Raw genomic sequence first — 72,089 nt, 5'->3', positions numbered from 1 at the left:
GAGTGGGGAGAGGCTCAGAGCTTTCCTCAAAGGATAAGGACATGTCTTTAAAAATAGACAGAGAGCCTTTTTGTGTATATGGATTTTATTAAATCCAAGAGTATAAAAATATATTTGGTCCGTGTATTCATAAAAGGCTGCCTTAAGTTTGTTTTCATGTAAGAGAAAAGTGACTCAATCCCTGTTATGTTTGTCTAAGTTTCTGTATAATCTAACACATTGATGATAGAAAGATGGATTGTTCTCTATAGCTACTATTTTGGTTACTCATAAATGTTTTTGAAACATTGTGCCAATTTATCAGAAAAGTCTATATTCCTAAACCCACTCATTTCAGGAAACAACCACAGCTATTTTTTTACTGTTTTTATTTTATACTGATTGAAATATAGGCCACCTGGAATTAGCTTCCTTCTGTCTCCCGTATTATTAAATTCAAGTGTATAATTTTACCCCTGATGTGTTCAGTGAAGCATGATTAAAATGTTACTTTAAAAGTTAAAATAAGCTAGTTTGTGAAACAATAGTACTAAATGGGTTAGTCACAAATCTATTGTCATATAATATTAGAAACAAGTATTTCTTGCTGACATCCCTGCCTTAATCAGTTCACTAGTCCATAGCGGCTTAGCGAGATTGTGTTTAGCCTATTTCCCGAATGGCAATTAAGAAATGGTTTTATTTCCTAGCAAAGGTTTGCCAGTGATATTTTTCTGGCCTGTCCACCCCTATAAATTCTCCATCTCCATCTCTCCCTTTACAATACCCACACCTCTCTTGAAACCCTCTTACTTTCCCTGATCACTAAGACCAAGGCATTCAAAATATTCCCTGTGTGTTTGGGCACTGCCCAGTGAGGAAGAAATGATTAAGCAGCCAAATGTTTGAGACCCAGCTACATGCACTGATTATCATCTGCTTAACTGTTTCTTGAACTGTGAGGAGCTTAATGGCTGGGACCCATTGTTCTTCTCTTGACACTAATGAAGAAATCAGAGCATGCAGCTGATTTCCTAAGATGGCTGAGAGTGACATGCTGAATTGATTGATTTGTCCTCTTCTCTCCAGGACCATTCTAGTTAGACTAGAGCAATGGAGAGCGTGGGGTTGCTGGAATAAACACGTGCACATATAAGCACACATGAATACAAGCACACCACCTCCGTCTATCTGCAGGCCAGGGTGTATTTACCTTCTAGTAAAAGGATTGAAGAGACTCTCAGATAGTCTGCTTAAGAGATATACTGTCCTCCTAGTTTCTGTTCTACTTTCTCAGTGATTAAGAATCCTGGTAGCAGCAGCCATCTGCAGCTTTTCTCTGTAAAGCAGACTTCACAGTTCAAACCTGTATCCTGTGGGCTTAGGTGTTGTCCGGATACATACGTACTTGACTAAGTTGATCAGAAGGTCATCTATTTCTTGTTTGTCATAATTAAAAGAATTATTATTAATTTGCAGTTATGAATTAAGAGTAAAAGCTCCCTTTTCAATGTTAACAACATAATGTGTATCCTTTGTTGCCTTCCTAAATGTGCATATAATTATAGAGGAACAATTAAGATATAAATATATAGTGTTATCTGTCGTTTTTTTTTTTAATTTTTTTTTCTTTTTTATTATACTTTAAGTTCTAGGGTACATGTGCACAACGTGCAGGTTTGTTACATATGTATACATGTGCCATGTTGGTGTGCTGCACCCATTAACTCATCATTTACATTAGGTATATCTCCTAATGCTATCCCTCCCCCACTCTCTGTCATTGTTTTTGAAAAACAGATCATATTATTATCTTGCATTTGTCAATAAAAGGATGATGAAAGTCCTTCTACGGCCACTGTTATAGCTCTTAATTTGGCCTGGCATTCAGTGGTATGTTTGACTATAGTGTGTTCAACCATTCCTGCTAATGGGCCTTAGTTTACTTTCCTATTTTTTCCCCACTATAAACAACATGATATTCTAGGAGAGGTAATAGTAACACTGCTTCTGAAGTTGGACTGCTTGGATTGGAATCCTGTGGCACCACAGAGCAATGTTTGGAGCTCCAGCAGGATTGCTTATTGTGTTCAATTCTGTTTGTTCTCCCTCCTAGGTCTTTTGAGCTGGCATTGCTATTACTATTACTGTAAGTCTCTCTGTTACTTTTCATGGTCATTGTTCTTTTGGGAGAATTTTCTTGATAACATAAAACATCTCCCAGGCCCTACCCACAAACACTGTATTTTTCACATTGTTCAAAGGTTAGTATTTTTGCTCAGGAGCAGAATGAGCCAGTTGAGGAAGATTCTAAATTGAAAAATATCTGAGACATCTCTCTCAAATAACTATTAAGAAAAAAAGCCATTGCTTTAGGTTATTGCTGTTATGTTCTTTTACTTTCATTACCTTAAAATACATTTGTTTGTTTGTTTGTTTGTTTGTTTGTTTTTCCTGAAAATTCAAGCAATACCTACTAATTGTAGAGAGTTTGGAAGCTACAGAAAAGGCTAAAAATTAAATAAAACTATCAGGTGTGACTATGAAGCAATAGCATGAGATAGTTTCTTGGCATGATGGAACCATTGTGTGTCCTGATAGTGGTGGTGGTTATGTGAATCTACATGTGTTAAAATTCATAGAACTGAACATCCCCCCAGAAAAGTTTCACCATATAATAACTTTTAAAAAGTTACATTAAAAAATAGAACCATCCATAATTCCTCCACTTAGCATTAATCATTATCAACATCAACATGGTAACATGGTGGCATCGTTCTTCCTAGTATTTCTTTCTTGTTTCTTTTTTTTTGAGACCGAGTCTCACTGTCACCCAGGCTGGAGTGTAATGGCACTATATTGGCTGACTGCATCCTCCACCTCCTGGGCTCAAGCAATCCTCCCACCTCAGCCTCCCAGATAGCTTGGACCACAGGTGCATGCCACCATGTGTGGCTAATTTTTCATATTTTTGTAGAGATGGGGTTTTGCCATGTTGCCCAGGCTGGTCACAAGCTCCTGAGCTCAAGTGATCTGTCCACCTCAGCTGCCCAGTACTGGGATTACAGGCATGAACCACCATGCCCAGCCCCTTCATTATATATTTTGTAAAACATTTTTATATGTTTTGCTAATATTTCATTACCAGATATTTCTAATTCATATAACTATTCTCCTATTAGAGTACATTTCCTCGGTGTTACCTTAAAAACTAAGTGTGGGGCCAGGCATGGTGGCTCATGCCTGTAATCCCAGCACTTTGGGAGGCTGAGGCGGGCAGATCACCTGAGTTTGGGAGTTCGAGACCAGCCTGACCAACATGGAGAAACCCCGTCTCTACCAAAAATACAAAAAAAAAATTAGCTGGGCGTGGTGGCGTATGCCTGTAATCCCAGCTACTCGGGAGACTGAGGCAGGAGAATCGCTTGAACCTGGGAGGCAGAGGTTGCAGTGAGCTGGGATCGCACCATTGCACTCCAGCCCGGGCAACAAGAGTTAAACTCTGTCTCAAAAAAAAAAAGAAAAAAAACTGTGAACAAAAATTGTTAATTTAAGAATGAACATTTAACTTCTGGTTTTTCTAGAGTTGTCCTCAGAATAAAACCTGGTCTTCAGAAGACAAATTATTCTCTTATCACGGGCTGTGAAGTATTGTACCTCAACTTACATACTCACCCTGCTGCAGCTGTGTTCCTGTAGATCCTAGAACTCACGGAGTTCTTCCTGATTTTGGAGTGCTAGAATGCTTCTCTTCATCCAGCGTTACTTAACTACCATACTCCCCCACTCTCCCCATTCTACAAGGCTAACACTTTTTTGGGGGAGGATGGAGTTTCACTCTTGTCACCCGGGCCGGAATGCAATGGCGCATTCTCAGCTCACCGCAACCTCCACCTCCCATGTTCAAGCGATTCTCCTGCCTCAGCCTCCCGAGTAGCTGGGATTATAGGCATGTGCCACCATGCCTGGCTAATTTTTGTATTTTTAGTAGAGACGGGGTTCCACCATGTTGGCCAGGCTGGCCTCGAACTTGTGACCTCAGCTGATCTGCCCACCTCGGCCTCCCAAAGTGCTGGGATTACAGGCATGAGTCACTGCGTCTGGCCCAAGGCTGACACTTTTACGCCTCAGCTTAAAAGTCCCCTCACAGAGTGGTCTTCTCCGAACACCTGGTTTCTCTTCACTGTTATTTTCATCTCACACAACAGAAACAATTGCCATAATTGGTATTTATTTTTACATTACCTTGTTTATTGTTGGTCTCTCTCACCTATTATAAGCTCCATGGAGGGCAAAGACTATGTCAGTTTTGCTGAATATCATATACCCACTGCTTAGCACAGTGCCTGGCATGTAGCAGGAGCTCAGTAAATAATCATTGGCTAACTGAATGAATGTTTGGAGAGTTTATATTCAGATTTTAATTTTTTTTTTTTTTTTTGAGACAGAGTTTCCCTCTTGTTGCCCAGGCTGGAGTGCAATGGCTCCATCTTGGCTCCCCAAGTGATGCTTCTGCCTCAGCCTCCTGAGTCGCTGGGATTACAGCATGGGCCACCACACCCAGCTAATTTTGTATTTTTAGTAGAGACAGCATTTCTCCATGTTGGTCAGGCTGGTCTTGAACTCACAATCTCAGGTGATCCGCCCGCCTCATTCTCCCAAAGTGCTGGGATTATAGGCATGAGCCAGCACACCTGGGCCAGATTTTAATATTTTTAATCGAATTAACTGTCAGTGGTATCAAGATTGCTCAGTGACCATCAGTGTATCTTAATTTTATGAAATGGGTTGTGATCTTCTTATTCTACACAGGAGTGAATATTTTAAAAGCTAGGCAGTCTTTTTCCATTTAGTTTTTTCTTACTTTAATTTCTTTTGTGTGTTAGTTTTATGCCCTACCTCCTCAACCCCACTATATGTGTGAATATGTACTTGTATATATCAGTCTATATTGTTAAAGTTACTACTGGCTTTACAATTCTCAATTTCTTTGGAAAGCAAAAGCTTTAAACTCTTTTTTTCTCCCACTAACCACTTTTTGTTCTTCCTTTTTCTTTCTTTCTTTCTTTTTTTTTTCTGTTCCTGCTCATGACTAAATTCTGTTGCTAACATTCTATGAGTCTGGCTGACAAGACTCTTAATTCCATTTCTCTTTCTTGAACTGTTTAGAAAGTTATAATTAAGTAAAGTTATAATTAAGTAGCTAAATGGAATACTAGGTAAATTTTGGCATTAGGTTACTGTGAGTGAGTTGGCTTATTTTGTTGTTAATAAATCACTTAGTACTTTTTGCCAAGGGAAGCCAGAAGTAAATCATCATTGCAGAGGGTAAAATAGTATCGAACTCAGGGCGAGCATTTGGATATGAGAGGAGCAGCAGTACTGTTCAGTATCTGGCCTCAAATCATATCACCTCTTTCCACCCTTCAGTTTCTCCAGTCTTTTGCCAATGCTTCCTGGAAATTCTTAATTTTCTGATCCAAAGTGGATCAAAGACCTACCACTACAAGTTTAGGCTTTCATTACTTCCCATGCAGGTGAATGGATCATCGCTATCCTTGTGATTGTTAAGCTCAGGTATAAGCATGGTAGTGATCAAAGACAGAATTAAGTCAGGTTCCTTCTAAAGACATCCAATCCACCTAGATAAGACCAGGGAACGGAAGAAAGAAAGGTTCATTCTGATTTCCAGTGAGACTTAGGTGATAAGAAAAAGGCAGTGAATGTCATTTTCATTGAGTTTCTTTTCCTTCAGAATGAAGAAAAGGTGAATACATAGACACTTTAGGAAAGTTCACTTTCCCTTTAAAGTGACTAGAGAAAACAAAGGGCTAGAAATATTAAATGGAAGATAACCCTTAAAAGCAAGATGACTGCCACTTGAGCTCAGGAGTTCAAGGCAGCCTGGGTGACAGAGTGAGACCCAGTCTCTTAAAAAAAAGAGACATGCATATGATATTAGAATATATTTTTAAGTGATTTTTTTGAACTTTTATATTTCTGGTAAGCTACTGTGGCTAGAAAATGCGATTTCTCATCTATCTTTCCAAGGTTCTAGCTAATTCAGGAACATACCATCATTGTTATGACATTGTTCAGGTGAGTGGGAATAACAGTGTTAATCCCCAGAGAAATAGCTATTGCACAAGTCACAGAGGGCAGACTGGGTATCTGTAGAATGCAAAACTTGAATTAAGAGTTGCAAGTCCACACTTTTACTGCTTTCCTTGAGATATGTGGTTAAAAAAAAAAAATTAGTTTCATATTAGACTGTTTAAAAAAGCAAACAGACTTATTTAGTTTGGTAGATTTTCTTCCTGGTGTCTGGAACTATGCCCTCATTTATTGTGGCTTATTTAAAACACCGTATTTTAAAGCAGTAATTATAGTACAGATGATCAACAAAGCCAAACATGTGTGCCATGCTAATCTTTGTACAGTATTCTGAGAAATCAATGTTGTTCTCTTTTATTAGTGGCTGAAAGTAGTTAAATGTTTTCAGTAAAAACCTTGTTGACACTCAAGGTGTTTTTATTTTGAGAAACAAATGGAGAGACAAAGGCTAAATCTGTTTGCTTTTCTGTGACTGTCATTGATTCTCTCTAAAATGGGATTGACAAAATGATACAGAGAGGTAAGACTATCTTTGTGCTTCAGTCTGATTGTGAGTGTGGGGGAAGATTTGGAAGAGTCTGGATCTTTAAAACTCAATGTAGAGTTTTCCCTAGGCAAAAGCTAAACAAAACCAATGCCTGTGTTCTAGAGAAATGTCCTAAATAATCTCCTCTCCCCCACCAAGCTTCATGAGATAGATGCAGAGCCTACTCCATATCCTCGTGGGTGATATTATTATAAAACACACTCTCACACTTGGCGCCTCCAAATGTCTGATTATTTACCTCGAGCAAGACAAAAATGTCACCATTGTTTGAAGAAATGAAAGTATTAGTCCTGATGCTAGCAGAGCTGCTTTAGAGAAGAAGGAAAAAAAAAAAAAAAACCACCAAAGAACCCTTGGTAGGATGCTAATCAGTTCTATTCAGAAAAGCCCTAATTAATGTAATTAAAATCTGTCAGATCAAACTGATTAGCCTGATACTCAAGCCGAGTGGAGGGAGTGGGGCTCCTAGGGGGAGGGGAGGCAGCTGCTGCTAAGGTGGGGTTAGCTTTCAGAAGAAGGAGGTGGTTGGTCTCCAAGGTGATCAAAGCAACTTGTCTTTCATTTCCATGGAGGGAGGACAGTGGGCTCCTGGCTGGAGACCTAGTTTCCTGTGTCTCTAGTTGCTCTCCCGCACCGAACCATTCAGGTAGGAGGAGCAGGGCCTTCCTGGGCTGTGGTGGAAGGCAGCTGGGGAGGTGTCTTGTCTTCCTCTTTGACAGCTAGAATACAGATGAAGAGTTTTTCCTCCCCTGGCAGTCCCCTGTTGCAGTCATTGGTCATGACCACCGACACACCGGCAGGAAGGAGACAAAGGCTGTGTCATGTGATCTTCCTGATAGGGCTGTTGACACAGGCCTCTTGTGAAGATCCACATTCTGGGGTGGGAGAGCAGCCAGTGGCCTCTGCCCGGCGGGGCTCTGCAGCTGGGGAGAGGGAGAGTTCTGCTCAGGGGCAGCCCTTTCAGAGGTCCCGAGAAGTTTCCAGGCGGCTTGAGTGGAAAAGTGAGTATTTCATCAGCAGTGCGAGAGAGTCTCAGTCTAGCCAAATGGAAGAAGGAAGGACAAGTAAATTTGGGGTTAAGAAATTCTCTAAGCTTCTAATCATGTCCTGAGATATATTCTTTCCTGGAGGGACAAAATGACATTTCTCCTAATAACAGTTATTCTGAAGTTCAGAGAAGGTCATTGCAGGTCTTTATCACTTCTTTACTGATACAGAATTTTAAAAAGCAAGACTCACTTAACCACCTGAAGTGATTTTATATGATCTTTCCTTGTTTCTTAACAAACAGGACTAAGTATCCTGGGTCTTCATGGTACCGTAGTCATATTGTACCCATTTTGATTTTTCTGCTAACACCAATATCAGAAATAACTAGGAAAGAAAAAGGAAGAATGAAGATACAGCAAGAATTTGGAGTTTCAGCTTTCTTCCTTAGTTGTAAATGCTACATGGAGTTGTACACAGCAGTTTTAGTCATAGCCTAGCATTAAGTTTATGCAATTTCTTGAGTTTTTGACAATAGTCAGAGAAGTGATTAATTTGGGTTTCGCTAGCATGGTACACCTTAAAAATTGTCTTTGACAGTGGGGTGGGTCTTTGATGGAAATGCCTGTAGAAAGATGAACAGACACATGAATTGTGGGCCAAAATGTAAGTTGAGAATTGCATTGCTTCTTTTCATTGTGCATGGTTTAGCTAATAACACAGGAACAGGATGTAAAAAGATAAATCTTTGTTGTAAGAAGTTAGTAAGACCTAGCAAGGGGAAAATGTGTATTAGGATCACCACTGCAATGCCCTCTTCTGTCATCCTTATCTTCCTTATCACATTTTGCGACCATCTCTTGTAATGGTTGCACCAAAGGAATAAGAATTATAAGGGCTTTCACTAAAACGTTAGTAAGAAAGTGAGAAAACCATTTCTGGTGACAAAGAGAGTAGGAACTAGGAGTTGAGAACCTTTGATAGCTGTCAGTTTTTGCTGTGGTTAGCCAAGTGAGAGCAAATCCTATACTCCAACCCTCAGTCTCTTCAAAGGTAATACAGGGGCTGGGCTGGAGAAGTGAACAGATCTAAACACCTGGGACATTTAAATGAATAAATTCAAAGTAGAAGCATACTTCATTTTCTAGCTGTGAAACTGCAGATTTGGCACCTCTTAACCAGCTTGTGCCAGATTCTAAAATGTAGTGGTAATTAGTTAATGAGTATATGCCTTTGTTGCTACTTTATTTGGTATGAATGACTAGAAATGGGAAAAGTTCCTTTTCCTTTTCAAGACCTCTAATAGCATGGGCTCTGTGTCTGTCAAAAGCAACATCTTGCACTTTGGGAGGCCAAGGCAGGAGGATCTCTTGAAGCTAGGAATTCAAGTCTAGCCTGGGCAACATAGGGAGACTCCATCCAAAAAAAAAAAATTAGCAAGACATGGTGGTGCATACGCATAGTCCTAGCTACTCGGGAGTCTGAGGTGAGAGAATTGCTTGAGCCCAGGAGTCTGAGGCTGCAGTAAGCTGTGATCATGCTACTGTACTCCAGCCTGGGCAACAGAGACTATGTCGCACAAAAAAAAAAAAAAAAAAAAAAAAAAAAGGCAACATCTCCAGAAAAAGCAATATGAGTGTGTAGTTATGGGCAGGACTCAGGCACTCAGAACTGACCACGCTGCATTATTGTGATGTCAGCAGCTTAGTTCTGTCCACACCTGTTCTGTTCAGACCACTGAGCTTATGTTTGGCTTAGCCCCCCTTTCCTACAATTTCACAATTTTATAACTCTCCTGGTTGCACTGATATCCTTGAAAAAGACAGCTGAGTTCAGTTAGTGAACCTGCAGTAAAGTGGGGTTGCCTGGTCAGCACAGGGTCTTATCAGGAGAGAAATGTGTTTTATGGAATACTGAAGGCCAGAAAGGTAGGGGAAGGCGTTTCTCTTTTTCCTCGTTACTTTTGTCCTGCTTCAGATTTAACCTTTTCCACTCCTTAGTATTTTGGAGATCTTTTCTCTAAATGTGAAGGAAATGCCTTCCAATTTTTTTTTTTTTCTTTTTGAGACAGAGTCTCGCTCTGTCGCCCAGGCTGGAGTGCAGTGGCGCGATCTCGGCCCACTGCAATCTCTGCCTCCTAGGTTCCAGCGATTCTCCTGAGTAGCTGGGATTACAGGCATGTGCCTCCACACTTAGCCAATTTTTGTACCTTTAGTAGAGATGGGGTTTTGTCATGTTGTTCAGGCTGGTCTCAAACCCCTGGCCTCAAGTGATCCACCCACGTTGGGCTCCCCAAGTGCTGGGATTACAGGCGTGAGCTGCTGTGCCTGGCCCCATTTCCAATTTTATATTAGCACTTTTGGAGGCAGCAGAGAATGTGGGCACGAGAGTATGGTCAGTATGAGAAAGAGAACAGAGAGAACAGATGCTGATACTGGAAAGCAAACTACTTGCAGCTCCCAAAGCCAATTATGTTACCTCTTCTATTTCTATAATAGGGGAGCTTGATAGCAAATGTTGAAATCTATAACTTCCTTTCACCAACAACCCTCAGGTGGCTGACCAAGTCGTGCACATTTTATGTCTATATGAATATGCTTTCCATGCATCCCTTTAGTAAACAGACACTTCCAAAGTCACTTCTGCAGCCATACTTCCCACAGTTCTGCGAGTCCTTCATTTTGGCCAGTGTGGGTGGGAGGATGGCCTGAGCTCTTCCCTTCCCTCACAGCTTTGCTTGTCCACCTGTGGCTGCTGGGATGCCATCCAAGGCTCAGCTCAGATGACACCTTCTCCACCACCTGCCCTGGTTGCCCTGTCCTCCTTTCTTGTCTTCCTTTCCTGGGCTGCTTCTGTGGCATCTATCATATCCTTCCCTGAACTGCATGCACATGCACATGGCCACACACACACGCACACACACACACACACAGGCACGCTTGTACTATGCCAGACTGGAAACTTGTGCCTTCTCCGTGCCTGGCACCATGTCTGTAATTAACTACCCACTGAGCAAATGAATATAGGAAAGAATTATAAATGGCTGCCTTTACCTTTAAATTCGATCGGTTCCTGGTTCTCCTGATTGTCTCTCTTTACTTTTTGTCTTTTTGGCCTTGAGAACCTGAATTTAGGCCATCGAGAATTTCATACACACACTTTCACCCTCATTCTAACCTGCTGACCACTTCTTTAGTTTTCCTGCAAATGCAAAATAATAAATTATCTGAACTTTCAGGCTATTCATATTTGGTGCAGAGTAGCATAGAAGATGGCGCTGAGTAAGCAGCTTGAATACTAGTCTGAACTCCCATGCTGGTGTGATGCGAACTTGGAAAAGTCACCTCATCTTACTGGGGCTCTGCTTCTATTTCCATGAAATGAGGGAGTTGGACTGACAGTGCTTCTCAAACATGGGCCTTGGATCCATAGGCTGCCTCCTCAACCAGATTTCTGGTTTTATCTATTCTGTTTGTTAGAGTTGCTCTAAGATTTCAGTAGGCTTAATAGAAGTAAAAAAGATAATCAGTAATAGTTCCATTACTAAGATAAAATGTTTGGATACAGTTATACGCTCTAGCTCTAAGATTCTTTATGGAATTCTAAACTAGTGTGATTTGAAGACATCATGAGAAGAGCTTTACTGAAACTAAAATGAAAACCTAAAAGAGAATTATTACACATAGGAATTGTTTTTTGTTTAGTTTTGCAGTTGTTTATGGTACTTTGGGATACAAAGTATTGAGGGCTTTTTAACATTTGCTTTTTATTCTTCACAAAAACAGATGAGCTTGTTTCCAAAGAATGTATATTCCTAAGCTGTCAACTTTCTGGGCATGCTAGGTTCTCTCCCTTCATCCATCTTACCCACCAAGAGAAAACTTCCCTCACCACAGAGGGCTGTTTGGGGACTTGGTAGTTTTGTATGCTGGATGTCTCACACAGTTACACCTTCAAAAGCGTATTTTATAACAGTCAGTACTTAGGTGGATTTTGGCCATTCATAATTCTTTCTCTTTTCTTCTCTGAGTTAAAAATAAAGCAAACCAATATACCCACATCTAAGAAATTGAGAGAAACACTATTCAAAAGTTACAAGTAAAGCAAAACTTCTTAAAAAGTCATAACCTTCATGAAAAAAGTGTTTACTTTTTGTATTTAAAATCTAGTGATACATTGTGCTTAGAAAGAAATATCTAAAAAGATATTGGGAAAAGGTACATCCAGAAAATCTTTATGCCTGATGGGTTGGTTTTGTCACTATACCTGTAGTGTTCTATCCATTAAAAGAAAAAAGTTTTCCTAGAAAAGTCAGGTTTCACCTGTTATAAATCTACAATGTTATCCATCCAGTTTGTGTATTTTTTTCATTCAGAGAGTTGAGCCTGACTGAAGAGAAACTTAAGAAGGATCACAAAGCCAAAAAGTTTCCTTAATTGTACCTAGGAATGAAAATCATGGTAACAAGAATTATCTGACATGTAATAAGCTTCTTTGTTAATTGTTAACTCTTTGAGTTGGACCTGGCTCCTTAAGCAAACATAACCACAGTAGGCTGGGGCTTCTGTCCCCGCAGACCCAGTCTTAGGGACTAAGCTTGTGGACTAAGGAGGCCTCTTCCCCAAACTAGGAGAGTGGACTCACAGCAGGAGGGCTTTCACTGTCTCTTCACACAGGAAGGGAAGGAATCATGTTACTTAAACTGCTATTTTCACATAAAGAAGGCAGAGAAGGGGGACTGGTTCTGTAAATGTCTTTAAGATCACAGGGTAGCTGACCTGACTTTCTCAGCTGTTATTTTGCTTGTTTAACTGACCCGGTGTCTGAGCAGGTGTGTGGTGCCGCAAAGGATTGCTTAGGATAGCTGGCATAACTTTCCTTTCCGTCTGGAAAAAAGAGGGGCAAAGAGTAGGCCACAACGAGGCTTGGTTAGGAAGATTCTGGAGTCTGAGCCCTTGAAGGGGGAAATGATGCTGAAACCTGAATTTTCTTTATAGAAGGCAAAATTATTTTTGAAAAGGTGAGTGGGTGGTCTATGATGGTTATACTGTATTTGGGGAATGGTGTTGCCTGTATATTTTCCAGGTAACCAGTTTGTTTTCTTTATTTTTCCATGTGTAAATTGGAGAATTAGAATTTACATTAGAAAATTGTTATGCTAAGTGAAATAAACCACATTAAAAAAGACAAATATTATATGATTCCAGTTATATGTGGTATCTGTGTCAAGTTCATAGACACAAAGTAGAATAGAGCTACCAGGGACTGGGGATAGGGAGGAATGAATAGGGAGTTATTGTTTAATAGGTTTGGGGAGGATGAAAGTTCTGGAGATGGACACTGATGATGGTTGAACCACAGTGTGAATCTACTTAATGCCACTGAACTGTACACTTAAAAGTGGTTGAAACGGTAAGTTTTATGCCATGTATATTTTACCACAGTAAAGAAACATCAGTTATTATAAATATTGTTCAAAGACATATTGATCATAAGGTATACCAAAGGAAACCTGTAACAACTTGGTCCAGGGCCTAGAAGGCTAACATGATTAAGACGTAGCAAGATTTTTTGTTTGTTTTTTCTTAAATAGACTGAATACTTTGGCAAGATTTTTTTACTCTTTGGAAGATTTTCACATCCTTTGTTTTAAAGGTATGGTCGTCTTGAATTTCTGGTTATTGATGCCTTTAATAATAACAACCGAAAAAACATGTTTTTAATGCTTCATGTTTACATTTAACTAACAATTTAAAAAATAACCATCAACTTGCTGTTAATGTGTATTTTACCTCATCCAATTGTGGCACAGGAAAATATCTAGCATATTAATTTCAATAATTGTTTTGGATCCTTTGTTGGAAGACAGACTGTCTCCTTGATGATTAATTTGGTAGGATGGCAGATTTACACCCAAATACTTCTCAACTAGTTGAGTAAAAATACATAACTTTAAAAATTCATTGTCATGCCAGGCGTGGTGGCTCATGCCTGTAATCCCAGCACTTTGGGAGGCCGAGACAGGTGGATCATGAGGTCAGGAGATGGAGACCATCCTGGCCAATATGGTGAAACCCCATCTCTACTAAAAATACAAAAATTAGCCAGGCACGGTGCGCTCCTGTAGTCCCAGTTACTCAGGAGGCTGAGGCAGGAGAATCACTTGAGCCAGGAAGGCAGAGATTGCAGTGAGTTGAGATCATGCCACTGCACTCCAGCCTGCACAACAGAGAGAGACTCAAAAAAAAAAAAAAAAGTTATGGTCACTATTTAGAGGTAATTAAAACCTTAAAAAAACCTCAAATATTAAATATTATTTTTCACAAATTTACTTCCTAATTTTTTGAGTAGAATTTTATTTTAATTGCATTTTTATTTTAGAATGAATGGATTTTTAAATTTTATTCAGTTTAGGGAAAGTGGACCCAATTTCATTTCTGGCTTTATTCAATAATTTTTATTTACACTGGCTTTAGGAGCATGGTCAGGGAGCTTTGCATATGGTGACCCTCTTCTTCTCTACTCTCTCCCTCTCCCCAAAGAAGAAAAAGCCTTGTTGCAAATAATTTAATTTGAATTTCTAATCAAATCATTTTTGAATCAGACAGAAGACCTCTTAGTGAAAATTGTAACCCAGTTGAAAATTAAAATTAAAACAACCAGAAATGTTATCATAAGTAATCTCTTGTAAGTAGCCTTCTCCCCTTTATATGTTTTTTTCCTGTTGTATTTATAGTTTTAAAAAGAAAACACAGTTGAGACCCCAATTTAGAAATACATAAATATTCTATTGTATCCCAATTGTTTTAATTATTGAAATACACTTATTGGCACCCAAGGACTCTTAGGAAACTTTAAAATGCCAACACTCTAAGGAGGCTCACTTGTTCTCCTTGGGACCTAGTTATTGAGTAACAGGGTTGAAGCCACAACTGAGTTCCCTGGATCGGGAGGCTCCCTGAATACAAGTGTCTTGGCTAATGTCCTTTTTCCTGGTTTGTTTTACCAGTAGCACAGTGCCCACCACCCCCCAGCCCTCCGCCCCCGACAATGTATACAATACTCTGTTTGGGTAGAAAGTTCATGCCTTAGAGCATCCTTATCCCCTAGTTTACAGAGTGGTGAGATCTTTTGAATGATGTCTAGAATACAAAGGTTATGAACCACTTGTAAAAAGTTACAGAATAAAAGCCCCTCTGGGGTTTCCTTGCAGAGCAGGATCATTGTGTTGATCTCTTTTTTTTTTCATGGAGACTAGGTTGCTGGATCATAGGTCATCTGTTTGCAGGATCAGTCTGCCTATTGCTTGGTTAAGGGATTGACCAAAGACTGATGGTGTCATGAGGTAGCTGTCATTATTTCATTGTAGCAGGGAAATAGAAAACAAGATCATCTCAACATTTTTACAGAAACACTTATGTATAAAGAAAACTGAAGATACAAACTCAGATATTTCACAAAATGAATTTTAAATGTCTTTTGACTCTGAAGTAAATGATTTGCCTCTTAATCCTTCTTTAAAGCATTTAAAAATCTTTTGTGTGTATACCTGGTATACTTGTATAAAACTGAAAATCAGATTGCTACTTGTTCCTTTCTATCTCTCTCTCACTTAAAACTAATTCTGAACTGGGGCAGGGGCAGATGGTGTCTTCGGTATTTGGCCTTTTTTCCAGATTTTCTTTTAAGAATATATCAGGTATTCTAAAGACCATTTGATGAATTAAAAAGCATGCCTCTTCTGCTAAAACAATAACTTCCATGTGTTTTCTTTTGTGCTTTACAAATGAATTTATGAAAGACTTGGATATTTCAGCCTAAGAAGATCAGTGTCAGATTAATGTATAAGCTTTAAGAAGATAAGGACCATGTGCATTTTACTTCTTCAGGTAGAACTAAGAATAGCTACAGGCAGTTTAATCAATTATTTAATGGTGATTGTAATGAACAATGAGAAAGAAGATGCTTAATGTAATGCTTTTCAAATTTTTCTATGCCAAAAAGTTATCTGTTTCTTTGATTTTTATGAGAATAGTGTATGTATTCTTTCATAAGCAGAAACATACTACTGATACTTTGACAGAATGGATACACCTTCTGAATTCATAGTGAGAATAGGATTTTGACATTTCATACACATCATTTTACTGAAGACATCACTACCATGAATACTGGCAATTTGTTTATAATTTGGAAGAAAATATATTGAAATGACCCATACTGCTATTGGACTTGTGATCTACTTCTCAGTGTGGTCTGTCCTGGATTATCTGAGCCAAGGAAGGAAATAATTCTCACAAAGCATGGCTAGTTAAAAATCACTGCTAATTGAACCTTCCTAGCATTTTGGCTGGTAGGATACTGGGCAGGGTCCTTAAATGTGTATCTGATAGTACTTTGCAGTTTGATGAAGCAAAAAAGAAGAGTTGGCTTTTACAGGAATTTTTTTTCTTTGATTTAGTTATATTTGTGTGAACAAAATCTGATCGTTACTTTGGGAGGATAATACACGTCTTGCATTATTATATACATGAGACATGCTATTAATCGGATCAGGGCCTAGTGTGTGATTAGCAGCCTGGTTCAGTATTATAACTAGTTGTCTTTACATCTCTTATGGTTTATTTACTTGTTAGAACACTTTAAATGGAAAATGCTTGTCATTTGAGTATCTGAATCCTTAGAGGAAAAAAGAATGGAGTATGTGTCCCCTTGAAAAGCCTGCAGATTAGATTATCAGCACAGTTAATACGTAAGGGACCTTGTGTCTCTCTAACTTGCCAATATCTATTTGTTGAGTGTTGCAAGAGTTTGCTAATTAAACAATTCACAAGATGTTTTGAGCAGAACTTGTGGACATTTCACCAATTGAACATTTTATTGCTGCCGTTGAAAAAAGCTAGTTGGTGTTTATTAACTAACTTTCTTGCCATGGTTCTGGAGAATCATGGGTATAGCTCTGGTCCCCAACTCTAGATTTTTAGAGCTCAGAGTCACTATGGACACTTTGCTTGCAAACGTGCCTGTTGTTACTTCAAGGCACCACCATTACTTTACTGAACTTGCAAATATGAATTAAGTAACAAGATGCTTTTGACTGAGAGTCCAAATCAAATTAAAGCTGTGTGTGGGAGGGGATTGGGAGAAAGGCTCATTCTTAAGAATAATTTTTTTAACTCAAAGAAAAACACATTGTTTCAGATATAAAGGTAGGAACTGAGATATTCAAAATTAAAAGTAAATCCTTTCGGGTTAAGAATTTCCATCTCATAACTCCTTGCAGATGAAGCTACAAAGCAGTTGTATGTCATAGTGTAAGTACAAACTTCCCTTACCCAGTCTTTGTGGTACAGCCCAGCAGGACTTGGACTACTGGCCTTCCCACTCTGTTGTCCTGCAAGTGAGCCCTCAGCGGCGAAATGGGAGAAGCACAGAGAGTCTGCACTCACCCACAGATCCCTAAGAGGATAAGGACAGTTTCTGGCCTTCTTGTCCTTCACCACCTTTGCAAGTGATTTTAGTTGAGTGAATTGGCCATTCCTAGAATGTAATTAGTAGGAATATTAATTTAGCCTTTATAAAGGTGGAAAACTGCCCCACTCTTCAGACAGCATATCTAATCTGCTCCAGCATGTATCAACTTGCTTGGACTTCAGTGCCTTCAGACCCAAAAGCCTGTTTATCAGCCACACACGACCCACTCAGAGACAGCAAGAGAAGCTCCTGCGAAGGAAGTAGGTTTGAGTCTCTTTGCCCTTTGTTGTGGTCAGTAAAGGAACTACTTGTGCTTTTTAATTAGAAGGGTGGGACCAGATTTTTCTTAATTGCAGTTTGAGCTATAACACAAAACATTGAAAGAAGAAAGACTTTTAAAAATAAATTCAGTCACATTCTCTCCTGCATGCAACCCCTAACCTTTTCTTTGAACGACTTCTCATTTTCCACTTTTTCCTTAACCCTTCCTTCAGAGCATATTCAGCCTCCTCAGTTCTGAATAAGGTTTCGAAGCTGTGGCACTGCTTGTGTTTGTTATTTGGCTTGGGAAGGTGCCCAAGATGTGCAAGGCCCCGGCAGGTGAGAATGCAGGGACAATGGGTGTGGCTTTTGTTTTCAGAATGTGGATTCACAAGTGCTCAAGGAATATGACTTCACTACACATTTTGAATAGCCAGAAAGGGTTCGTCAGAAATTGCAGACAGTTGCTTGTACCACATAGGATTTATCCCTAGAACTAGACAAGGAAATTTGTATTTCCTGTTTTAATTAGAAGGGACTTTCACAACATAAGAATAAAAGCCATGGTTTGCCCCCAAAGACATGCATCTGCTTTATATGAAATAAATGCATTAAAGTGTGAGACATTGCTTGAAGATGGCCATGATATTGAGAATATGCTGTGTATTTACTTTATAGTCATCTGAGGTTTTTTTTTTCCAGTAAGGTTAAGAACCTCAAGAATTTTTATGAGTGGTTTAGAGAAAAGCATGTTCAAGCACTGGAGTTAAAGTTGTATTTATATAGAAATGTGAAAAGAAGCCTTTTGCTTCATCCACCTGCCAGGTATATTCACATATCTGTAGCCTTCTCTTATGGACCCTGAGAAGAGGCAGTGGTCCTTAATTTTTCACTACAGTTTTTGGTTTGGAATGCATACTGAATGGCGTATAAGTAGATAGGAATATATTTGTTGGGATTTTTTTTTCTTCTGAATTTGTAGGATAATCTACTGGTTTATTACACAATATTGATTTTTTTATTCTCAGTAAATCAGCCTTACATATGTCTATGCAGAGAATGCTAAATTGACTGTTTCAAAGGAAAGCGTGTCAAAGAGCCATTTTTAAATCATTTGTAGTGACAGAGGATTCCTCACAGAAGCATAACTCATCTTTTAAAATGATATTGGATGTAATCATCACTTAGTCCTTGCTCTACAAGAAACTCAGTTTTTATTCCTATACACCTCTTACTCCCAGAAAATGTGCCTTAAACCTTACATAATTCATTTTCCTTTTGAATTATACAGATATAGGTAAGACAGAAATAAGAGGTATATTCTGAAGATCGTAACTCAACTTTTGCTGTAAAAAGTAGATAGAACTTGATGCAAGTGAATTTGTGCCAGTTTCTCCTAACTTTCCCATTTGGGCAGGGGCACTGCTGGATTGTATAGGTTTAGAATTTTGAAATGCTTTGTGACTCTTCATCTCCTTGGACTACTCTTACATTACATACCACCCTGAACCAATATTTGGCAAAAGTTATTTTCAACTCTCAAGTGACTCTTGGGACAGCCTCTAAGTCAGTTTGAGCTGCTATACAAAGTACCACAGAGTGGGCAGCTTATAAACAAAATAAGTTTATTTCTCAGGGTTCTGGAGTCTGAGAAGTCCAAGATCAGGATCCAGCCAAGTTGGGTTCTGGTGAAGGCCCTCATCCAGGTTGCAGACAACTTCTCACTTGTTGTCTCCTCACCTGGATACAATCAGAGTGAGAGAGCTCTCTGGGATTTCTTTTATCAGGCACTAATCCCATACACAAGAGCTCCACCCTCATTGCCACATTACCTTCCAAAGATCCTGCCCCCTAATCTATCATATTGAGGGCTTAGGAGTTCAGCATGTGAATTTTGGGGGGACACAAACATTCAGTCCATTGCAGCTTCAAGACAATTGATTCTGGCCTCCATTTGCTTCCACTTTGGCATTCCCACTAGCCAGCATCTATCTGTCTATCTTTCTTCTCTTTCTCTTTCTTTCTTTCTTAGTGAGTGAGGGAGTTTGAGGGATGTTCGGGCGTGATTGTAGTGAGGGATCGGGGGGAGGGTTCGGAGGGTTTTGCTTTGTAAGGAATTTTTACTGTTCTTTCGTTATTGTCTTTATTTATTTTTCTTTTTATTTCTGGTTTTTAGGCGTTCCTTCTTCCGCAGTCCTTCCTTACTTACTTAGTTTCTTTCTTTTCTTTTCCTGTTTCGTTCTTTCTTATTGCTTTTTTATTTCTTTCTCCCTTCCTTCCTTCCTTGCCTCCTTCCTTCCTCCATTCCCCCTTCTTTCATTCTTCATTCTTCTTTACTTCCCCCCTCCCTCCTCCTCCCTCCCTTCCTTCCTTCCTTCCTTCCTTCCTTCCTTTTTTCTTTCTTTCCTTTCTTAGATGGAGTTTCACTGTTGTTGCCCAGGCTGGAGTGCAATGGTACAATCTCGGCTCACCACAACCTCTGCCTCCTGGGTTCAGGCGATTCTCCTGCCTCAGCCTCCCGAGTAGCTGGGATTACAGGCATGCGCCACCATGCCAGGCTAATTTTGTATTTTTAGTAGAGATGGTTTCTCCATATTGGTCAGGCTGTTCTTGAACTCCCGACCTCAGGTGATCTGCCTGCCTCAGCTTCCCAAAATGCTGGGATTATAGGCTTGATCCACTGTGCCTGGCCACCAGCATATTTCTTTAACTTCATCTTCATAATGTCAGTGTCCTGTTCAAGAAATCACAGTTCATAAAGATCACTTGATGAACCAAATTTAAATTCATAGCATTCAGAGTCACCATCTATCCAGTCAGTAATTATTTTCATCCTACAAATATTTCTTGAGTACCTACATGTATCAAGCATTGTCCTAAGTGCTGAAGAGACAGCAGTAAAAACAACACAGACAAAACACCACAAGACCCCCATTATTCTGTAACCCCAATAGGGGTTACATTCTAGAGGGAGAGACAGATAAATCAATAAACAAGCACATTAATTAATTCAATTTCAGGTATGATAAAAAAGAGTGATTATGATAGTAGAAATAAAACAGTGTAAGAGAATAGAGAAACAGGCTAGGACACTATTTTAGATAGAGCTCTGTAGACCAAAAATGAGTCTCTGAAGAGGTGGCATTTGAGTAGAGACTAATGAAATGAATGAGTGATCTGTGTCATGTGTGGTAGAAATTCAAAGGTGGGAATATGCTTATTTGTTAAAGAAATAGAAAAGCAAACAAACAAAGCAAAAACTGTGTCTGGAGCCTAGAGAACGAGTGGGAGAGTAAAAGGAGATGAGACCCAAGGGATAGGTAGAACATGGAAGGGCCTGGTTTGCATACCTTGGCAAGTAAGGAGCTTTAATTTCATTCTGAGGATGATGGAAAGCCCTTGGCAAGTTTTACCATTGGAGTGACATGATGTGATTTATGCTTTCACAGATTTCTGAATGTAGGTGAAGAATACATGGTAGATGACAAGTAGGGAAGAGGAAGATCACTTAGTAAACTCATTCTTTCAACAGTCCAGGCAAGTGATGACAGTGTCTTGGCTAAGATTGGAGTGGTAGAGATGGTGAGATATGGTTGGAGGATTTGGCATATATTTGGAAGGTAAAGCAAGTAAGACTTGCCGATGGATTGGATGTAGGTGGTGGAGACGGAGATAGGGAGAATAATAAATAACTGATGATTCCTAAGTTTGATTTTGGTGAATGGAGGTGCCATTTACTGAGATTGGAAGATATGGAGAAGAGTAGTTTTGGAAAGAGAGAAACAGTTCTGTTTTGGATTAACATTGAGATGTCCATAAAATGTCCAAATAAAGATGGCAAGTAGGAAGCTGTTTATAGGAATCTGATGCTCAGAGTGTTCCAGGCTGGAAATGAAAATCAGGAGTTGTCAGCTTGTAATTAATCCAGGCAGTTATTTAAATTCAAGCATTAGATGAAGTAGTTGAACTCCAGGTCATGCTATCTTTTCGAAGAGGAAAATGAGGATCCAGCAAAAGACACTAGATGTAGTGGCCAGTGAGGAAGGAGGAAAACAGGACAGTGGAAATAGTCCAAAGTCACGTGAAGAATTTTCTCAAGGAGAGCACAATTGTGTCAAGTGCTGCTCAGAGATAAGCTGAAAACAGAGAATTGCCCATTCATTTGGTAACTTGGAAGTCACTGGTGAACAACGTGAAAGATGATTTTAGTACAATAATGGGTGAGAAAGCTTGATTGCAGAGGGTTGGGGAGAGACTGAGATGAGAGGAAGTGGAGGCTGTAAACATAGATAACTCACTCGAGTACTAGGGATTGGCATAAGTGATGAAAGAGGAGGGACTATATAATAGAAAATTATATACAAGGGAGGATGGATCATAGACTTGAAGTTGGGTGATAAGGGAAGTGAGAACAAGTGGTAAATACTAGAGAATGGAAAAGTAGGGCAGTTGTTCATTGGATTGGAAGAGCTGATCTAATTTGAGGAATTTCTGGAGTCAGAACAGTAAAAATGTTCTGGGAAGACTAAAGAGGAGGAGGTTAGAGACAGACACTTTGGAGGACATGTGCTTCATGGCATGATGGCCATTAAGTGAACTGAGAGTTGGTGGCTGGGATGGGAATGAAGGGGGAGAAAACAATCAGACGATGACAGAGGTAACAAGAACTAACAGTAGGGAGGAAGACAGTGAGCCAGATGTAAAAGTCTTCCGTCATCAAGGGAGACAGACCAGGAGATCAGGGGATGATGGCAACTAGCAGAGGTGTAGCAGACACCTGATGTCATGTGCTTCAAAAGAACTGGGATTGGGATTGGAGGAAATGATCTGGAAGCAGTCAGAGAAGCAAGGAGAACCCCAACCTCAATGCCAAGTCCCCTGCTTCTCTTTCTGGCTTTTAGCCAGTGTCCCTGGATTTAGCCACAGCAGTTAGATGGCTCCACTAATCTGGACTGAGTGCCTTCCAGCAGTTCAGCTCTACCTTGTCCTTAAACACTTGGCTAAGGAGTTACACACCAGCCAGGATGTCCCTGGTTTTCCTTCTGGCTGAATTCATCTCCAATGGCCATGATAATTACATCCCATAGCTCATTGTTATCTCAAACATATTTTCCAGTATGTGATTAGATTCTGAATTCCTCTACTTCATTTTGGCCACCCTCAACAAATTTGGCTCTTATACCCCAGCAACAAGTACTATAGTGTAAGGACACATGATTTCTTAATTTGAGTTGAAGGTCTTAATACGGAAGTTGAAGCTTAGAGACATTGAGTGATGGGCTTAAAGCTTTCAGCTAATTAGGGGCAGAGGTCTTCATGCATTTTCAAGGCATTGGGAGACTTTAATGATATCCAACCGGCAAATTCAGCTCTGGCCCATCCATGATCATTTCTATTTTAGTTAACGGAGTTAGAATTTAGACCTGTCCAGGAGGCCTAGAAGTAAAGTGACAGACTTAAAGCACCATTACAAGATATATTCAGGAGAGGATCTATTCTAAAGTTAATTCTGTAGATCCACTTTGATTATCAGATTGGCAAAGATGAAAATAGCTTAAAAATGCCAGTATAGGCAAGGGTGGGGGAAAAACGGCTATCAGTGAGGTTGTGAATATGTTCATCAGTGTTGCAGAGCAAGTGGGATGTATCTATTACAAATTTTTAAAAAATCTTTTAGCCTCCACTGTCTACATAGCTTGTTTTGATAACTCTTTTAGGATATTGGATATTTTAGGATAAATTCCAAATTTCAAATTTGGAACTGCCTATAGAATCTTAAAAATACATTTTTACTATATCTATGGGAACAGATCTTTGTCATGTGCAGTATTTCTTGTTATTCTTCAAGATCTAAGTATTAAGGGTAATTTTCTATTTCTTTGTCCTATGGAAAACTGAAATTTTAATTTTTCTTCTCACAGGGAAAGAAAATGTGTAATCCCTTCATGAGGCTAATCCACAACATGAAAACTCATATCTTGAAACTGATTTTCCACTGATTTATACAGAACAATTTGAGATGTATTTTCAGTGCTCCAGATGCCTCTGCACAGTTGTTGATGGGAATGTGGAGGAAGTTGGCTCTTACTAAAGTAATTTTAGTGGGATGTATACACAAAATATTGGCTGCACCTGGCCCTTTCTAAGAGTGAAGTGTCTTTTATAGCAAATTGCTCTAACAAGAGTTATTCCTGTCTAGAAAACGTTTGGAATAGCTTTCAAAACATTTTCCAACATAACCCCTACCCTTCCTCCAACACACACACCATTTTGAATCATAGGTTTTGACTAGGTTTTGGCTTGCTGCTGCTCAGCCTGCAACAGTTGGTTACTAAACAGGAGGACTACTAATGTGTTCAGAGAATATTGGTTCTCTTCTGGTAGCTGATAGGAGGGTTTGTTGGGAAGGAATGGGAGCGTAAATGAATAATCAGTGCTGGTTTCTGTTTTTAAGAGTCAAAAGAAATGGCAGTCCCCTCTCATTTCACCTCCCACCCCCCAAAAACGCCTACATGAAGATAGATGGATTCCCTTCCCAGCAGAGGGCGAAGGGGATGCCCTCTATCTGCAATAGGAATGGCGGGGTGATTCTTGGGTCCCCGCAGATTTAGTCCTTTCGTTGTGTTGTTTTCCTGGGGCTTCCTGACTGTGACCACTGCTCAGCTCTTAAAACCTCTACCTTCAGGTCACACGAAGGTCAATGTAAACTAACTCAACACCTCCTTTCCAGATCCTTCTTCAAATGGCAAGAAAGACCGGGGGAAATAATGAGCTTGGATTTTCACTTGATCTTAGCCAAAAGGCCAAGAAGCGATATGAGCTTGGATTTTCAAAGGCTACTTTCTACACCAAGTATGTGCACTAGGAGTCTTTTGTGCTTTGGCTATAGTGCAGATAATCTCAGCACCAACTAGTATGGTCTAACGCTGGTTTCACAAGTAGAGTTTTCTTGATCTTAATCTGTATCCTGCCTATGAATGTCTTACACCCCTCCTCCTACCAAATAATGAAAAGTCACATTTTAAAGCAAAAACATGAATTGCTGACATGTCAGGCTTAAGTTTTCTCCTCATTTTCAGGTATTCAAGAATTAGGTGTGACTCCCTGCCCTGTGTGATACATATCTTCTCTAGGGTGTCACTTCATGTATAAAGAGAATGAGTCAATTTAGTAATTCCTAGTTCCTTGAAAAATAATTTCTAAAAAAATAGGAAAGAAATACATTGTGATCAATCCCCAAAATATTTATTAGTCAATTCTGGAAATTCCATGTTAAGTTTACGACATGCTGAATCAAGTTCTTGACCAAATCATTTGTTAGCTTGTGATTAAAAAGATGGGGCAAGGAGAACAGCTGACATGGAGGGTAGAAGGCAGAAATGTGTCAAGAAGCTTTTGCAATGTTATTTTTGGTTAATTTCCCCCTTGTATGCTAGCTAGTCTTATTTAAAGTAAATTATTCATCTTCATTGTGTCAGCGTGGCTTGTAGGGATTTAGCCTATATTCTGTTTACTTACATGTTTTAACAGAGTGCAGAATAGAGAATAGCTTTGAATTTAAAACTAGCTTAGAGAGCTCAAAGCTCACTCATTCTGCAAAGGGTAATAATGCCCTAGTATTAAATTTTTACCCTAAATCCAGCATCTGGGATGGACCCGATTGTAAGAGGAAGTACATTTTTCATAGATGAAAGGGGGGAAATCACTGTCCCATCTAAAAATAGCATTGTGTTTTCCACCAGTTTATATCAGCTGGAAGTAGGATTAAACAGTAGTTGTCTAGAAGAAAGAGACAGTAATTGAGTGTGACTGTTTCCTCTGCAAAGGCCTGGCCCAGGTGGTGAAAGTTAAGTATTGTCATTCAGATAAGGCCCAAAAGCAGTTAGCCTCGATGTCTATTTGGCTTTTCTGTAAAATGTCCTCTCTGGGTGTTGAGCTGTGGACAGACGAAATCCAGGCCTGTTCACAGGGCAGTCACAGTGATCACTCAGGATCAGTGAGATGCTTAGCCAGCGGGGAAACTGTTGGGCAGTTTAAAACACAGGTGGATGTTTTTGCAATGAGTAAAAGAGCCTTGAAGAGTATTTGCCAAATGACTCAAACCTGATGTTTTGAGGACAAGCAGAATAATTCTACTCCTATGTGAAAGGGGTGATAGGAAGCAGTGCTTGTTGTCTGAGGGCGTGCGGCCCAGCCTTAATTTATCTTGACCTCTAATAGCAGGAAAATCCTCTCTCTGATTTTCCTGGCAGTATAGGCATAATTTGGGTCCTTATGTTTCAGATATTTCCGGAGCTGGTTCTCCTTGGTGAGAAGGAAAGAATGCATGCTTGGCCAAAGTCCTTACAGATGCTGAATTAAAGCTAGCATTGATCAGGAGACTTTCTGGGGATAGGGTGGGAGTAGAGAACAGCAGAGAGCCTTGGAAAGAGCCTTGAGGGGCTTGCAGATTCTGGAGGGGTTTTCAGCACAGCCAGTGAATTTCTTTTTGAATTTGGAGCAGTTACTTAACTGAATCACCATTTCCTCTTCTGTAGAGGAGAGTTGATGCTCTCTGCTCCTAGTCTATCTGGTCTTCAGTAGGACCTCTGCCAGCCGCACTGGTTGTCCATGTGACTAACTGTGCACAGACTGCTGGAATGGCTGAGGTCTGCTAGGGATGGGTTTATTCTGATCTCTGGGGTAGTTGGAGGCTGTCTTGATGGCTAGAGGAGGTGTGTGGCTTTAGTCTTTTTGTTGATCTTATGTATTTATTGAACAAGCATTTCTTTTTGTCGAGTTTTTGTATTTTAAACAGACCAGGTCTTGCTATATTGCCCAGGTGCTGGACTCAAACCCCTGGGCTCAAGCAATCCGCCTGCCTCAGCCTCCGAAGTAGCTGGCACTACAGACATGTGCCACCATGCAATCTCATGTATTATTTCTTCAACAAATATTTCTTGAGTACCTACTATGTTGAGACCTGCCCCCACACAAACCAATCCATAAGAGCCAGGCCCTAGGTGACAGTACATTTTCAGAGAGCATCCTATAATTTAGCTCTTTTATAGCATCTCGTGTTGTTAATAAGCTGAAATGTACACTGGGTAAAAGTCTGGAAGGAGGAAAGTGTAATCAACAGTTCACTTTTTCTTATGTGTATGATTAACATGTATCAGTAATGTTAAGTTTATTGTAATTATATATTAAAAGGGCTACACTTTGGGCACACAAGTATGTTTTTAATTACTGCACAAAAGGTAATACAGGACTAGGCTGCCTGCCCAATAATATATAAGTATAGAAAATGATTATGTTATTTGTAGTTTGTCAGTTTATTTTAAATAAAAACTGGGTCAGCAGGCCTTCAGATAAGAGGTTAGGATAAAAGAAGATTGAGACTTCCCTGCTTCCATGGATTGAACCCATGACTTCCAAAATCAGGGGTCTGCACTATAATCCTAATGGATTGACTTCCAAAATTCCTTGGATTTGTCCTGCTGGACTTGTCTCTCTAGGGCTTAGCTGGATCCCTGCAGATAGATATTATGGTTTATATACAGTAATTCCACTTAGTCCAGCTGTAAATTTAAGTCTATTGTATTAATACAACATTGAAAGGCAGCCTTGCCCTTGCCCATGGAAGCTGAGCCTGTCTTTCAGATGTGTTTAGCAGAAAATCAAGGATTTTCAATTAGTTGGTTGGGAGGCCCTTGGAGAAACAGCCGCCCAGCCTAACCACCCATTGTCTATGGTTTCCACTTGCTCCTTCCAAATGGGACAAATAAAGAGATTCTGTGCGTGTGTCATTAATAGGCAAGCTTTGGTGGGGGCTTTGTTCTTAAATGGGGGCTTTATCTTATCCCTGCTGGTTAAGCCCCTCCATGTACTCCTCACCTGTCATAACTGTCATACATTTAATTCATCATGCTAGTGGGCAGGAGCTAGCTGATCATGTTTAAATGGAAGCGGGGTGAGCTGTGAGGAGGGCTCGGTCAAGTCAGTCTTAGAACTTTACCCTCAAAGACGATTATCAGATTTTAATAAAGATTTTTAAAATAAGATTTTAATCAAGTAGGCAGTTTCGTGAAGGAGAATTTTCTGCTTCATGATTCTCCCACAGAGCAGGTTGGATTTTAGAATCCAGCATTTCAAAAGATAGTACAACAAAATATGTTTAAAATTCTTGAATCCAAATTTAAAATACAAGAGACATTCAGAAAGGGCATCTTCTGTTCCTTTCCTGTCTAACTTTTTTCCTAATTATAAAAGTAATATTCATTCTTAAAGATTTGAAAAAATACAGAAATCTATAGCATTTCTACCACCTGGTTCTAATTGATTAATATTTTATATGTGTTTCTAATCTTTTTTTCCTGTGGATATACGTATATACACATTTTCCACTAAAAATGCTTACAGTAAGTAATGTCAGTTACGGATCCAAGTGTTTTCTTCATCATTACATATCTACTGCAACACTGTTCTTTATTATAAAATTATGATATTGCTTGTGGTAAAGTGTTTGAACCATACCTGTGGACATAGTGTGCCAGGCCCTTTTCCGGATGCTTCATGTGTATTAAGTGATTTAGTCTTCACAGTCTCCAAGTGAACTTAGTGCTATTGTTATCTCCATTTTGCTGATGAAGAATGAGAGATGTAGGGAAGGTAATTAACTTGGCTAAAGTCACACAGCTTGTAAATAGTAGAGCCAAGATCTTAACCCAGGCAGGATGACCTCAGAGCCGATTCTCTTCACCACCATTACAAACAGCCTCATAGAATTTGCTTGCATAGATAAGACATTTAACTGAGTCTACATTGTTAATCATTTGGCTTGTTTCTAGTTTTTCAATATTATAAACAGTGCTTATAGGCAAAAACTTAGTGGATAATTCTCTGGTTGTATTCAGTTACTTCCCTGGAATAAATTCCTGTAAATGTAATATCTATGTTTAAATGTATGATGTTGCGTTTCCTTAAAAAGCTAAATATAGAATTACCATATTACAGCAATTCTACTACTAGATATATACCCCAAAGAATTGACAACAAGGACTCAGATACTTATATGCCAGTGTTCATAGCAGCATTATTCACAATAGCCAAAAGGTGGAAACAATCCATGTGTCCCTCAACAGAAGAATGGAGAATCAAGATGCAATATAAGCCATAAAAAGGACTGAAGTGCTGATACATGCTACATGTGGATGAACCCTGAAGACACTGTGCTAAGTAAAATAAGCCAGACACAAAAGTTCCAATACTGTATGATTCCACTTGTTTGAGGTACCTAGAAAGGGCAGAATCAGAGACAGAAGGTAGAATAGAGGTTACCAGGGGCGGGGGAAAGGGAGGAATGGGGAGTTATTGCTTAATAGGACGGATCAGAGTTTCTGTTTTGAGTGATGAAAAAGTTTTGGGAATAGTGATGATGGCTGCGTAACAGTGTGACTATAACTAATACTACTGAGTTGTATGCTTTAAAATGATTAAAATGGTAAATTTCTGTTTTATATAATTTTTAACCACAATAAAAAAAATGTACATTTGGTAAAACTTTAGAGTATCTTCAGCAACATCTTATTATTTTTAAAAAATTCAAAGCAGTTTGTATATAATTTATCTAAATTATGTTTATTTTGCATAGGTAAATATACTCACATTGTTCAGAATTCTAAAGGTGCCAACAGGTATACAGTATACAGTAAAAAGTGTACACACGATCCAGCCACCGTATTCTTTTTTTTTTGAGATGGAGTTTCGCTTTTGTTGCCCAGGCTGAAGTGCAATGGTGTGATCTCGGCTCACTGCAACCTCTGCCTCCTGGGTTCGAGCGATTCTCCTGCCTCAGTCTCCTGGTAGCTGGGATTACAGGCAGATGCCACGACACCCAGCTAATTTTTGTATTTTTAGTAGAGACAGGGTTTCACCATGTTGGTCAGGCTGGTTTCAAACTCCTGACCTCAGGTGATCCACCTGCCTTGGCCTCCCAAAGTGCTGGGATTACAGGTATAAGCCACAGTGCCTGGCCCACCCTGTTCTCCTCAGAGCAGCAACTCTTCTCAGCTTCTTGTGTAGCTTTCCATATGTTTATCTGTGTGCAATATGTATATTCTCCTTCCTTCCTTTTCACATAAGTTATAGTGTCTTGTAAACCATTCATTTAAATTTGTATTTATAGAAACCTCTCCCACTTTAACTCACGCACTTTCCAAAAGCATGGTTAAATTCTCCTTCTACCATCCACAGTCATACACAGGAACGTTGTTACCACAAGCTGTATTGAGCTGGGGTTCTGGGTCAAGAGATGGGCATCCTTGCCTGGACACACAGTGGACTCTTTGGAAGGGACCTTTTCAACTCTACAGTGACAGCATCATGTCCTCTGCAAAGAAAAGAGGACATGCAGGCATTTTTCTTTCCCCACATAAGGAAATTATGTTACTCTCCCTAATTTGTTGAAAAGAGGCAACTTCTTTAGGAATTTGGGCTATGAACATTCTCTGTTTGGAGGCTGTTGTTAGGTCAGCCAGGGGCAGAGCCTTCTTCAGCTGCAGGTGACTCCCTGTCATTCACCCGTCTTTGTGCCTGATGGTCTATCTAGTGGTGTAGGGTTGCAGAAAGCACACCAGGTTGTGGGGATAGACTTTGGATTGGCCATCAGCTTGACTACCACTAGCCATCACCTTTGGATGGTCACTTTGCCTCTCCTGTAAAATAAAGGGCTTCTGTAGGGACCCTTCTGGCATCTACAGTCTACAAAGTCTTTTTTCTTTTTCTTTTTCTGAGATGGAGTTTTGCTCGTGTTGGCCAGGCTGAAGTGCAATGGTGTGATCTCGGCTCACTGCGACCTCTGCTTAAACCACTGTTTAGTAGCTTAGCACAGGGTTCAATCAATTAAAAAAACTTGAAACACATAGAGTTGAGAACAAATTCTGTAACTTGATTATATATGACTCCCAATAATGTCTAGGTTTAAAATAAATAAAACACCAGTTCTTGATGAAACCATATATAAAGATGCTAAAATTGCCTGATGACACAGAGCTTTAAAAAAAAAAAATCAAAGTAATCAAAATTGTTTGTAGACTTATGCAACTCCAAAGTGGTATCAAGAGTTAATAAATGAAAGCATCTTTAGCACCTAGGAAAGATATTATGGGCTTTTTCCTTTCAACAGCAATAGATACCTGGAATGTCCTTTTATAGTTGTAACAATCATGGAAAGAAAGCAAACTGGAATCTGAGAAAGGTGCTGGGTTTGAAGATTTAGATGACAGCATCTCCTCACTCTTCTATGGTTTGGCAGCCCTCTCCACTGCTCAGATACCACGGAGAAAGAGAGACGAGCTTCTCAGATACTCCGAATGACACGTGCCAAACACGTGGAAGGTAAATCCCCTAATACAGTCTGTTCTTCCAGCATTCCCTGGCAGTCAGCCAAGCTAAATATTTCTGCTGGATAAAAAATGCACTCTCGTGTGCTCTACTGTTAACTGGTTGCCTGACTTTAGTGGAAGAGGTTGCTTCAGTGGGGAGAATGGGAAATGAGGACTTGGTCTCCAATACCCTGTGTGTGCGTTTTTCACCTGAAAAAAAAATGTCTCTCCATTATTTGTGGCCTGTGACTGTGTTAACTTATGCTAGAAGGAAGAAGAAAATTGGGAAATAGATTTAATGCAATTCTTCCCTCTCCCCATCCACTACTTCTCCCACAATTTGTTTTTGGTGATTATCTTTTCAGATTTCCTCAGTGGCTGTCATTTGTGTCTGTTGCATGTTTTTTAGCTAAATCAATTTTCAAAGGCTGTTACATTTGGTCAACTGAGAAACCTAACATATGGACTAGTGGGTTTGTGTCAGATGGGGATTATAGTTAATTGAAATTTATGACAAAACTGCTGACTTCATTAAGACTAATTAGACAAATAGAATTTGGAATCAACATTTCAGATACCCCCTTCTAATTGTTTTAGATGTTTTTCTTTTACATAAACGATAGCATGTTTTTAGTCATTGCAAGAATTACAAATGAAATTATAGCACACTTTTGTATCTGCTTTTTTTTATCCAGGGACTTATCTCAAGCATTCTTTCACATCTCATTTTAAACTTTTAAAAGTCCTGAATAATACTTATATTATGTTGGCCTTATTATAATCTATTTGATAATTTCTGTAAATTTGAATATTCACGTTGTTTCTAGTTTGTCATAATTGTACATAACATTGTAACTAATATGCTTATATAACTTTGCTCGAATTATTTCCCTTTGGATATATATCCATAAGTATAATCATTTGGTCAAAGGTTGTAAATCTCTAAGGCTCTTGGTAGATATAGCTAAATTTCTTTTCAGAAATTTAGAAATATACTTTATACCAACAAAGTATAGTTTGTAAATATCTAGACATTTAAATTTAACCTAAAATTTCGAGAATTTCCATCTCCTTATATTTTCCTCTATGTAAATATTGGTAGTATTGTTAATATTTGAATTGTAACCCTGTGGCATACTGCTTCTATCTTTTGTGCATTTGACAAACATATTGGGCTCTGACTGTGTGCTGGGCACCATGACATACCCCAAAGATTGGCTTTGCTACTTTCAAATATTTATTCTGGAGGCAATCTTCCAGACTGTTTCTTTGAACAACCATGATTTGTAATGACATGTTTGAACCATCTACATTAAGAATGCATCTTATTGGCCTGGTGCAGTGGCTCATGCCTGTAATCCCGGCACTTTAGGAGGCCAAGGCAGATAGATGATTTGAGGTCAGGAGTTTGAGACCAGCCTGGCCAACATGGTGAAAACCTGTCTCTACTAAAAATACAAAAAATTAGCCAGGCTTGGTGGTGCGTGCCTGTAATCCCAGCTACTTGCGGATGCTGAGGCAGGAGAATCACTTGAACCTGGGAAGGGAAGGTTGCAGTGAGCCAAGATAGCACCACTGCACTCCAGCCTGGGGGACAGAGTGAGACTCTGTCTCAAAAAAAAGAATGCATCTTGTTGTGCCACCCATTCATGTTCTAATTCAGAGAATGAGGAGAATTATATGTATATGTTATATATGTATGTATGTATATGTATATTTGTGTACATATCTATACACACACACATACATACATACATGTATCTCCAATAAAAATTAATAAAGAAAGATAACAATGCTGACCCACTTCCCATTGATTTTGCACTGATTTTCTGGATTAGACATTGCATTGCTGTACCCATCCATATATTTGCTGGTGGTTTCCTTTCCAAGCCACAGTATTCACTCATAACTGGAATCACGAGCACAATCTGTGGCCACAGACCCAAACCAGCCTAAGTGACTGCTCTGAGTACAAAACTCAGGTCCTTGGCCTCATCACCCCAGTTCTTTGTTAATCTCAGAGGCAGATTGTATGTTATGTGGTATCAGTCCAAGCCATATATTCAGATGCCATTCCTGGGAATGTTCCAAACCACAGTATATTTTCTTTGCTTGAGAGGGAGGGTGAGTGAGAGTTAAGGAAGACAATATTTTAAGTGTAGATATCATCTAAAAGGTTGGCATCTGATTAAGGCAGGGTTCCCAAACTTGACAGCACATTGGAACCACTTGAGGAACTTTGAAAAATAGTGGTGCCTGGCTCCCACCCCAGCATTCTCAAGGTTCATTAATTGATTTGAGATGCAACTTGGACATCAGGATATTTTAAAGTTCCCCAGGGTATTCTAGTGTGCAGCAAAGTTTGGGGACTACTGAAAGATTTCATGGGGCATATTTTAATGACCTACTATCAATGTGTTCCATTTTCTGATGCCCTTGGGTGGGCTTTTGCAGTTGTGTTTACACCAAGTCATAGACATTTATCTTCTTTGCCTGTGGTGAGGAAAAGATGTCCCTCATACTTAGCTGTTTCACTGGGGGCAGGAAAAGAGGAGAGAAGTAAGGAAAAAATTCACATTCTAAAAGATAGCAACAACTAATTGAATCTGGACATTGTTTTTTAGGGCTATTTTGGGGTGTAATATGTAGGTCTTAAGCTGAATTCCAGATCGCAAATGAGGTAGCTCTGGGAATCATGACCTTCCTTGTCCTCTCTACACTGAAGTGCAGCATGCAATTGGTTGTGCCTCACCTGAGATTAAAGTATCTCATATTCCCCAAGCACAACTCTTCTATTTTCTGTTATAGAAGGGGGAGGAATAGAAGAAGGGAAGAATAGAGAGAGAGAGAACAATTCCCTCTTCCTCCCACAATTAATTAGTCCCATAGTCTTTTCTCTATAACCCAGTCCGAATAAAACTCAAGACCCTGATATCTGGATTTCAGCATCGCATTGGGAAGCTCTGCCCGGATGTGTATGTGGCTTCGCCTGCTGTCCATGATGCCCCCTGTGTGGGGGAGCTGCAGGGAAACCTTCTAACCATCTACATCGTGAGCCCTGGGTAAATGAGAACAGAAACGTGACGTGGTGGATTGAGCTCTTCTCTGGAAAGAGGATGGTTTCAATACTCCTCATCCCACACAGCTTCCAGGGGTGCTTTGAAAGGAACCTTATGCCAGCAGGCCTTTGAGCTTCCCTGGCAGACGTGGCCTATGTTGTGTACAGATTTGACTCTGGTGGGCTGAGGAAGGGGAAGTAATGATGTTACAAGGGAGTAGTAGAAGGGATGAGAACTGGCTGCTGGCTCTGCTCTTCACCATGTGGCAATTAACAGGAGACAGACGTCCAAATCCTGGTGACAAATGAATGTTTGCCTGTGTGCATATATATCACTCTAAACCCAGAGTATCTCTCAATTTCCTCTTTTTTTTTTGAGGCAGAGTCTCACTCTGTTGCCCAGGCTGGAGTGCAATGGTGCAGTCTCGGCCCACTGCAACCTCCACCTCCTGGGTTTATTCTTCTGCCTCAGCCTCCCGAGTAGCTGGGATTATAGGTGCCCACTACCATGCCTGGCTAATTTTTGTATTTCTAGTAGAGACAGGGTTTCACTATGTTGGCTAGGCTGGTTTCGAACTCCTGACCTCGGGCGATCCACTCACCTCAGCCTCCCAAAGTGCTAGGATTATAGGCATGAGCCACAGCACCCGGCCTCAATTTCCTTTTGATTAGGTATTAAGGGCAATGCTGTATCATCATATATCATATTGTTTTTTCAATTTAAAAAATGTTCTGAATAATAATTAAGCCATTTACTGTCTATGTTCTCTGATCTGCTGGACAGCGTGAAGGAACTAGTGTATTTATTTATTGTTTTGCCTAGGTAATATGTGGCTAAGTATTTATTGTTTAAACATTATTTGTGATTTTTAAAATTTACGTGAAAAGAGAAAGGATCACAACTTAGTAACTGATTTCAACAAGTGTATTTGTTAGAATCATGATCAGTCACTGTCCATGGAATCCCAGGCCCAATGACCAATGAGGAGGGAGGCCTGGCTGTAGTATTGACACAGATGCAGGTCCCACATCCTCATCTGCATTCCTCAGAGGCCAGGTGTGACTTTGGATTCAGAATTTTTCAAATGTTAGAGAGGTGATATTGAAGCATATACCCTCAGTGAGGTGTTCTTATTCAAATGTTAGGGTTTCTGCAGCAGAAAACACGATCCACATGAGTGGAGACAAAGACTACAGACAGCCTCTGGTCAGCATCCGTGGGAGCCATGCAAAATTTTGGGGGAGGGAAGGACCATGGGAAGGCTGTAATTCAGAGTGATAATTCTGGTGGCAGTGGTGATGATGAAAATTGCAAAGGAGTGAAACTGAAAATGGAGAAGGTAATTACAAGGCCACTATAGTATCTTAGTGGTTAAAGTTAGTCTATGGCAGTGGAAATAAAAAGTGAAACAACGTTCCATTTCCAGAGCATTTTGGATTTTGGAATTGCAGATGAAATGTTGTAGGCCTATAGTCATAACTGAGTGACCAAAAGAAAATTGCTTTCCCTGAGAGTCAATTTCTTCCTTTATGAAATTAAGAAATACAGTTTCTAGGGATTGTAATTTCCCGTGTACCAAACACTTGTGGACTTCCCACTCAGGTTGCCAGTTGCTCACAGCATGTTGTATAATGATTTTAAAATACATTACTCATGTATGTGTGATCATTGCATTTTCTGATTTGCATGCTCCCCAAGGGTTGTTTGTATTTGTTCCCAAACTAGACAATGCTAGTTATAATTATGTAACTTAATTAAATATTATATAAATCAATGACGTATAAGTATTAAGAGTTGTTTCAATTAAAAACAAGTAGAACTCTTTGGAGACACTTGGTAAATACTGGTTGAAAAATCCTATAATTGAAATAGATGAAACAACTATAGAATATTGGGGTGGGGGACGAGAGGGGATATAAATACCAGAGAGGCCTGGTGCAGTGGCTTATACCTGTGATCCCACCACTTTGGGAGGCCGAGGCAGGAGCATCGCTTGAGGCCAGGGTTTGAGACCAGCCTGGTCAACATGGTGAAACCCCATATCTACTAAAAATACAAAATTAGCCAGGCGTGTTGGCACGCACCTGTAATCCCAGCTACTCAAGAGGCGGAGGCATGAGAATCACTTGAACCTGGGAGGCGGAGATTGCAGTGATCCGAGGCCTTGGTCCTGCATCAAAGATGGGAGAGTTGACATATTGTTTCCAATACTGTATAATGTTTAAGGTTAATAGTCATCATCTTAAAGAAGCTCTAACTTAACTCTTTGTATAATTTAAAAACTATTGGTCCCAATTGCGTTGGATAAGAAAGCATCAACCATGCTGACTATTGACCAAATTGGGGGGGAAATTTTTTTTTATTATCATAACACAATTTGATTTGTATTATCAATATTTCTTAACATATCAATGTACCTTATATTTTGAAATTTTCTCTAAGACTGTGTTTTTATGAATTGAGCCATATTTTTTTCTTTTCTTTTTTTGAGATGGAGTCTCCCTCTGTCTCCCAGGCTGGAGTGCAGTGGCGTGATCTCGGCTCACTGCAAGCTCTGCCTCCCAGGTTCACACCATTCTCCTGCCTCAGCCTCCCAAGTAGCTGGGAATACAGGCGCCTGCCACCATGCCCGGCTAATTTTTGTATTTTTAGTAGAGACGGGGTTTCACCGTGGTCTCCGTCTCCTGACCTCATGATCTGCCCGCCTCGGCCTCCCAAAGTGCTGGGATTACAAGCGTGAGCCACTGCACCCGGCCAAGCCGTATTTAAAGTAAGGACAGTCTATTATTACCTTTAGTGGCTTCATTTCCAAAACAAACAATTTTCAAAAATCCTCATTTTCCTATATTAAATTAGATTTCTGGGAGCTGAAGTAATATTTTAGCCATGGTTTTAGTTCTGATTCTTAACTAATTCTATATATTTTGAGACAATTGTATTTTTATTCTGGTGATCTATGGCATTCAGAGTAAGAACATTAATATGTAACAGCAGTATCTTCTTGAGAAATCCAAGACATTTTTAAAAAGCTTTAGATAGCCTTGTATTAACCATAAAATGTCCCTGGTTCTGATCATCTCTTCCCTGGCCTTCAGGGGCTATTGTGTTTGTTTTCCTGTAGGACTACCCTCATTTTTTCACATACGATTTATCACCATCAGATGCTTATCAAGAATCCTAGTTGAAAGAAGACTATACTTTTAATAGAATGTAGACTTTCCCTTTTTAGGGAAAGTTGCAGCAAGCTTCTTTTTCTTTCTCTTCTTTTTTAAGAGCTGGAGTCTTGCTATGTTGCTCAGGCTGGTCTGGAATTCCTGGGCTCAAGTGATCCTCCTGCCTCAGCCTCCAGAGTAGCTGGTACTACAGGCACACAGCACTGCACACAGCTAGTAAGATTAATTTTCATCACCATACTCTTATTCCAAAATCAAGGAAGTTGGTATAAAACCATAATAAAAATCACTACCGGTAAAATTTTGGGAAAAAAAAAAAATTTTTTTTTTTTTTTGAGACAGGGTCTGGCTCTGTTGCCCAGCCTGGAGTGCAGTGGCACGACCTCTGCTCACTGTAACCTCCACCTCCCAGGCTCAAGCCATCCTCCAACCTCAGCCTCCCGAGTAGCTGGGACTACAGGTATGCGCCACTACACTTGGCTAATTTTTGTATTTTTGTAGAGATGGAGTTTTGCCATGTCACTCAGGCTGATCTCAAACTCCTGGACTCAAGGGATCCGCCCACCTTTGCCTCCCAAAATGTGACATCCCAAAGTGCTGGCATTACAGGTGTGAATCACCGCACTCAGCCTGGTAAAATCAAATTAAAGTATATAAAACTCTAAATACATGATTGAACTCTTAGGTGGCACTAATATTGAAGAATCAGCAAAATAATGGAATTTTGTATACTAAATTTTGTATACAGAAAGAATTTGGAGTGATAGTGCCTGTAAAAACTAGATTTGAAATCGTAGTTTGTGGAGAAGGCTTTTGGGGAATTGGATGGTATTGATTATGTTACATCAGTCTTTTAAAAAACATGTAAGCTGTTACTTTATTAGTAGAAAAAAAAGAAGCATTTTCTCAGAATAATTTAAAATTATATAGCACTAGAAAAAATACCAATTTAAATTTATTAGATCTGAATTAGTATTATATGAGGAAGACATACTGCTTAGTAAAATGTAATTTTAGGCTATATTACTTAAGATGTACAACTGTTTCCTACACACAAACAAATGGATTATATGCAAAATGGTTGCATAACTTATTTATCTTTGTTTTAAACTACTCTGCACATCCTAAAACAATTTTGCAATCAGAATTCTATCAACCCACTAAGCAACAAGGAGTTTGTTTTGTTAATTGCTCTAGTTAAACCTAATTACTGTGGGTGGAGTGGCTTTCCGTGAAGGGGAGGAAGGCCCTAAGACTGGCAGGAGAAAATTTTAGGAAGAAGTCCAGTGCCAGGAGTGCAGATGGCTGAGTGGACAAAAGCAGACCCCACAAGAACTGTGTAAATCACTTTCACTTGGAAAATCTATTACATTTGTTTTTAGTGGATGAACTGATTTTCAAATGCTGTTGTCAGAGATAAGTTCTTCCCATTCCCGTAAACATGAACATCTTAATGTCTGTGGCTCCTGCCCTGGAACATGTTTTTCGAAGTCCCATAAACAAGGGCTGAGCGGCAGTCTTATTTTCTCTAGAGAAAGAGAAAGTACATTCAGAGCCCACTACAGTGCTCCCTTCACAGGTGGGAGCTGAGAACCATTTTAATTGATTCATTCAGCACACATCGAACACACCGCCAGGCACTGTACTAAGGGCTGGGTTTTCAAAGATGCCTATGATTATGCATAGCCTGGTAGGTAGAAGACCACAGAGACAGATCATTGTCTAGGAGAATGAATCACAGTTAGAGCATGAGCAAAAAAGTGGTATACATGAGGAAATGGAGCCCAAGGCTCCCTGTTTTCCATCCACACCGCCTGAACTGGAAGCCAGGTGTCTGGGGCCATGCCTAGCACTGTCACCATTACCCGGCAACTCTGTAGCAATACATGTACTTCAGTAAACCAGGACTGTATGTGGACTTCTTGGCTGTATCTTTGCTTTTTGGGACTTCTGAAATTAAAAATGTTTCCACAAATGTCTGAAGTCATATGAATGAATGTTTAATATACATAACAGTTTGAAGGATAATTTCACATGCTGTGTTTTCATTGCTCATGGCATTTTGGAAAACCGTCTATCTTCTAAAGAATGGGGGAATATCGTCACTGGAGAAACCTTTTCTTTGTCTGGCAGAACCTTTTTCTATTCATGTAAACTAGTTGTTAATGAAACAGAGGTCAATAAGGAAATAAATCTTTGATTTGTTTAAATATCTTCTGCACAGAACATCAAGACAAATGGGTGTCCCTTGTCTGAGGAGGGGAAAGCTTTGGGAGAACACTGAGTTAAGCAGTGAGGTAACTGTGATGAGATCTTTCTTGCTCAGTAAATGTGTTTACTTTTTTCACTGGTATTTATACTAGTTAATGTGTTGCTCCAGATAAATCTACTTCCTGCGTCCATCTTTCAGCTTGTTCTCCTCTCTTGGGAGTTGACAAATGGTTTGTGTTTGACACCGTTTATCAGCTGAGTCCCTGCTGGGTGCTGCCAGCGGCTTGCTCAGACTACCGTAGAGAAAAAGTGAGTATGGTAAATTTGTATTTCTAGTCCCTCTGTCTAGAGGAGGGTGCATCGCTCAGGAACAGATTCGGATGACTGCGAGTTTTACCTCCTGGAACACATAAATTTTCAGTCCAAAATAAGCTCTTAATCTTTTCCTGGTGGGATCTCTGTAAAATTGAATAAAATGAGACCCAGTTTACAATTTCCTCAGAAGGGCTAAATTAAACCTACTGAGTGACTGCTGTCATATTTTTGACACCCTGAAAGGGCTTTACATTTGGGGAACACTGAAAAAACATGTCCCCCAAAATGACTGCAATCCCAGAGACAGCTTCTTTTGATAGAGCAGGATAGCAGCCAGATGCCTTCTTTGTGTTATATCAATGCTTTTGAAAACATTCATTCACATTCATGCAAAGGGAATAAACTTAAGTTAAACAGCATGGCTGGGCACAGTGGCTCATGCCTGTAATCCCAACACTGGGAGGCCGAGGCGGGCAGATCACTTGAGCCCAAGAGTTTAAGACCAGCCTGGGCAACATGGCGAAACCCTGTCTCTATCAAAAAATACAAAAATTAGCTAGGCGTGGTAGTGGGTGCCTCTAGTCCTAGATACTCAGGAGGATCACCTGAACCCGGGAGGCTATGGTGAGCCATGATTGTGCCACTGCACTCCAGCTTATGTGACAGAGTGAGACCCTGTCTCAGAAAAGAAATAAAATAAAAAATGAAACAGCGTGAGGGCCTTGAGTAGATCATTTGCGGTCTCTGGAATTTAAAGTTTTATTTTAAAAAAATTATTATCATTATTATTTTGAGATGGAGTCTTACTCTGTCGCCTAGGCTAGAGTGCAGTGGTACGATATCAGCTGACTGCAACCTCCGCCTCTCGGGTTCAAGTGATTCTCGTGTCTCAGCCTCCCGAGTAGCTGGGACTACAAGAGTCTGCCACCACGCCCGGCTAATTTTCATATTTTTAGTAGAGACAGGGTTTCACCATGTTGGCCAGGCTGGTCTCAAACTCCTGACTTCAGGTCATCCACTCGCCTCGGCCTCTGAAAGTGCTGGGATTACAGGGGTGAGCCACCATGCCTGGTCTATTATTTTTAACATTTTAAAAAACTGTTAAAACAAGGATCAGTGAGGAACAAAAAAACAACTGAAGAGAATGGTATAATGCACTCGGTACCCAGTTCAACAATTACCAACTTAAGACCTGGGTTGTTTCATCTATCCCCACCCCACCCAGTGATTTTGAGGCAAAGGCCAGAAAGCATATAATTTCATTGATGAATATTGTATCTTGTATTTCTGAAACACAAGGATTTATTTTAAAAGCAAATCAACACAGCAGGGTGCAGTGACTCACACCTGTAATCCCAGCACTTTGGGGAGCTGAGGCAGGCAGATCACTTGAGGCCAGGAGTTCGAGACCAGCCTGGCCAACATAGTGAAACCACATCGCTACTAAAAATACAAAAATTAGCCAGGCGTGGTGGCACATGCCTTTAATCCCAGCTACTCTGGAGGCTGAGGCACAAGAATTGCTTGAAGCCAGGAGGTGGAGGTTGTAGTGAGCAGGGATCCCCCATTGCACTTCAGCCTGGGTGACAGAGCAAAACTCTCTCAAAACAAACAAACAAAAAACCCAACACGTGATTCATGATGGTTGGAATTGTTAATTCCAGTATTGTATTTTAAAAGCACAGATTATTAACCATTCTTTAGGCTATTGAGCAAGGAAGAGTAGGAAGAGATAGCTCTATAAAGATTTTTCAGCTTTAAAAATACACCCCGGGCCAAGATTGAATTGCAAAGATAATTTTGCTCCTTTCATGCATTCTAGGAGATTCTGGAAGGAGAGCACATGCAGGCAGGCACCAAACTGGCATTTAAAGCTCTGTTGTTTAGATAGAATTACATCCTTTGGGGTGTTGGGTGAGAATGAAGGCTTTACTCTGCCTAGTTTGTGGTGGCAGCGTAATTAGTGAGATGTCAGCTACAAATGAATCAGTGAGGCATGCACTCCCCACACATAAGCACATGCAGATTTGGCAGCTAGCAGTGATCTAGCAGTTGGAGCCTAAGTGTGCCTCGTGCCACTTGTTGAGCCTAATGCAAAGTGCAGTTTAATCACTGATGTGCCCGTGAGCATGATTAGCTGTTAACCGATTAGTGAACTGTCTGAGGCCCCAGAGTCATTGATTTGGACTCAACCTTCTGTTCCACGCTCCCCACCCAGCCCCCAGCATCCTTCCTTCTCCTCCCCTCAATCTATGAGGAAGAAGGGAGAAGGAAAAGAGGAGAAAAGGTCCAGATGGGAAGAAAAGAATGCTGAAAAGATCCTGTAGGAAGTAGGTCAGGTACTTTGGAGATTAGAGTAGCTTGCTTCATCCCTGAATGCGAGAGCCAGGCACAAGTAGCATACAATTAGAAGGAATTAGAACAGCAACAAGTAGCTTGGATTTATCAGCTTTAATTGTCTATTGTCAGGACAGAGCTCTCCTCCCAGGGATCATGGTGGCAGTACACATCCTAATACTTTTAATGGGCATCCATTGTGGGATTATCTCTCCTAAAGGCAGTGCCTGTTCTCTTAAAAGGAGCTGTGGGGATCCTGCCTGAAAAGCACCAAACCGCTCCTTCCCTGTGTTTGGTCCCATTCTAGGGTAAGGCAGGGTTGCCCTTCAGTCCCCCAGAGGTGCACCTTAAGGGAGCGGATGTCTATTGAACATTAACTCCTTTGCCCTGCTTCCCCGGGGTGCATGCTTGGAGGAAACAATGGGCTGTAGATGGAGAACAGATAAGTCAGAGCCAATGGCTTCTGGATCTCCAGGCTATCTTCATGTTAGAAGTTTTCCCAGCTTTTCCTTAGTCAACATTAGAGAGTTGTTCAACAGATAAGGTATCTATTAAATGAGGTTTGTTACTGTCTTACCTTTGCCTTCTCTTTCCTGTCCACCTCTCAGGTGGGTAGAGGTGAAGGACAGTCACGTCTTCTTCCAAACTCTGGCACTGAATTCGGTTTAGGCGGGTTGAATTTCTTCTGGTGTCACCACCGGTTTAACATTTAAAAGGTTCTCCAATAAGCGCAGCCCCCTCCTCCTCCTTTTCAAACTCATGTGTACCTTAGGTCCAGTAGGTTCTTAGGATCCAATATAGAACCCTGAGCTTGGCTGGAAATCTGAGAGCCAAGTTCTGGTTTTGCTCCCTGAGCTGCAGCCCTGCCTGTGGGCTGGCATTTCCCAGGTTCACAGTTGTATGTAAGATCCAATTACCAAAAAAGAGTCTGGGAGAGATGCCCTTTCTGCTTCCTGACCTCTGGTCCTCAGTTTCCTCAGCAGGAAAATGAAGTGTTGGAGGGGATATATGGTCTTCGACTTAGATTGGATACTAAATCCCCTTTGGAGCAGAATGGGAGTTGGGGGCTGGAGGTGGTCAAATGATTCCACTATTAACCTTTATGATGCTGTCTCTTCTATCCTAACTTACCTTGGCATGAAAAAAATAAAGCCTCTACAGTCTTGATCTTCCCTTAGAAAGGATGAGAAGAAATTGTCAGTCCCATTTTAAATAAAACCACCTGCGTCCTTTGGTTAATATTCTGTGATTTCAGGGAAGCACATGGTGGCAGGTACAACCGTAGGATCCTTTTTCCTGTTCCAAGGGGACTGCTCCTCCCTGCACTGGGTCTTCTGCTGCTGTTCCTGCTCATCCTCCAGAGAAGACTTTCACCTTCATTTTTAAGCCACCTGGTCCTTTCCTAATCTTATTCTTGGTGACATTCCCTTTATTTCCACCTTGAGTCCTCCCCTCTTCCAGAATGGCTTCTCCTCCCACTGAAAGGTGAGAGAAGCAAACATTTGACCCACAGTCTTGCTCTGTGGAAGCTACTCTTCCTGTTCTCCAAATAAAGAGAAGAGATGAGTTTCAGAGTGGACACATTTCCTGTTGCTCATTTTCTCCCTTGTTAACAGTTCAGGTTTTGCCTTCGGTTAGTTTAATTTTAGGATTATTCCTTTTTTCCCACCAACTGTAAGGTTAGGAAGTGTCTTCTGGGTTCTGAAATAATCTTCCTTCCCCTGTTCTTTCCCACAGACTTCTCAGAAATTAAAATTCTTCTGTCTGAATATTCACTATGATAAAAAACATAATTAGAAGGGAAAGCAAATATTGGAAACCCCAAACCTTGGTTTCCCCACAAGTCATATGGAAATGATTAGTATTGCTATTATCATTCACTAAAGGAATAGTTTAAAACATAATTTTAAAACCATATATAAATGATTAGATGAGAATACAACTGTCTTTCTGAAGGGAGGCTAAAAAAGATATTAATACTTAGATGTAATGATACAGGTGGTTCTTTAAATACTCTGAGACCTAGGACATCCTGTGGGTTTTATAAAGTCCTCAGGAGAACACTTAGAGCTTCATTCCTAGGGAGGGAAGGGAGCTCTGCTTGGGTTCTTGAATTTACTTAATTTTTGTTTCCCTTATGTAGGAAGTCAAAACACTGACCTCATTCCAAAACATCCAACAGCCCCCGAAGGTCACCATCCCAATATTTAGGCCCTGAATATGTTTGTCAGAAGTTTTTGGGAGGTGAGCTTTGTCATGAGAAGGAAGCTTGTGCTATTTTTAAATTGATTCAACTCATCATCAAAACATATCATACACATATCACACCAATGACACACACAGACTGCATTGTAACATAGCATGTGTCATACACATATTCTCTCTCACTCATACACACATACTCGCTCTTCTTGTCCGGCTTTTAAAAGGAAGGCAGCCAGAAGGCCAAGCCCAGTGATTTGAGTTGAAAAGGCTGTTAAAGTTTAAAAACCAAGTGTCCCTCTAGTTCTCAGCCTGGCTTTGAGACATGTGGGAGGGCTTCAAAGCCTCAGTGCCCCTCTCTCAGGCTCAGGCTTACAGTTGGTCCCCAAATGTTTACCAGCATGAAGATGCCTAACTTACAGGAAGCGGGAAATGGGTGTGGGGGGTGAGGGTGGGTGGGTGGGTAGGGAGTAGGAAGAAGAGGGTGGTGGGGGCGTTATTCTCTTGATGTGGTTAGCTGTCATTGACCTTGTTTGGGTATGGCAGGAGTTGAATGAGAAAATGAAAACATGTTTCATCTTGGGTACATTTCATCCCATTTTTTTTTTTACTTTAGGAGAAAAAAAATTCCTTTCCTTAGGAAAAAAAGATTTTTCCCCAAGTGGAGTTCAGGTCTCCAGATTTGGTACTCAATTTCCCTTCATTCTACCATAGTCCTTTCCCTATAGAGTCATCTGGCTGCCTACGTTGCAATTCCCAGTCCACCCAGGAACTGGGAGAGCAAAAAAACTGGCCCATAGCTGAAACCGAATTAAAATTGGCTGGTGGAACTGTTGTGATGATGCCATCCACGGGAATAGATGAGGATTTCTGAGAACAGAACTATTTGGCTCATTCATGATTTGCTGCCATTGTGAACACTTTTAATGAGAGAGCTCTGCCTCAGAAATGCTGATTAATAAAGATAACTGAGGTTCTTTTCGGTGTTCTAACTTGGGGGGAAATAATATAGTGACTAAAAACGCACCAAGTTATTACTTAGAAACAAACCCTTTGAGACATAAGATTCCAGACAGTGGCAAGCCTCTGATAGCTCTCTCTGCACAGCTGTACTGCTGCCAGGGTCTCCTAGCTTTAGTCAGCACTAAAAAGGTACACGGCTCAGGCCTTCTGGGAGGACCGAGTGAAGTTCAGAGGTCAGTCCCTTTTATTCCCCCTTAATGATTTTGTGCTGGACAATACCTAAATATTACAATGGGGACATGTTTTTTCCTATTATGGAGCAAGCTTCCTTTCTTTTATTTCTTCTTCCTTTTTAGTTTATTTCATTTTAAATGATGATATTATCCTTCCTTGACTACTATAACCATAGTCAAAAAGTTGGTTTGGAGGTTTTTTACCCCAGTCACTTTGAGACAAGAAGCAAACGTGAAGGATTTTACATTCCAACACTCTGTGTCTGAAAATTTACTTTCCTGAAAGTTCTACCCGTGGCCTTGTCCAGCTCAGCTGGGACACCTGGAACTAATTTTAGGGTTGCCTGGCTAAGCCCCACACTGGTATTTGAAGTCTGCGTCCTCCCTAGACTCAAGCCCATTTCACCACCTCTGAAGGTGAGTGCAGGCTGATATTAATTAACAGTGAGTTGATTCACTGGCATCTTCCAGTCATTAAAGCAAATATTTGGCTTAAAATAGCCTTCTTCCCACCTCAAATATCCAACTTTTTGCCTATTCCCTTACTCTATCCTTGGTTGACTCACCAGCAGTTGCATGATGGTGCATGTGGCCTAAGAACAGAGTTTGATTCTAAAAGGGAAGTGAAATACTCTTTCACATCTGCAAGTGAGACTGTTTGAACAGCAGGCCAGTCTTCAGTATGACTACATTGTTTTTCTGTCCATTGTGGTGCTGACTCAGCATCAGTTAATAAACCCTCTTGAGCAGGCTGGATCTCTCTTGTTTAATTATCAGCTTGGAGTTTTCTGAGGACTCTTAGGAATTGTTCATTCAGTTTTCCACCCCTAGCAGATCTGCCTTCTAAAAGTCCTGCTTCCTCTTGGTGCTAGCGTCCCCTCTGGCATAACATGAAATCACAGGTGGGCCAAGCAGCGAGCAGGGAGTGTGTGCTAATCATGTCCCCTAGTGGGAATTTAATTGTTCTGTACTGAGAGAGAGATTGCAGCAAGACTTTAGACACCATTTCCTGGCAAATAATCTTTTGCTTCTGCCTCTCTCCCCTAAAAAAAATTCTAGAAAAGTTTTCTAAAAGTGAGGAAAGAAATTTTAAAGATAAACAGACATTCTTAGGATTTAGTTGGGCTTTTGTTTTACTTTGTTTCATTTCTTCCTGTAAACAAATACTCAGATGTCCATTTCATTGTATGACTAAGTTGGTATCATTAGGTTGGAACTGGGTGTGTGTTTGTGGGTGTGTGGGTGTGTGTGCACACGTGTATTTAAAATGTTAGAAAAGACATTGCAGCCTAAGTTCGAAGGAGAGATGATTTAAAAAAAAACCTACCTATGGTAAGGCAAGCAGGAAAAATGGAAGACCTGGATTTCAATGATCTAAATAATAATTGAAATGGTGTGTTTGCTATAAACATTGTTTCTCTGAATTAAAGGATTCCTTGCTGAAGGCACAAGACCATTGAAGGAAGTAAAGCATCTGGTTTGTTTTGTAATGAGAAGCAGGAATGCAAGGTCCACGCTCTTAATAATAAACAAACAGGACATTGTATGCCATCATCACAGGATGTCCTTCCTTCAACAGAGGACTGACTGGGCTGGAGGAAAAGCTGGACGGGGCTCAGAATAAGCCCCACTAATTACTGCCTCCAACCGCTTTCCACTTGCAGTGATCAGTTCAATATTCCTCTGAACTGTGAAACGACTAATGCTCTACATTTTACTTACACTCCTGGGAAGTCAGCCTGTGGGTTTTGGGAGGAGAGGAAAGGAAAACAAACATTAATATGCAGAATTATAACTTTTTCCTATTTCCCTATTTACTAAATAGTTAAAAGAGGAAAGTTCGTTCTGCCAAGTTTGAACGTTAGCAGGAGAAATGGAATGTTACAACTTTTGGGGCGGGGGGCGGGGAAACGTGCGTTACATACACAACAGCTTGAGGACCAGACAGCTCCACTGTATTACATTAGCTGCAAAAACAGTTTAACCTGCTCTTTTGAAGTAAGAGTTATGTCTTTTGTACCTGGGGAATTGAGCTGAGAAATTACAAAATGTGTAGTCAAATTTTAAGTTTTCTTAATTTAAGGAACGTGCGCCCCCTAATTCTGCCGCGCCAGGAAGGAGGGCGATCTGGAGTGTTTAGAATACAATAGAGCCCAAGTAAGCGTTGAGGTTAAGTGCCTTCAAAGGGAAGTAAGAAGATTCCAAGTCAATGTTGAAATACACATGCGAAGAGAGGAAGCTCTCGGCGGCTGTGCTCGCAATCTGGGGGAAAGCCCTGGGCTCGGCCAGGTGGTGTTGGCCACGTTGGCCACGCCCCCACTTCGCGCAGCCGAGTGGCTAAGGAAATCTTAAGCAGGGAGGGGAAGCCAGACGGGTAACACAAAGTGCTGCCGTGACACTCGGCCCTCCAGTGTTGCGGAGAGGCAAGAGCAGCGAGCGCGGCACCTGTCCGCCCGGAGCTGGGACGCGGGCGCCCGGGCGGCCGAACGGAGCGAGGAGGGACCGCCGAGGTGCGCGTCTGTACGGCTCAGCCCGGCGGGGGACGCGGGGAGAATGTGGACTGGGTAGAGATGAGCGAGACTTTTCTCAGATGTTGGATATTTGCTTGGATAAACGTGTGGGTACGACCTTGGTAAGGAACTTCAATTTTGTTTTTAATTCTGAAATTGACCTGAAAACTTTCTTTTCTTTTCCTTTATTATTATTATTTTTGCCAATGTCGCAGTAGAAACATGCTTCTGCTTTAGTGCACTTAGTGCTGTCAAACATTTGTGAGACTTTCCTTATGAATCATTAACCCTTTCAATTCTAGACATAATTGCCAATTCATTGAAATTTCAGTAGTGGTTCCAGCTCACACTCGTCAAACTATTCCGGGTTGGCTGAAGTTTTCAATTTTATTTTATTTTTAACATGTATTTGGCATCATGGCTGTACATGTTGGAACTAAATAAAAATAAGGTTTGCTTAAATCATAACAGGGAAAAACAACTTTGCATCCAACTTTTTTTTAAAGAGCATCCTATTTAGAGAAGTGGAAGAATGTAAAAACCTCCTTGAAGGACTTCCACAGAATGTTATGTTTACATTTTAACAAGTACACATTCTTACATGGAAATGATACCCATATTCCTCATTTTTATCAAACACCTCTATATGAGAAAGCCCTTACAGAAGTTGTTTACCTTTTTTTGCCTTTGGAAAACACTTTTCTGAGTGTGAGGGAGGATTTGGGGGAATATCCTCATCAATGTACAAGTGGAAGCAGAGCTTGTCCTCCAAGTCTTCTAAATTTGTTATAACTTTAGTTACAGTAAACTGTAGTACATCAGTGACTTCTGGGAATTCATACACTTTCAGATTTAAATGGAAAGTGCTATTTGTAGCTGAGGGCTCCTAAAGGAATTCTCTCCAGGGAATTTTATTGAACAGTTTTATGTTTTGTTTTTGCCTTTTCAATTTGGTGTGAGATGCTTGCAAGTCAGAAGACACTGCAGTCTGTTTTCCCCTTCACCCATTTTTCCTCCTCCTTTCCTGTGGTCCAAGTGATTTCTAAGAGGCCGTAGCTCAGTGATGCTGGCAGGATGCAACCCTTTTCAGTCTTCCATGTGAGAGGATGAAAGAGAGCTCGCAGCAGAGGGAGGAGGCAGTTGTTTTGAAAGTTGTTTTGCGTTGGGAGCTGGTGGGAAAGTTCAGTCTTCCCCATTTGGAAAAGGCAGGCTGGGTTCCGCTCCTGCACCACACGCGCTTTCCATTTTTAGCTTCATTCAGAGGCAGACAGAGCTCCTTCCTCTTCCTCTCCTTGTTTGTGACACTTTTCTGAGGCAGCTTTTCCACAGTGTCGAGGGTCTGGCGGCCATGACCCCAGGCATTCTGGGACACTGAACTCTGTGCCCAGAACATTTTTCTGCCGTGAGAGGTAAAGCCAGGGATTGTTCAGAGGTGATTTTTTTTTTCCTTTTCCCCACAGTGAGGTTGCCACATTCTTTTTTTTTAGAGTAGCATTTTAAAACCTTGCTTCTTTTCAAGGCAGTTTACTTTATACGGCTTTTTGGCTCTTACTCAACTGTACCAAGCACTCTGCATCTGCTTTTAAAGTCTTCAGACTACTGTATTAGTCATAGCCTCTCAGAGGGAGCCACAGGAACGGCGGGACAATGGGGATTAAAGGCCTTTCCCTTCTCTTCCAGGCTGCCCCCAAGTGTAGCTCCAGCGCTGTGAGGTTGCAGGGATTGGCAGAGGGGACCAAGGGGACCATGAAAATGGACATGGAGGATGCGGATATGACTCTGTGGACAGAGGCTGAGTTTGAAGAGAAGTGTACATACATTGTGAACGACCAGCCCTGGGATTCTGGTGCTGATGGCGGGACTTCGGTTCAGGCGGAGGCATCCTTACCAAGGAATCTGCTTTTCAAGTATGCCACCAACAGCAGAGAGGTAAGCCTCTGGTTTATTGACGAAGAAGATTGGGGACCTGGCGCCAAATCTCCCTACTAACCCTTAAGGCCTTGTATTATCTCTGAAAACCTCTGAGAATCTGTAAGTATCAGTAAATAATTGATTGCTTGATTCAATTCTTACATTGCTTTCTCTTTCCCTAAACCATTTCCTTCTTATTTTCTCCAGCCTTCAACTGTTCCATACTAATTAGTAAACAGTTAAATATTTTGGCAAATTGACACATCTCAGAAAAGCAACTTGCAGCATAGGGTGGGTGAAATTGTCAGTGAACTTCAAGAAAGCTCTGGGCCCACTGGCCCTAGTGCCCCTGTTGTATAATATCTCTTAAGGGAGAAAACATTTTCTTAGAAAAAACAGTTTTAATGATTCTTTTGTCTGTCTTTGGTAATTAGTTGGCTTTATTCTTTTTAACGAGCCAGCTTTATTAGCTGGGTTTCTAAAATTATTCTCAAAACTTTGACGTGTTTATGAAGTGAAGTGATGGTATAAGCCAAGAAAGGGGGTCATGTAAAAGTGTCCTCTGTCCGGATGACTTCAGAGCTAACCGGTGTTTATCTGCAGCAGCTCCTTTGCTGGGGCTGGGCTGACAGGCCAATTCCTTATTGGCCTCTGAAGTGGGTACACTCTTTGTTGTTTCAAAGGGGATGAAAACCCAAACTTGGAATGAGCAACTGATGTGTGTTTACCTTTATATAAAGCTTATAGCTAGGCGTGCTGTTCAGCTGTGAAATAACTTGCAGAACCACCTCTTATTTTCAGAATTTGGCTTACTGTAGCTGCACTTACTAGTCTACTACTGGGTTGAGTTGGATGAAATGACCCCTCAGCAGGCTCCCCATACCACCATGAGCACAGAGCACTGTCAGTTCTATTACTTCCTTCAGAAAGTAGGGAAAGGGGATGATTGGCCCTAGGAATCCAGAATTTGCTACTGGGACTATTCCTTATAGCCATGTCAATTCACTTTCCCCCTTCCCTAAGGAACATTATTTGAAGGAATCCGGCAGACTGGGAAACTCTTTGTCTCTTTCCTGTTTGTGTGTCTGAGTCCAGTGTTTTTGGTGAGGGGGAGACACAGCTGTCTAAAATTAAATAGAGCCATGATGCTCAGTCTTTCTTTTTTCCCCCGCTACTGGGTGAATGCAGGCAGATTTTATAAAAAATAAAATTTAAATTCTAGTTGTACGTGAATGTTACCAAAAAATTTAACCCCAGAGGTCAGCCTTAATTATACCTCTTCCTGAAAGTAATGCTCTTCTTAATAGAAAGTCTCTCAATATGTGGACTTGGAATGAATGTAGAATTTGTTTGGGTATATAAAGTTTGACGATGGCTTTAAACGGTGTAGTGTTTTTTTCCCTATATCAAGTTTGACCAAATATTGGTCTGTTCCCAAGATTCATTTGTGCCGTGTTGCCCTGTCCAGCCCTTTGGGACTGAAATAAAAATTTCCATTCTGTGGGTCATCTTTGCCTTTTAATTCTATAATGTTCTTATCCTTAGTTCAGCTCTTAGCTTAAGTTTTTCAGTTTCCATCATTCTTCTTTAAAATCATAGCTAAGTCAAGTAATGCTCTTAGATCATTTTAGTTCAAGGTTCAGAAAGATAGTCACTTACCCAAAGGCATATAGGCAAAGCCAGCCCTGGGACTTGAAGCAGAGTTCTTCTGACTTCTCCAATGAGTGCTTCTCGATTATGCTACACTGGCCCCTCTTGGTGTCACTGTGGTTTTAGTTATCATCTTAACATATTTCAGACCAATCCTTAACCTATTTTGTGTTTTTTTTTTTTCCCTCTGAATGTATAACTTCCTATTTCAATATATTAAGCAACCAAAAAACAGACAGTTCCTGTGTTCCTGAAGAGGGTCCTTTGAAACTAACCTAAGAGGTCGGGGTTCTCTTATCCTATTTCCCTATCTTGCATTTAACTGAAGCACTTGAATAGAGGATAGTATATCTTTAAACCCTAATCATAAAGTCAAGCAAGGAGTAAGCTTGAATGTAATACTGTCTTAAGCTTACTCTGGAATTTGTACCTGTTTTTCTGTTTCTCTCCTTTGTTTTTGAACTTTGGGAAAGGACAGCTCCCTTTAGAAGGTGAAAGAGGATGGTGGAGTTGAGCCATTAAGGGTAGGATAGCTGCAAACCTGTTCTGGGACAGCAACATTAGGGATTGATGAAATGTTTACATATGAAATATTTACATAATCTTTATTCAGTTAGTTCTTTAAGTTCCATGAGCCGTTGAAATAGGAAGAGTCTTTCTATATGTATTTTTTATCTGACTTATTAATCTTGCCCTTTAAATGTTTTCATTTAAATAGCAAAAGATGTTACAGTATGTACTATTATGCTTACATACTGGGGAATTTTTTTTTTATAAGACCATTTTTCATTATGAATTTGTACAATGTGTCAGCACCTTTTTTTTTTTTTTGGTTAAAACAAAACATACAAATCATATTTCTGATCTAGACCCTCATTTTTAGATTGGGTTTAGAATCATTCAGCACCTTTAATGAAACTGTTCTTACTTCCTATTTCCAGAACTAAAATCAAATATAGACCTACTATTCAAAACTTTGAAAATGTTTTAAACTGATGGGTTATTCTTTTATGGGGGTTTTCCCCGTGTCCTCCTGAAATAATCTCTTATGACTACTTGACTACAGAAAAATCAGTTCAAGCATTTATATTTCAGAAGCTTTGCCCTGTAGAATTTCTGCCCTCGGTTGAGACTGCTTGCACTCAAGAGGCACCGTGGCTCTTTGAGTCTAACCTCCCTGTATTGTGGCTGATAAACATCAGACAGATCGTGAGGAATCCCTTGGTGTCCATTCTGATCGAAGTCCATTATTAACTCAAGCCATCTGTAAAAAGTATCTAACCATAACATGCAATTCCCTCTTCATACTGCCTTTTATTTGAGAAATGATGTACCAAGGCATCACCATGTTTCCTTTAATAAAAAGATAATGAAGAAGGAAACCTTCTCCAAACAACTTTGTTCACTTCACTCCTTTTAAAAATGTGGTGATTGCCGGGTGTGGTGGCTCATGCCTGTAATCCCAGCACTTTGGGAGGCTGAGGAGGGCAGATCACCTGAGGTCAGAAGTTCAAGACCAGTCTAGCCAACATGGTGAAACCCAATCTCTACTAAAAATACAAAAATCAGCCGAGCATGGTGGCAGGCGCCTGTAATCCCAGCTACCTGGGAGGCTGAAGTAGGAGAATCACTTGAACGTGGGAGGTGGAGTGAGCTGAGATCACGCCATTGCACTCCAGCATGGGCAGCAAGAGCGAAACCCTGTTTCTAAATAAATAAAATAAAATAAAAATGTGGTGATTGCAGGCTGAAGGTCTTGGTCACTACTGAGTTCCAATCCTCTCAAGACAAACATTCATAGAGTCAAAACAGAATTATAATCTAACGTGTCATTCTTACAGAGTGGGATTCGGGGAGGGAAAAGAGATAGCTAGTAATTTAAATGATCTTAATGTAATTTGGGGAGAGGATGATCAGATGACATTTAGACTTGGATACTGTTTCTGCTTCAGACCCACTGCTGTGTGTGTCTGTTTGCATACTCTAAAAAAGGAATTTGCAGGAAAAAAAAAAAAAACACCTATATTGTTCTTGTTATCAGACTTCCATTAAGCACTGCAACTCAACCCATCCTAAACTGTAAAATCTCCTTCATTGTGTAAAACTGAAAAGAAGCCCTGTGTTTTGTCCGGAAGCTGTGGATGGCAGGGTGTGTTCTGTAACTGAGGCCATGGACAGAGACAAATCTCCTCAAGTGGTGGAGGGGTCTGCACTGCACATAAAGAGCTTCTGTAGTAGCAGGTGATGCAGGGAGGTATTGAAGCCCAGTGTCCTCTCGCTGTTCGTTTATAGAAGGCACACAACGGCCCGTCCCCAGCAGTAATTCTTTAGGACCCTGGTCAGTTCCAGTGAAGTTTCCTTCCTGAGTTAGGTGAACACATTCTTTGTCTTTTTAGCACTATGAAGTTTAAGGCACATACCAGGTTCCTCCTTAATATTTGCTTGGTTCAAAGACAGACTGTTACAAACTATGGGTCAGGGAGATGGGTAGTCTAAGATGCACATTCTGGATCTTTCTAAGACCAGAGGGAGACTTAGTACTTGGTTTTTCACTTCCCTTTAAAAACCGTCCTGATTCCTATTCCCCCTCCAAAGTTACCTGGACAAGCACAATAGTCTTAGAGTTTCAGCTTTTATGGCGTCTGTGAATAATGTCTCAGACGTGCATTTGAGATGAAGATGTTTATTGTGTATTAGAACGCTAGACTTAGATTGGATATAGGTGGTTTATAAGCACCTTCCAGTTTTGAAATTTTATGATTTTGTATCTATCTATAGCTGTGAGTTTCTATGTGCCCTATAGCACTGTATGTAATTGAAATTTAAAATATTAGGGCTCTGTCCCTTTCCTAATGATAACCTAATATTGAAGCTCTTTAATTTGTCTGGAGTTTGAGGATTATCGTAGACCTCTCTTCCACTACAGAACCTTTTCTTTTTAATTGTTCTCCTGTCTGGCCTGTTGAATTGTATTTGTAAGGTTAGAGATGGCAAGAGCTACTTCCGGTGCTGCTTTATAGCTTACTAGTGATGAGTCCATAATTGTGCTCAAAAAGGTATTGGGTAGCTTATGCTTTCTAGCTGACTTCTTTTTGGGCACAAGAAAATGTGTGTAAGATTGATAACTGAAAACCTAGAGGCCCATTCTGTAGAAGAATGGCAATTTGGAAGAAGAACCACGACCTCAGTGTAGTGCTCCTTGTTGGTAATCAAGCTGTGACTCCCAAGACATCATCTGTCAGAGACTATAATTTAAAACAAAGTTGACAAACCAGTTGAGTGCCTTTCTTAAAATTACTGCTGTAAAGTTGATATGTTGAAAATATCAACTGCTAATTATTGGCTCACCAACAAATGGCATGATTTGTTTTTCCTGTTTGTCATTCTGATATTACGGAATAATCACTGAAATATGAATGTCAAATGATTTGCATGTCATAGAATTCAATTCCATGAATTTTCCAAATTAATTAGATTCAATAATACGTCCAAAACAATGAGCCTCTGAATAAGTCTACTAAAGCTTTAAATATATATATTTATATCTCAAGACTGCTCTGAGATACTCTTGTCCCCAGTAGTTTTACTGCCAACAAATACCAATAATGACAAACGGTGATTAAAAGGGCAAATAGATGTAAATGAAGGCAGAGGAGGAGGATGAAATGAACATCTGTTTTTTTCAGCTCTCTGACAGAAATTCATAAAGGACCAAAAATAACACTCTTGTTTCAACTTGTGTTAGGTGTAGGAAAATTTTCTTTTTTTCTCTTTCCAGTCTGAGTATGCTTCATTGATTTGTATATTGAATACTAAATTGTTTCAGAAAAAAAAAATCATTGGCTGATAAGACACTTAAATGAGAAAAGCTAGTCTGTTACAGGCATGTAGGTGTGCCATATCTATTTAAATAGAGGTTTAAATTATTGATGAGACTTAATGAGGAACTGGTGTATATTGTAACCAAAATAGTAGATTCCACTGCGAACAATCTGTGTGCATTGATAGAGTCACATATTTGAGTCTACCATTTCAGGTACATGAATGCACAGGAGCTACTGGGGATATAAAAACTGGAAAATAAACATTATCATCTATTACTACCACTCCCTCCTCCTTGGTCCATTTTAGTAAAGAATTCAGTCAAGTGATTGGTAGGCTGTCTTGAATGAGAAGAAAATAAAAATAGGAAAGCGAGAGAATAAAAACCAAAACAAAACTGTGACTGCAAACTGTTGTAAAGGACTGCTCACAGAGGAGTTCTATTGAATAGTGACGAATTGCTTCCTGATTCATGGTTGGTGATTTTTTTACCCTCTCAAAGAGAAATGTATTATTAAGGAGGAACTGGTGTAGTTAACATGCTTCTTTAGCAAGGCCCTACAGAGTTAAAATGTGTGATGAATCCAGTCTGAGGTCATTTCCTCAGATCTTAGAACCTGCAGCTTTCCTCAGTATAAACTCAGTTTCAAAGGAGGGCTTTTGGCCAGGCGTGGTGGCTCAGCCTGTAATCTCAGCACTTTGAGAGGCCAAGGTGGGAGTATCGCTTGAGTCCAGGAGTTTGAGACAAGGCTGGGCAATATGGTGGGACCCCTTCTCAACAACAACAACAAAAATTAGCTGGGCGTGATGGTGCATGTCTGTAGTCCCAGCTACTCAGGAGGCTGAGGTGGGAGGATCACTTGATCCCGGGAGGTCTAGGCTGCAATGAGCCAAGATCAAGTCACTGCATTCCAGCCTGGGTGACAGAGGGAGACCTTGTCTTTAAAACACACACACACACACACACACACACACACACACACACGAGGGCCTATGACCACTCTTGAGTAGAAGACTCGAGAAGAACAAAGTAGAAGACCAGAGAAGAACAAAGTTACTTGAAAGATCCCTTATTAAAGAGAATATACAAGCTATGAAAACACACACACACACACACGCACACAAACCTCATCTGGAATGAAAAAAGCATAATACATTTGGTTTCTGGTTCCTTAGGCTGTTATGGAACAACCAAAGAACACTATTTTGGTTTCTGAGGTCAAAACTATTTTATTCCCCTCAAGCACACTATGCTTATGGTTTGAGGGAGAATGAGAAATAGGAAACTAGAAACAGGCTGAACTGGTCTAATCTTGACCATCTAATTCTGCAGTGTCATATTCTCATTCTAAAAGAGAATGGCTGTCTTCTCTGTTCTAGTATAAAAAGTCATGATAAAAATAAAGGATCCTTTATTACCAGACAGTAATCCCCTAGACCGTTTTAATGCTTGGTTGAGTGCTTATGATCTCAGACTTTAAAAGATGGTCTCCTGTGGTGAAACTTGTTAATTATGTAGGCATTATTAATGTCTGTTCTACTTATCAAAATTTTATCATTGTTAGTTGTATTACCACTTGACAGTCCAGTTTATTTAATTGAAAGATTGGTTAACATTTTACAGTTAAAGTAATTGTTTCCTGTGTTTTTTCCTGTTTAGGTTATTGGAGTGATGAGCAAAGAATACATACCAAAGGGCACACGTTTTGGACCCCTAATAGGTGAAATCTACACCAATGACACAGTTCCCAAGAACGCCAACAGGAAATATTTTTGGAGGGTAAGTAAGGGAAATTTCTTCAGATCCATTAAATGTTAGGAAAAAATGGAGCTTAAAAGAGCTGGTTGGCTCACCTCCTTTCTCATCCCGTGCTGAGAAATGCTGGGGCTCACCCATAAGTATCCAGCATCCCCATGGACACAGGGAATTCTGAACAAATGTGATGAAACCGATTAAATGTTTGGCCTGTAGGTGGTTAGTGATCGAGATGTGGGCTATATGTGAATCCTGATTTTTGCAATTCATTAGAGCTTTGTAATGAAAGGAAACAGTTTGTTGCTTGCTTTAAGGATAGGTTCATTTGCATTCCTCTGGAAGGAAGTAGTAATGAGTCACCAAGCCTTAGATTTCACCCCTTTTTGATTTCTTGCTGACTTTAATTGAATGGAAGAGTTATCACAAATGAATTATCTTTTTGTTTTCTTTTTTTTTTTTGAGACGGAATCTCACTCTGTCGCCAGGCTGGAGTGCAGTGGTGCGATCTCGGCTCACTGCAACCTCTGCCTCCTGGGTTCAAGCGATTATCCTGCCTCAGCCTCCCAAGTAGCTGGGACTACAGGTGCCTGCCACCATGCCCAGTTAATTTTTGTATTTTTAATACAGATGGGGTTCCACCATGTTGGCCATGATGATCTCGATCTCTTGACCTCGTGATCCGCCCGCCTCGGCCTCCCAAAGTGCTGGAATTACAGGCAAGAGCCACCACGCCCAGCCAGGAATGACACAAATGAATTACCTTAAAAGTAAATGCCATTAAGAAAGGATAGCTGGGGCCAGGCGCGGTGGCTCAAGCCTGTAATCCCAGCACTTTGGGAGGCCGAGACGGGCGGATCACGAGGTCAGGAGATCGAGACCATCCTGGCTAACACGGTGAAACCCCGTCTCTACTAAAAAATACAAAAAACTAGCCGGGCGAGGTGGCAGGCGCCTGTAGTCCCAGCTACTTGGGAGGCTGAGGCAGGAGAATGGCGTAAACCTGGGAGGCGGAGCTTGCAGTGAGCTGAGATCTGGCCACTGCATTCCAGCCTGGGCGACAGAGCGAGACTCTGTCTCAAAAAAAAAAAAAAAAAAAAAAAAAAAAAGGATAGCTGGAAGATGGGTTGAGGGGAATGGAGGACCACAGAACTAGTCCTATTTAAATACATGTGCACCGTAAACGATTCCATTTGACAATAGGTTAATTATCTCATAGCATAAGGAAAATGCTTAACAGTCATGCAAGATGATGAGCTTTCCTATAGAATCCAACCAAAAGATCTAGCCAGTACAATTTCCCTTTGCTAGATTAGGGTTAGAAAGGCCCCCAGAGGTGAACTAATTAGATGAAACCCTTGAATAAAAGACTGGATTAGCAGTGAACAGAAAAAAGACAGATTGCTTTCCTTCTTCCCATAGATGTCTCAGGGATATTTCATTTCCTCAGAAGATAAAGATATGGTTATTTAAATTTAGGAAGCGTTTTTGTGTATACTTACATGAAATGTACATTATTTGAATTCTTTAAAAAGAAACAGCTGCATGATAACCAAAATTGCTATGCTTGCTTTAGCTGGTATTTTTGCCTAGAACAATTATTGTTCGAGCAAGAAGCTATTCCTAAGAAACAATATTCTTAATCCAGGAAGTTTTGCATTTTTAGAAATGTATCTTACTATTTCCCAAGCAAAAGAGGGTGGTTACAGATGCACTAAGAATCATGTGCTCACAATTTTTATTTAATAATAATTCCTGCTTAAAATACATTACTCACCTGACTTATAATGGTGAAACCATGAGTGCATTTTTGCCTTTATTGTCAATAAAGTCTTCTCAGAAGTGAACCATAAAGGTGCATAGTTCTTGGAATTAAAGGTCTGAATTAAGACAATCCAGCATAAGTCTCATTAATGTGTGATTATTTTGAGAAAAGGCAAGAAACACCTAAAAATCTCCCCTCACTGTCCAGTTCCCTGTTTCATTTAAAGATTCACTATAAGTAACTGAAAGGCTTTCCTTGGGAGGATTTATTTGAATCAGTCTTTCACATGCAAAGGATATTGTAGAACATCCCGGTTTTGCTGGCAGGAATATGAACATCTGTTGTGAGGAAAGAAAAAGTTTCATGCAAATTACACAGCCAAAGAAGGGATGTTCAAGTTGAGAAACCAGTGACATTTCTTGTAACTGTACTATGAATCAGCACATTTTAATCTTCTAGATAATATATGGAAGTGCAGGAAGGTGGTAGGAAACGGTGTTCATTTTACGTATGCGTAATTGTATTTTATTGTGTGTGAGTGGCTTCACGGCATCGACATTGCTGTTTTTAAATGAGGATACAGTAAATTGCAGTCCGAGGAAGGCTAACTGGAATCAACATACCCGTAGCTTTAGAAAGCAGTTTCCGCCCCAGCGAAGAGTGCAAGAGCGATGGAACCCCATGTTCCTGGAAGTTTGCACATCAGAGTAAACAAACTTGAAAACCCCTCTTGATAGCAGAATTCACCCAGCCTTGTTCCATTTTCTCTTAACAAAACACACCGCAAAAGCTCTCACAAGCTGCTTTGATGAAGCCACATGTATTTCCCCCTTCACAATTTACAGGAAGTTACTCTTAAAAGAAAGTGATTCTGGTGTTTACCGCCTGTGTTAAAGGGACAGAGTTCCTTTTTATTTCTGATAACGTTTGAGCGAAATACAGAAACTATCTGTAGACTAGCACAGTCGGTACGTGAGTAAGGAAAAGCAATAACCTGCTGTCCGGTGAGCGCAAAATTCCTGCTACGAACAGTGCCTTACTACTGCTTGGAGACTGCAAGTCGCAGATCACACTAGGTATTGACTGATTGTATATGTATAAGGGCATTTCTTAAAGTCTAAGGTAAAGGTGGTACCTCCTAAAAAGAGGGAGAGAGAAAAAACTCTGTGTGGAAGGATAAGAAGTGTGTTTATAGTTTCAGTAAGAGTGTACATTTTAATTTTTCTTCTTCCTCTGCCTCTTTGCCAAGTATCATGAGTGCATCTGTTAACCAGAAGTAGTATTACTTTAGGACAAACTTCGAATTCTTCATTCTGCGTTGCCTTTAAGGAACAACATACTTTCTTCCTGTTCTTTTTCCAAAAACACATGCCTATGGCTCTGTGTGTGGTGTTTTAGCCAGCCTCCTCCCAGATAAGGGGTTCCCTCTTCCCTCGTTTGAATTAAAAGGAAAGTGCAAGTCTGGACATGTTTATCAAGAGGAAAAGTGACTTCTCAGTAATAGACTGTCAGATTCTGGCTGCTGCCCCAGTATTCACTTTGTTATGGCAGGTGAAGTTCACCTTTGCCCCACCCAGTGTTTCCACAAAAAGGCAAGGTTCCAAGTATTCATATGAACAAGTGTTACTTTAGGACTTGGAGGGTTGGGGGTGGAGGATGTTTGCATAGTTGAAGCCTTGGGCGGGGGTGTAGGAAACGGCGAGTACAGAGGCCATAGAAAAAGCTGAGACTCAGTTTGACGTCGTCAGCCGGCTTGGTCTTCTACCCAGTGACTCAAAGCACTAAAAGTCAGCATAATCAGAACTGAAGTCAGTAGCATCGCCCATTTGCCATTCACTGCAATAGGAAAAGTAGTACTCTGTGGTGGGTTAATCGGTTTGAGGCAGCTCCTTAAATGAACATTTGTGTTTCATTTTTCTGTTATTTTCCCGAACATGAAAAGACGATAAAACTGAAATGGAAAAGGTAACTGACAAAGTGTGCCTTACCTGTTTCCGTCCTGATTTCTGCTGATTCAAGACTATTCTGGCTAAACTGATTTGATTCTTTTTCTAACTAGGCAGTAGGGGATCAGAAATCACACACGGTACCGGCTGTGTTTATTCTGAGAGGTGCTGGGGAGCTTTGGGGTTGACTTCCTTTTACATGCCTGTCTTCTCTTTTGGACAGATCTATTCCAGAGGGGAGCTTCACCACTTCATTGACGGCTTTAATGAAGAGAAAAGCAACTGGATGCGCTATGTGAATCCAGCACACTCTCCCCGGGAGCAAAACCTGGCTGCGTGTCAGAACGGGATGAACATCTACTTCTACACCATTAAGCCCATCCCTGCCAACCAGGAACTTCTTGTGTGGTATTGTCGGGACTTTGCAGAAAGGCTTCACTACCCTTATCCCGGAGAGCTGACAATGATGAATCTCAGTAAGTGGATTACAGAACAAAAAAAATTCAAAATGCCAGTAATGTCAGTTCTGCCCCTGTGAACTAATAACATGTTGTTTAATTACACTGCTTGGTCATGTGTTGGATGAAGTAGGTGGCTTAAGCTAGGGACTAGGAAGAGGAAAAACATTTCTTGAGTCCCTATTAACTATTATGAAACTTGATCATTTAAAAAAAAAAAAAAATATATATATATATATATATATATGAAGAGCTACCTTGAGTTTTGAATTCAGAATGTTACAGGAAGAAATATATGTCCAATTCTAATTTATCCAAAAGCAGCTGGGAGAATTGCAGGGATTGGTCCTGACATGCTGCGTATGCAAGGTATAGCCCTCATCTGTGGTAGTTTGTCAGGACTTAGACTGCATCAGAACATTTATAGAGGTACATTTGAATGTACAGTTAGGATCTGATGTGGAACATTGTAAGATCATTGCTAGAAAAACTTCGTCATAATTTTTCAGTATTATTCTAAGTGCATAACCGTAAAGATTTTATATCTTAGCTTCCTTCCTTACAGTAAAAAACTATCTGATCTCTTGATCAGTATTATAGTAGCCACCTATCACCTTATCTTAACAAATTCTCAATTCCTGAGGTTTCTATGCTTTTACTTCTTTTATTGGGTTAAAATTGCTGTCATGACCTCTCTCTGCAGAGGGCTGCATCATTTTAGTCATTCTCAAGTGGTCTCTGTGAGCAATTGAAGAATTGCCATAAGATTCCAACCTCTGCTGTAACTATGGTTGTGTGTTGTTGGTTAGACCACTAAGTCTTATTAGCAGTTTTAAAAATTAGTTCCTTTTGGTTTAGAAGTTAAGACTAGATGCTGAAGTTTTTGTAACTTTTTGTTTTGATATCATTTCAAACTTAAGAAAAGGACAAAGAATTTCCAGTTACCCTTGACCCAGGTTTACCAATTATTGATATACTGTCCGTTTGCTTTATCGGAAGGCTAAATTGTTTTAGTTCTCATTTTCACCTTTGAGACATTTGGAATAAATATCAATGTTAACATAAATTGGAATTTTGACTTTGATTTTAGGACCAACGAGCAAACCAAGTACTTACCCTAGTCATATATAATCCAGCTGTATGGTTATTTGGTATTCAGTCCACACTTCATTTGACTTGATCTCCCTTAAGATTGTGTTTGCAGTTTTCTGAAAATCTGGGGCTATAAAAGCACCAGGACCTCCCTCGTAGGATCCCGTTTTAAGACATGTGTTTGGGGTCCTTACACAACAGGTTACCCGTTAGCTTCAGGAAAAGAACTGGCTCCCAGTTCCCCAGTTCCAGCTTGATGGGTCTAATCAGGTACTGACCAAAAAGGTGGCAGTTCTTTTCCCTCATCTCTCTTCAGCACTCCCCGAGACTCTGGAGACTCTGTCATATCCCTGGGGCTGAACCTCCCAGGAGCCATTTGGTTGTTTTGGCATCTGTGTGTGCCAGGCCCAGTGCTGAAGACCTAGTAACAAAAGACAAATGCACAGGCACAGCAGCATTTTTGGGGAACTCATTTTCCAGCTGTGCATCTCAGGAGAAGCGCACAGCTCCCTCCTGGCTTTCTTAACATAGTGAGCCACTTCCTCTTTAGAGTCTCCTTACATTCCTTGAGTTTAATCATTCATGGATTCAGAGGAAAGTCTTTTGATTTTTGCTTTTCTTTAAACAGTTATTTGAGGTTACCTACCCCAGTGACTTTGCACCAACCACCAAGAAACTTTTTTGCATGTTTCCCGCACCCTGTGCCAATCAAGGGAAGGGTTTAAAGGCCTGGTGTTTTTATTCCTCAAGGAAAGACTTTGCACAGTATTTTAAGGTTCAAGTGCTTCTACTTTGTGTTCAGAAGCAACTCTCATATATACTGTGAAATGACACCTTTTATTTATCCCTTTTTATTTATGCAGTATGTCCCCTTTTATTTTGGCAGAATTTTTTCTAAATGGTGGTTTAGCATTTTCAAGCACATTTCATTGTCCAATATTCATAGTAAAGAATGAGAGTTAACAATAACCAGTCACATTAAAACAAGATTCCTGCTGCCAATTGTGAAACCAGTTTTCTTAGGCGTGGCAGCTGGTGATTGAGACTGTGATCAGGAAAATTTCCACTATTTCATCAGGCCTAATAGGTAGATTGTGTCTCCAAATGAATTGTGTTGGTTTCCGTGCTTAAAGCACAATAGAAGTGGTGCAAGAATCTCCATGAGGGCTTAAATGGCAGTGATGGTTCAGGTGGTAGAGTTTGGAGAAGAAGGGATTTGCAACAAACCAAAGGAAAGAAAAGTAAGTAGCCAGAAATCACAAACCGGCATTTTTCTAAAAACAAAGGAAAAGGAATAAAAGAACTAATAAGTTTGAAACCCCTACCCCTCCCAAATGGGGGGGGTATTTTTTTTCTGTCTATCTAACTAACCCATCTAGAAAACAGTTGACCAAATTATAGACTTCTAAATGTTCATCTGCTTTCTCAGTTTCAGTTGAAAAGAGACTTTGTTTTGCCTACTGCAGAACTTCTAGGTTCTTTCTTATAGTCTTGGGGTTCTTATTATAGATCGAAAATGTGAGTCGGCATAATTAAGCCATTCGGAGTCTTCAGAAGCAGTTCACTCTTGAAATGACTCCGTCCGCCTACAGCCATTTAAGATTTCAGAACAAAAACAGATCTTGATTTTCTTTTTCATGTTAACTCAAGCTGCTGCTGAGTGGGAGAGTCAGAAATGACACCAGCTCCACTGATTACTCAGCTGCTGAAGGATGATTTTTTAAAATGCACCTTTACTGTATATGGACTTCCTAATTTCCATCTGTAGAGCATCTTGGGGAGGCTAACATGTCACTCTGGATGTTCTTTTAGAATAAGATACAATCTATTTTTCTGAAGGCATTAGAGATAGCAAACATTTATTGTGAGTTTACTGTATACTGGGCACTGGGCTAAGCATTTTGCATAGAAAGTTTAAAATTCTGACTTTTTTGTTGGCCCAATCGTAAGTTTCATAATCAGTTCAATATTCAAATTATAGTAAGGTGCTTAAGAAGAACGCCTGGCTAAATGTGAGGGGCAGTGCCACGAATGGACTGAAACTTGATGCTTATTGCAAATTTATGCTTATTATTTGTTAAATTATAGAACCAAGGGAATATGAAAGCCACTGGAAAAAATATGAAACTTAGATCCACCTAAAAATGGCTCAAAGTCATGAGGATAAAGTTTTTTGTATTTTCATTTTATTCGAGTGGCATCGTTTTTAAAAATCATTATGAATTTGACCCTATATAGATGTTTCCAAATCATTCTTTTTCACCTTCATAAAATTCCTTCCTGTGGCTGTGAGATGCCTTGCCTATCAGTTTTCAAGCTTAGTTGTCTTTCTCATCCTTTACCATTTTAGCTTTAAAAAACAAAAGTGACAATTAGAACTTCCTGCCTGCTGGGCCTCACTGAAAGACTGATATTGGCCTGATAAGGAGATATTTATTTTGGTTTAGTGGCTTCAGAAATCCCTCTCCCTCAGCAAGCTTTCCATCATGGCCCCCCATCAGCATCTTCCCTGATAGCAGCGTTCTCTGTGTTTATTCTGGGGCTTCAGGCTCACCCAGGAGGAACTGATAACAGCTGGCAGGAGATAACATTCTCTAAGGGGCTCTCAAATTGGAATCCCTCAAGCCAGTCAGCCTAGAGAATACATTTGAAGGGTTCAGTTCTGGAGTTTCACAGAGTTCATTTCTAGACCTATCAGATAGCAAGCCTGGAGTTCTTTCTCAACTAATCAAGCAGGGACATTTTTTAGACGATGAAGGATATTTGCACAAAGGCTTCAGCGCAATCCCCCAGACTTGCTGCCTCTGAAGGCATCTCCACACATCGACAACGGCTGATGCCTTTAGTGCGTTCCTAGGGCAGGTGTCCTGACTTGAGTGACTGCCCTCCAATAATCAGAGCTCAAACTAAACATCGTATGTTTTACTTTTGGTTTCCAGGCAAGGCTGAGCAGGGAATTTTCAGTTTTCCCTGCTCAGATGGGTTTTTTCCTGAAGGCATCGTTTATTGTGTGGCGAGGACACAAGGCTGGCTGTGGCAGGGAAGGTCTAGAACTGTCCTCATTGCTGCTGTTCCTAAATAGTATCTTTACCAAGTAATAACGTGCCGTCTTTGGGAATAAGTGCCTTCCTTCTTAGCCTGTTCTGTTTTCTTGGGTGCGCTAAGTAATTGAACTGGCTCAGGAAGTACCTATTGTGGTTTGGCAGAGGTGACTGTCACGCCTTGTGACTCCAGGGGCCAGCACTGCTGAATCCTGGCTAGACCAGACCGAGCCTTGGTGAAATGCTGTCTGCACATTGCCAGGAAGGGTGGCATTCACTTCGCTAAGCTCCTTGGCATAGGCAGTTTGAACAGGGCTTTATCAAATTCTTATTCAACAAGAGTAGAGGTGAAAATTGATGACTGTGTATTACTTGAAATGAGTCTTAATCTTTCACATTTAGTTCTCAGGGTGTGCTGATTTCCTTTAGGTAAACCATGAACATCAGAAAGACTTTTATTAACCTATGACAGGGTCCCCACCCTAGTATTTTTCCACTCCATTAAAATGGAAGCTATCTCTTTTTTTTGAGACAGTTTCTCACTCTTGTTGCCCAGTCTAGAGTGCAATGGCACGATCTTGGCTCACCACAACCTCCGCCTCCCGGGTTCAAGCGATTCTTCTGCCTCAGCCTACCAAGTAGCTGGGATTACAGGCATGCACCACCGCGCCCAGCTAATTTTGTATTTTTAGTAGAGACGGGGTTTCTCCATGTTGGTCAGTCTAGTCTCGAACTTCCGACCTCAGGTGATCCGCCTGCCTCGGCCTCCCAAAGTGCTGGGATTACAGGCCTGAGCCACCGCATCCGGCATAGGCTATTTTACTCCAGCTTAAACAGCAATTTTCTATCATAAGGTCTGTACTAATGAAAACAGAATTACCCAAGGCTGCTGTTTGTTCTGTCCATGCTGCCATTGTCCCCATTTTGCTGAGGAGGAAATGGAACTGCACTTTTGAGTTGAGTGGCCCAGAGCCCTCTAGAATGAGAGCGCGTTGGAAGCCAGCTATGTGGTGATTGTGTCGCTAGCTGGTACTCAGGTTTTCTCAAGAAGGAGGAGCAAGTTTGGCAATTTTGTTTTCAGTTCTCTCTAGCCCGCTGTGTAATCGCCCCGTTTTCTTTACTTCAGCACAAACACAGAGCAATCTAAAGCAGCCGAGCACTGAGAAAAATGAACTCTGCCCAAAGAATGTCCCAAAGAGAGAGCACAGCGTCAAAGAAATCCTAAAACTGGACTCCAACCCCTCCAAAGGAAAGGACCTCTACCGTTCGAACATTTCACCCCTCACGTCAGAAAAGGACCTCGATGACTTTAGAAGACATGGGAGCCCCGAAATGCCCTTCTACCCCCGGGTCGTTTACCCTATCCGGGCCCCTCTGCCGGAAGACTTTTTGAAAGCTTCCCTGGCCTACGGGATGGAGAGACCCATGTACATCACTCGCTCCCCCATTCCGTCCTCCACCACTCCAAGCCCCTCTGCAAGAAGCAGCCCGGACCAAAGCCTCAAGAGCTCTAGCCCTCACAGCAGCCCCGGGAATACGGTGTCCCCTGTGGGCCCCGGCTCTCAAGAGCACCGGGACTCCTACGCTTACTTGAACGCACCTTACAGCACGGAAGGTTTGGGCTCTTACCCTGGCTACGCACCCCTGCCCCACCTCCCGCCAGCTTTCATCCCCTCCTACAATGCTCACTACCCCAAGTTCCTCCTGCCCCCCTACGGCATGAATTGTAATGGCCTGAGCGCTGTGAGCAGCATGAATGGCATCAACAACTTCGGCCTCTTCCCGAGGCTGTGCCCTGTCTACAGCAATCTCCTCGGTGGGGGCAGCCTGCCCCACCCCATGCTCAACCCCACTTCTCTTCCGAGCTCGCTACCTTCAGATGGAGCCCGGAGGTTGCTCCAGCCGGAGCATCCCAGGGAGGTGCTTGTCCCGGCGCCCCACAGTGCCTTCTCCCTTACCGGGGCCGCCGCCAGCATGAAGGACAAGGCCTGTAGCCCCACAAGCGGGTCTCCCACGGCGGGAACAGCCGCCACGGCAGAACATGTGGTGCAGCCCAAAGCTACCTCAGCAGCTATGGCAGCCCCCAGCAGCGACGAAGCCATGAATCTCATTAAGAACAAAAGAAACATGACCGGCTACAAGACCCTTCCCTACCCGCTGAAGAAGCAGAACGGCAAGATCAAGTACGAATGCAACGTTTGCGCCAAGACTTTCGGCCAGCTCTCCAATCTGAAGGTAGGCCTTGAGAGAGAGCAGCCCGAGGGGCTGTGAGTGCATGCTTGTGTTTGTGTTTAGCTTGCTTTCCACGGGGTATCCATTTGCATTTGCAGTAGTATGAGCCCCAGGTTGGGAATAGTGGGTATGGATTCTACCTGGCTTTTGCCACTTCTAGCTCTTTGACTTTGGACAAGTGACTTCCCTTCTCCTGATTTTCTTCTGAATAACAAAAACATGAGGGGTTTGGACTAGAAGATTAGGTGAAACCCTGCTAGCCTGTGATTTCTGTGCTTTTAGTTTAAGAAAAGCACCATTCTGAAAACATGAAGATTTTTTCTTTTTGAGACTGTCCTGATGCTTTTCTTAAGATATTTGCATCATCAACACTTGAGTCTTTGAGCAGAAATGTTAGGTCTCAGGGCCAGCTTGAGAGCAGCGCTAACACATGTGGCTTCTTCCCAGGTCCACCTGAGAGTGCACAGTGGAGAACGGCCTTTCAAATGTCAGACTTGCAACAAGGGCTTTACTCAGCTCGCCCACCTACAGAAACACTACCTGGTACACACGGGAGAAAAGCCACATGAATGCCAGGTGCGCAGTATTTTCTGGGTAGACCTTCTGACCTTTGTAGAAAATGTCTGTGAGTCACCCTCCCATGTCCTATATAGCCCTTAGTTAAAGCCAACACCAGATTCTGCCTTGTCCCGGACTGATGGCACTATGGGCCTCCCCAGTGCTCTATATCTGCTGATGACCTGAGATGACACAGCCAGCTTCCAGTGGGTGGGAAAATGGTAGGGGAAATAAACAGCCACTCGTGTGCCATGTGCCCACATCCCCCTGTTTGCTTAATACCACACTGGAGGTGCCACAAGGAGGCTTCTCATCCCCCAGGTTGCTGGGTGTTGGCCTGTAAGCCTGTCCCTCCAATTGGCAACTCTTAATCTTCTGGCCTTCCTGTCTCCCTTCCCTGCTGTCTCTCTCCCCTACACTGTAGGTCTGCCACAAGCGATTTAGCAGCACCAGCAATCTCAAGACCCACCTGCGACTCCATTCTGGAGAGAAACCGTACCAATGCAAGGTGTGCCCTGCCAAGTTCACCCAGTTTGTGCACCTGAAACTGCACAAGCGTCTGCACACTCGGGAGCGGCCCCACAAGTGCTCCCAGTGCCACAAGAACTACATCCATCTCTGTAGCCTCAAGGTTCACCTGAAAGGGAACTGCGCTGCAGCCCCGGCGCCCGGGCTGCCCTTGGAAGATGTGACCCGAATCAATGAAGAAATCGAGAAGTTTGACATCAGCGACAATGCTGACCGGCTCGAGGACGTGGAGGATGACATTAGTGTGATCTCTGTGGTGGAGAAGGAAATTCTGGCCGTGGTCAGAAAAGAGAAAGAAGAAACTGGCCTGAAAGTGTCTTTGCAAAGAAACATGGGGAATGGACTCCTCTCCTCAGGGTGCAGCCTTTATGAGTCATCAGATCTACCCCTCATGAAGTTGCCTCCCAGCAACCCACTACCTCTGGTACCTGTAAAGGTCAAACAAGAAACAGTCGAACCAATGGATCCTTAAGATTTTCAGAAAACACTTGTTTTGTTTCTTAAGTTATGACTTGGTGAGTCAGGGTGCCTATAGGAAGTTGCTTGTACATAATTCCAGCTCTGCAAAGCTCTCTCAACAGCAAATGGTTTCCCCTCACCCCTGGAATTAAAGAAGGAACTCCAAAGTTACTGAAATCTCAGGGCATGAACAAGGCAAAGGCCATATATATATATATATATATATATATACACACACACACACACACACACATATTATGTATACTTATTTACACCTGTGTCTATATATTTGCCCCTGTGTATTTTGAATATTTGTGTGGATACGTTTGCATAGCCTTCCATTACTAAGACTATTGCCTAGTCATAATTATTTTTTCAATGATAATACTTCATAATTTATTACACAATTTATCATTCAGAAAGCAATAATTTAAAAAGTTTACAATGACTGGAAAGATTCCTTGTAATTTGAGTATAAATGTATTTTTGTCTTGGTAGCCATTCTTTGTAGATAATTTCTGCACATCTGTATAAGTACCTAAGATTTAGTTAAACAAACATATGACTTCAGTCAACCTCTCTCTCTAATCATGGTTTGAAAATGAGGTTTGGGTAATTAATTGCCAATGTGAGACAGTTGATGTGTTCATTCCTGGGATCCTGTCATTTGAACAGCATTGTCCATAACTTGAGGGTATATGTGCAGAATTACCCAAGAATAACTTAAGTAGAAGAAACAAGAAAGGGAATCTTGTATATTTTTGTTGATAGTTCATGTTTTTCCCCCAGCCACAATTTTACCAGAAGGGTGACAGGAAGGCTTTACCAACCTGTCTCTCTCTCCAAAAGAGCAGAATCCTCCCACTGCCCTGCCCACCCGCCGAGTCCTATGGCCGTTCAGAGCAGCCATATGACTTTTACGTCCATTGTATCATCAGAAAATGTGAAAAAGACAAATTGCCATGTTTTAAAACCACTGCGAAATTTTCCCCAAAGCATAGGTGGCTTTGTATGTGTGAGGTTTGGGGCTTGAGTCTGGGTGGTGTTCTGTTGTTGGTTTTTGTTGCTTTTTTTTTTTTTAATGTCAAAATTGCACAAACATGGTGCTCTACCAGGAAGGATTTGAGGTAGATAGGCTCAGGCCACATTTTAAAAACAAACACACAAACAACAAAAAACGGGTATTCTAGTCATCTTGGGGTAAAAGCGGGTAATGAACATTCCTATCCCCAACACATCAATTGTATTTTTTTCTGTAAAACTCAGATTTTCCTCAGTATTTGTGTTTTTACATTTTATGGTTAATTTAATGGAAGATGAAAGGGCATTGCAAAGTTGTTCAACAACAGTTACCTCATTGAGTGTGTCCAGTAGTGCAGGAAATGATGTCTTATCTAATGATTTGCTTCTCTAGAGGAGAAACCAAGTAAATGTGCTCCAGCAAGATAGGCTTTGTGTCATTCTCTCTTTTATTCTGCTAAGCCCAAAGATTACATGTTGGTGTTCAAAGTGTAGCAAAAAATGATGTATATTTATAAATCTATTTATACCACTATATCATATGTATATATATTTATAACCACTTAAATTGTGAGCCAAGCCATGTAAAAGATCTACTTTTTCTAAGGGCAAAAAAAAGAAAAATCGTTTCTGAGACTTTGCTTAATAGTTGGTGGCCTCACGATCACATCGGTATGCTTGGGCACCCCTTGCCTACTGTAAGAGACCCTAAAACCTTGGTGCAGTGGTGGGGGCCACAAAACAACCAGGGAGGAAGAGATACATCATTTTTTAGTATTAAGGACCATCTAAGACGGCTCTTTTTTTTTTTTTTTTTGCCACGTTATGATTATGTGGTCACACCCAAGTCACAGAAATAAAAAACTGACTTTACCACTGTAACTTTTCTCTTTCCCTCCTTACTAAATACTGATACATCACTCTTCAATCTATTTTATAATTGTATTTGACATTTTGTTCACATCAACTAATGTTCACCTGCAGAAGAGAACAAATTTCGAATCATCCAGGGAAACCCAAGAGCCTTACTGGTCTTCTGTAACTAGCAAGACTGACAGTTTTTTTATGTATCAATGTGTTTGATTAAACATAGTCCTTAATTGAAGGTAAACCAAAGGATCACATTGACATTAGACCAAACACTTTTGATTCCCAACTACTCGTTTGTTCTTTGTCTCCTTTTGTGCTTTCCCGTCGTGAGAATTTTTATAAAGACTTCCTGCTTCTCTCACCATCCATCCTTCTTTTTTCTGCCTCTTACATGTGAATGTTGAGCCCACAATCAATGGTGGTTTTGTTTTTTTCCTCTACTCAAAAGTTAAAACTGACCAAAGTTTGGCTTTTTACTTTGCTAGAACAACAAACTCTCTTATGTTTACATACTGGTTTACAATGTTATTTATGTGCAAATTGTCAAAATGTAAATTAAATATAAATGTTCATGCTTTACCAATCTTTGTCTAGTGTCTTGAGTGAAGGGTCAGTGAGCGACATCTGCATACTGTACAGATGGCACCAGACCAAATTTTGAACACCATACAATTTGCCTTTCTCCCTTGCACCCACCCCGGTTCTGCTTCAGCAGCACCCTCTGGGATGCCCTGATCTCCCTCAGCGCCTTCCCAGAGTATATTTGTGCGCGGTCTGACAGCATCGATCTGTCTCTCATAACTAAGATTTTTCTTCATGAACTATAAAGATGTTCCCTAAAGGAGGCATTTCAAGCATCAGCCAGTAAGTGGGAGACGATTTGTTTGCTTTGTGAACTTGTACATTTTATTTTGTCAATGGACATCGAGTGGTGAGGAGATAAGGAGGACTTGGATCACTTCCAGAAAGGCCCTGCTAGCTCGTGTCAGTCTGTGTGTGTGTGTGGAGACTCAGCCCACTTGCGGGTGTGGGGCCCTGGGAAGCTGGGTCGGGGAACACTGCTCATTGGTGACAGCAACATCAGTAGCTTCCTCTGGGCAGGCCATGGGGAGTGCCCTACAGCCCATGTTTACTCCTTCACATGTAAGACATGTAAGTACATTTGCTATTTGCCACTTGTCCTTTTTTTTTTCTTTTTCTTTTTTTTTTTTTTTTTTTTTTTTACAAGGTTTTGCTCTGCCACCCAGGCTGGAGT

General features: G+C 40.8%; 1 protein-coding gene across 4 annotated transcripts; it reads left to right on the top strand.

The window, feature by feature from the left end:
* The first annotated feature begins 47,573 nt into the window (after positions 1–47,573).
* Positions 47,574–71,417, top strand: PRDM1 (PR/SET domain 1). 4 transcript variants are annotated; one of them, XM_010352507.2, is made up of 7 exons: positions 47,574–47,851; positions 49,410–49,658; positions 56,773–56,892; positions 60,800–61,052; positions 66,294–67,402; positions 67,847–67,975; positions 68,382–71,417. In XM_010352507.2, exons 1-7 carry the CDS (start codon positions 47,810–47,812, stop codon positions 68,955–68,957), a joined length of 2,478 nt encoding a protein of 825 aa, XP_010350809.1. In that variant the 5' UTR covers positions 47,574–47,809; the 3' UTR covers positions 68,958–71,417. The 4 variants fall into 4 exon arrangements, with proteins under 4 accessions (XP_010350809.1, XP_030784975.1, XP_030784974.1 ...); XM_030929115.1 differs by lacking the exons at positions 47,574–47,851; positions 49,410–49,658; positions 56,773–56,892 and adding an exon at positions 59,552–59,706; XM_030929114.1 differs by lacking the exons at positions 47,574–47,851; positions 49,410–49,658; positions 56,773–56,892 and adding an exon at positions 60,363–60,595.
* Positions 71,418–72,089: the final 672 nt, after the last annotated feature.

Source organism: Rhinopithecus roxellana, chromosome 4 (assembly GCF_007565055.1).
Source record: "Rhinopithecus roxellana isolate Shanxi Qingling chromosome 4, ASM756505v1, whole genome shotgun sequence".
Classification (NCBI taxonomy): domain Eukaryota; kingdom Metazoa; phylum Chordata; class Mammalia; order Primates; family Cercopithecidae; genus Rhinopithecus; species Rhinopithecus roxellana.
Note: the sequence above shows the minus strand (reverse complement) of the source record. Positions and strands in the feature narration are given on the sequence as shown.

Coding starts and splice junctions, on each gene's coding strand:
- PRDM1 (XM_010352507.2), top strand. CDS start 47,810: ATGTTGGATATTTGCTTGGATAAACGTGTGGGTACGACCTTG. Junction 47,852..49,409: donor AACGTGTGGGTACGACCTTG/GTAAGGAACTTC, acceptor CTTCTCTTCCAG/GCTGCCCCCAAGTGTAGCTC. Junction 56,893..60,799: donor ACAGGAAATATTTTTGGAGG/GTAAGTAAGGGA, acceptor TCTTTTGGACAG/ATCTATTCCAGAGGGGAGCT.